Source organism: Rhineura floridana, chromosome 11 (assembly GCF_030035675.1).
Source record: "Rhineura floridana isolate rRhiFlo1 chromosome 11, rRhiFlo1.hap2, whole genome shotgun sequence".
NCBI classification, from domain to species: Eukaryota; Metazoa; Chordata; class Lepidosauria; order Squamata; family Rhineuridae; genus Rhineura; species Rhineura floridana.
This window is the reverse complement of record NC_084490.1, coordinates 29,232,998-29,305,086: the sequence shown is the minus strand read 5'-3', so window position 1 is coordinate 29,305,086 and position 72,089 is coordinate 29,232,998. Positions and strand designations below refer to the sequence as shown.

At 42.0% G+C, this 72,089-nt stretch overlaps 3 protein-coding genes and 1 long non-coding RNA gene across 6 annotated transcripts; all 4 read right to left on the bottom strand.

Annotated features, from left to right (window-relative positions):
* Nucleotides 1–4,229: 4,229 nt before the first annotated feature.
* On the bottom strand, nucleotides 4,230–5,560 carry LOC133366603 (uncharacterized). Its single transcript, XM_061589876.1, has 2 exons — nucleotides 4,964–5,560; nucleotides 4,230–4,479 (listed from the first exon to the last, which is right to left on the bottom strand). Exons 1-2 carry the CDS (start codon nucleotides 5,468–5,470, stop codon nucleotides 4,306–4,308), a joined length of 681 nt encoding a protein of 226 aa, XP_061445860.1. The 5' UTR covers nucleotides 5,471–5,560; the 3' UTR covers nucleotides 4,230–4,305.
* Nucleotides 5,561–9,183: 3,623 nt separating this feature from the next.
* On the bottom strand, nucleotides 9,184–15,613 carry LOC133366990 (uncharacterized). The gene is made up of 5 exons (XR_009758496.1): nucleotides 15,529–15,613; nucleotides 12,172–12,384; nucleotides 11,374–11,881; nucleotides 10,112–10,238; nucleotides 9,184–9,274 (listed from the first exon to the last, which is right to left on the bottom strand). It is a non-coding gene; the product is annotated as an uncharacterized LOC133366990 (long non-coding RNA).
* A 17,381-nt stretch (nucleotides 15,614–32,994) lies between these two features.
* LOC133366804 (olfactory receptor 14C36-like) lies at nucleotides 32,995–69,172 on the bottom strand. 3 transcript variants are annotated; one of them, XM_061590304.1, is made up of 5 exons: nucleotides 68,876–69,172; nucleotides 54,400–54,676; nucleotides 43,265–43,320; nucleotides 40,436–41,159; nucleotides 32,995–37,146 (listed from the first exon to the last, which is right to left on the bottom strand). In XM_061590304.1, exon 5 carries the CDS (start codon nucleotides 37,142–37,144, stop codon nucleotides 36,491–36,493), a length of 654 nt encoding a protein of 217 aa, XP_061446288.1. In that variant the 5' UTR covers nucleotides 37,145–37,146; nucleotides 40,436–41,159; nucleotides 43,265–43,320; nucleotides 54,400–54,676; nucleotides 68,876–69,172; the 3' UTR covers nucleotides 32,995–36,490. The 3 variants fall into 3 exon arrangements, with proteins under 3 accessions (XP_061446288.1, XP_061446289.1, XP_061446290.1); XM_061590305.1 differs by lacking the exon at nucleotides 68,876–69,172 and adding an exon at nucleotides 56,987–57,067; XM_061590306.1 differs by lacking the exons at nucleotides 32,995–37,146; nucleotides 40,436–41,159; nucleotides 68,876–69,172 and adding an exon at nucleotides 56,987–57,061 and having other exon boundaries at nucleotides 42,712–43,320.
* On the bottom strand, nucleotides 53,701–54,312 carry LOC133366740 (olfactory receptor 14C36-like). The gene has a single exon (XM_061590193.1). The coding sequence runs from the start codon at nucleotides 54,310–54,312 to the stop codon at nucleotides 53,701–53,703; it is 612 nt and encodes a 203-aa protein (XP_061446177.1).
* Nucleotides 69,173–72,089: the final 2,917 nt, after the last annotated feature.

The following is a 72,089-nucleotide window of genomic DNA, read 5'->3' as shown; positions in this document are numbered from 1 at the left end:
GGACAGTGAAAAAAGCAGATAAGCAAAACATCAACTCATTTGAAATGTGGTGTTAGAGGAGAGCTTGGCACATACCATGGACTGCAAGAAAGGCCAATAATTGGGTGTTTGAACAAATTAACCCAGAACTATCACTAGAAGCTAAAATGATGAAACTGAGGTTCTCATACTTTGGACACATAATGAGAAGACATGATTCACTAGAAAAGACAAAAATGCTGGGAAAAACAGAAGGGAGTAGAACAACAGGAAGGCCAAACAAGAGATGGATTGCTTCTATAAAGGAAGCCACAGATCTGAACTTACAAGATCTGAACAGGGTGGTTCATGACAGATGCCAGAGACCACCTTGACTGTGGGGTGTTGTTTAGGGGCTTCTGTTTGGGTAAAAGTTTAATTTCTGATGGTTGATTTTTTGTTTTGTTGTTATTGGGATTATGCTTCTATATTTTATTGTTGGATTTTATTAGGAATTATCAATTTATCGTATGTTTTTAAAGATTTTTTTTAACTTACTGACTATTCGAATATATTTCTTACAGTGAATTGTATAACTTTTTTTCTGTTCATGTTGTGAGCCACCTTGTGCATAAATTGTTATGGAAAGGTGGCATACAAATAAACAGTGATGATGGTGATATTTGATAAATTTGCTTATAATTATATTGTTGCACGCCTCTCCAATTTCCAAGCAATGAGATCTCAGGGGTCCCTGCGCTCATCCAGGGTTTGGTTTCCTTTGGGAAGAAGACCAGCGGAGACTGTGGTGTCTTTATGAAATATGGTTTATTTATTTACACACATTCCAACCTGAGCTTAGGATGGAAGGGTTCAAGGCATCAGCAGTCCAATATCCAGCTTTTCCAGCTTTATTACAGGAGGCATCCTATAGCCATGATGCAGACAGACAGCCTCTCTGCCTGCCTCCAGTTCCCAGGCATTCTCTAGACAATTCTAAAAACACTCAAAGCACAAACTTCTGCTAGCCACCAGGAAGGGGGGGGAGAGGCTCTCCTGAAGAGTTTCAATGACAAAAGGGTCTTTCTGGCCCATTCACCAGTTGCTGGGCAACTAATAGACCCATTTTCCTACCTGGCCAATCTATTAGCTTAACAAAAGAGAGACTCATCTGACCAGCAGAGCAAGTTCCTCATTCCAAGGCACAGGATTATAAATCAGAGGCTGGAAAGGGGACACACAGGGACCATCCATTCCAACCCCAAACTCATAACAATTTTCTACCTAAAATAGTGGCCCATATTTTAAAATCCTGATTAAAAAAGGAGATGCTGGAACTCATACATTGATAAAAATGTGTTGAGTGTCAGCACAAAATGCTTGCCATGGGCAGAAAAAAAATAGGTACTGGTACTGCTTATGGCTGGGTACTGTAAAAAAAAGCACTGACTACCATTAGTACCTTTTCCCATGTATTTGGAAACTTTGCATAAAGTTTGCAGAAAGTTAGGAAGACTTTGCATAATTACTTTAATGTGTCTAATAATTGATTTTCAAGTTCTTTTGAAAAGTTCTTATAATATTATGTAATATTCTTATAATATTTGGCTGGAAAGCCACCAGGATCAGGGGCTTTATTATTCTTCAGTAGCTGATTTGCTTAATTCAAAAGATGATCCATTTTTTTTTATCATTACCACCAAAGGATAGTTATCACATCAAGGATTGCACAATCTTCACAACATTAAACTACCCTTACAACAAGTAGTTGGCACCTGCCCTGGAACCAATATTTTCAGATAAGAATTTTTTGCTGGCGATATTGGGCCCAACTTTAAGATTATGGCAAGAGATCACTTGGGGAGGGGGGTATGATTAACAAAAGGATTGTTGTCAGGGACATATAAGATTTTGATGGACATTAGGAAAATGAGTATAATTTCTAGAGTGAGATAGGAGAGAGTTCTAGGAAAGCCCAGACCCATACCACAACAGAATAAGATTTGGTTTCAGATGGATAAATTATCATTATACTTGTCAATTAGAGAAGCTCAATATGTTATTGAGGTGGCACCTTACATGGGTGAGGTTAAATAAAATCAATGTGGTTGATCAGTTTTAATGTGGAAATAATACACAGGAAATGCTCATTTATTATATATGTGGTGGGAATGCCCAGTTGTCATGCCTTTTTGGAGGCAAATAATGCAATGCATATTAGATATTATTGCACATGTGATAAGATCAACTTCTATGATGCTATCTTTCAATGTGGTCAGATAAAACTTTATGACAAATTTGAGACTGCTAGTCAGTATTATGCGGGTTGGCACAACAATTATATGGGCAAGGATATGGAACTGTTTACAGGCCCCAAGAGAAAGGGAATGGTTGAAAAATGTATAGAATTGGCAGTAATGTATTAGTTGATGGAGTTGGTTAGATGAAGGGAGGGCACAGTGGGGAGAATGGATTTTGCTAAAAGATGGAATTATTTCATCATGTATTGGAATGCAAGATATAGAAATGTAAGATCAGAAATATATATATTGTATGTAATTGTATCGAGGTTACAATTTTCATTTGATATGTTTTGATATATCATGTTTCTAGGATGAAATTGTAAGACTGAAAATGAAAAGCCTTTAGCTTTGTCATTTTGTTTACTTGATACATAAATGTAATAGGTATAATATTAATACTTTTAAAAGGTGAGCTCAGTATTCAGGCCACAGTTATTCACTTTTACCTCACCTTTCTCTGTTCTGTAATCCATAACTTCAACATCAACTGACTTTCGCCAACTGAAGTTATTTCTCCCAACTGACAGTTAATTGCCCTTTCTTCATTGACTAGGATCTCCATATAAACAGAGCCTGTTATTTCCCAGAATTTACCTGATCCAGGCCTTTCTATATATAGTAAATATAATCACAACCCCCCTCCCAGCACCAGTTTCAGAATCTTGTCACTAAGCAGCTATTGTTAAACAGGCCGGTTACATAGTGACAGCACATAGCCTTGACCCTTGGTATTTAACATTTTAACAATTATTACAAAATATTTCACAAAGTTCAGAACATAAGCAGACACAGCATTTCTCCACATTATCCAAATATAAAAATAAGTTAGATTTTAGCAGAGGCACCTCAAGAATTTCCTATGAGATTTTGTAACCTGAACATGTGTACCTTGCAAAAACATTAGAGAATCAATTAAAATTTTAGAGTCACAGTTTATAATTATGTGTTCCTCTGAGCATTTCCCTAGAATTGAGATCAGGTCTCAATGTAATAATGTAACATTTTGGGAGAAAGATGCAAACAAGTACTCCAGTATTGGAAGGCAAGATGGCAAAAACCTCCACAGCCACAATGTATTTTCCCTTGGTACTCAGGTAACCTGGAATAAAGAACACCCAAACACTGCAAAATACTAGCATGCTGAAGGTGATGAACATGGCTTCATTGAAAGTGTCAGGTAATTTTCTGGCTAGGAAAGCAACAGTGAAGCTGATGATAGTGTTGAGTAATCATTTTCAACGAGCCTTTTCTCCTGACATGGCTCAGTCCCTTGCTCTCCTTAAACACCAGCAGTGCCAGCATTTAGAACCAAAGTAACCCTTGATTGACTTCTGATATAAGAGAATGGTTTATTTCCTGGTGACCTGACCCTTTTTGCATTCCAGTGGCTCTGCATAATAAAAGCCGGTTTAAGCTGGAAACCTCCCTCTTCCCCTTGAATCTTGTATCACATCCCCTTGAATCAAGTATCACATTCATGTTTATTGTCTCGCTTATAGTTGCAAATCATAGACATGTATAGAAATGTCATAGTTGCACCCTGGCCCATAAACCTTGACATATAAACCCTTTTGAAATGCAAGTCTAGCAAACCTGGCTGTCGCCAGTCCAGGGGCGCCTGGTTGCAGCTGAGGGGCACCTCCTCCGTATCTCTCTTTGTTTCTGTAATGGCTGAGTGCTTATCTCAAGGACATGCGAAACATGCAGACCCATAGTCTGAAGGATGTTCTGATGTTCCCACTTATGTTTCTTCTTTACACCCCTTCACCTCCTTTTGCATATCTTTAGGTTGTAGTGATAATTATATGTTTCTTTGTAGTAAATGACGCTGCACCCCAATACTGTAACCTTTGGGGTAAGGCTATATATTCTCTGACTTATCAATAAACGAGGTTCCAATCCTGAACAGCCACTGGGCTTGTAAGTATTGGTTACCCCTTTGCAAAGGAATTTGTGTTTGTGCTTACTTGACCTCTGATAGTGGGATTTGCACTCAACTCCGCACCCTTCCCGGGTGGATGTGAGCTGAGGAGACAGAGACGGCTCACGTGTTGGGTTTGGACCTAACAATAGCGAGAAAGCCAATGTAGCCCAATACACAGTAGAACATAGTGATGGAGCCTTCATTACATTCCAGTATGATGTGTCCAGTTTGTGAGTGCATGTCAGCATCTGGAAAGGGAGGAGAGGTTGACAGCCACACAGTACAAATGCCCACCTGAATGAGGGAACAAAAAAGAACAATGGCATTTGCTACTTTCTGCCCTAGAAATTTCCTCACCCTGTTGCCTGGCTTTGTGGCCAGGAAAGCTAGGATGACAATGATTGTTTTTGCCAACACACAAGAAATTGCAACAGAAAACACAATGCCGAAGGCTACTTGTCGGAGAAGGCAGGTAGCCTTCCCAGGTTTACCAATGAACAGAATGGCGGCTTAGATGGAGGGGCTTGTGTCTTGAGCTCCTACCGCTCATCATTTTAACATCATTTTTTAACATCTTTTGGACATTAATGTTCTGTGCCTGTGACTATATCTGTACAGGAGTGTGTGGAAGTTGCTTGGGATTGTATTTGGTGCTATTCATCTTGCCTTACCCCGAGAACTTGCCTTGAGAACAGTGGAGCAGTGACTGGATAGCGGACGCGGTGGGCTATTGAAGAGAAAGGAAAATCGAGGCCGGGGATGAGTAAGGCCTTCCTACCTTTGTCGGCTGGTGTGTGCTGCGCGGTGTGTTTTCCGCGGCTGCTGTTCGTTGCGGCTTGTGTGGTCCTTTTGGGCTGCTGCCGCTGTGTGCTGCGTGCCGTCTGTTGGGGTGGCCCGGATCGTCCCCATTGCTTGTTGTCGCTGTGTTTCGCTGTGGCCTTTGGTGTTGCCGCCGTGGCGTTTTCGTCCGTTGCCGTCGCTGTGTCCCTGCTGCTGCTTCCTTCGTTGCGGTTCCTGCGGCCTTGTTTTTTGCGACTGCCGGGCCCCGCTCTCCTTCTCTGTGGCCTGGCTTGCCTCGTTGCTTGTCGGGCGGCGGCTCCCTTTCGCGGCTGTTGCCGCGGCTGGCGTTTCCTGCAGTGGGTGTGGCCGTGTTTGGTGCCGCCGATGCCGGTGCTGCTGCCGCGTTTTTTCGCTGTGGCTTGGGATCTGCTGCTGCTTCAATTGGCATTCTGTCTGTCGCTGGTGTGCCTCTATTTTTATCGCTGCGGATTTTTGTCTCCATCATTGCGGGGTGCTTGGACTTGGCGGCTCGCGTCTCTCCAGCATCGTTGTCATCTGATCCTCATTTGAATTCCATCTCAATTTCCGAGGGTGGTGCTTGTGAAGAGAAGAGAAGAGATCTAGAACTGCTGTCCATGTGCAGAGTGCGGGATTATGTATGATGTGTGAATTTTAACTGGATGTGCGGGTGTCTATTTGAATGTATGCTGTATGTGAGTGTATATTTTATGTATTTGAGTTTTTTGTATATTTTTTCTTTTTCTTTTCCTTTTTCTTTTCCTTTTTTGTGTATCTTTAGTTGATAATGTGCCTGGGGAAGAGTTTGTTTCATCTAGCGGAGAGACATGAGGGGGCCCCAATTGCTGTAGTGACAGGCAGAGGGAGGTATGGCGTTATGAGAAGGACATGCCAGGTAAGGGGAACGCGGCCCAGACATGTTGTGGCTGTGCCTTGTTCCGGTCCTTCTCATACCCGCAGGGTTGTTGGTTGTCCTATCAGCCAACTCTCAGATCTCCAGATGCTGCTTTTTAATGCCAGATCGGTCCATAATAAAACTCCCCTCGTCCATGACTTGATTATGGACGAGGCAGCCGATCTGGCATGCATAACCGAGACCTGGGTGGGCGAACAGGGAGGAGTTAGTCTCTCCCAGATCTGCCCACCAGGGTACTCGGTTCAGCATCAGGGTAGATCTGAGGGTCGGGGAGGTGGGGTTGCTGTAGTCTATAAGAGTTCCATCTCACTCACCAAGCACCATGTCCATACAACTACTGGTCTGGAGTGTTTGCACCTTGTGTTGGACCAGAGGGACAGACTAGGAATCCTTTTGGTGTACCGCCCACCTTGCTGCCCAATGGCTTCCTTAACTGAGCTGACGGAAGTGGTCTCGGAGGTATTGTTGAGATCCCCTAGACTTTTAGTACTGGGGGATGTCAACATTCATGCCGAGACTACTTTGTCTGGGGCGGCTCAGGACTTCATGGACTCCATGACAACCATGGGGCTGTCCCAATATGTTAATGGTCCAACACATATATCAGGGCATACACTCGACCTTATTTTTATTACTGGACATGGGGATAGTGATCTGGATGTGGGGAGTTCTACATCTCTCCCTTTGTCATGGTCAGATCACTGCTTGCTGAAGTTTAGACTTGCAGTGGCCTCTTCCCTCCGCAAGGGTGGGGGACCTATTAAATTGGTCCGCCCCCGGAGACTAATGGATCCAGAAGATTTTCAAAGGGCTCTGGGGGATTTTCCGGCTCATAAGACCGGTGCTCCTGTCGAAGCCCTGGTTAATCTGTGGAATACGGAGATGGCCCGGGCTGTTGACACGATCGCTCCTGCGCGCCCTCTCCTTTGCAGAGCTCATTCAGCTCCGTGGTACACTCCAGAGCTGAGGGCGATGAAGCAAGATAGGAGGCGGCTTGAGCGGAGATGGAGACGAACTCCCGATGAATGCAATTATACGCTGGTTTGTGCTTTCACCAAGCAGTATGTAGGAGCGGTGAGGGCGGCGAAAAAATTATATTTCACCGCTACTATCAAGGCATCTCTCTCCCGCCCAGCAGAGCTGTTTAGAGTTGTCAGAGGGCTTCTTTTTCTTGGCCCTCAGGACACTGCAGATACTTCGGTGGCCCACTGCAATGAATTCGCTGAGCACTTCCAGCATAAGATTTTATGCATTCGTAGGGACCTAGACTCTCATTTTATAGCAGATAATCCTACTGAGGTGTCTGGAGCACAGTCTTATCACGTTTTGTTGGATGAGTTTCAGTCGGTTCAGTTCGAGGACGTGGACAAGGTGCTTGGACAGGTACGTGCAACCACTTCGGTACTGGATCCTTGTCCCTCCTGGCTTATAAAAACAGGTAAGGAGGGAACAGTTGGCTGGGCCAGGGAAGTGATAAATGCCTCCTTACGAGAGGGAGTGGTCCCTGGCTGTCTGAAGGAGGCAGCAGTGAGACCACTCCTGAAAAAGTCTTCCCTAGACCCAGAGAATTTCAGCAGCTACAGACCAGTGGCAAATGTTCCATTTTTGGGCAAGATCTTGGAACGAGTGGTTGCTGACCAGCTCCAGGCGCTATTGGATGAAACCGATTATCTAGATCCATTTCAATCGGGTTTCAGGCCCGGGTTTGGCACTGAGATGGCCTTGGTCACCCTGTTTGATGATCTATGTCGGGAGAGAGACAGAGGGAGTGTAACTCTGTTGATTCTCCTTGATCTCTCAGCAGCTTTTGATACCATCGACCATGGTATCCTTCTGGAGAGGCTTGCGGAGTTGGGAGTTGGAGGCACTGCGTGCCAGTGATTCCACTCCTACTCGGCGGGCCGTCTCCAGAAGATAGTGCTTGGGGAACAGTGCTCGACACCGTGGTACTCCAATGTGGGGTCCCGCAGGGCTCAGTTTTGTCTCCCATGCTTTTCAACATCTATATGAAGCCGTTGGGTGCGATCATCAGGAGTTTTGGAGTGCGTTGTCACCAGTACGCTGATGACACGCAACTCTACTTCTCCTTTTCATCTTCTGCAGGTGAGGCGGTCGATGTGCTAAACCGTTGCCTGGACGCGACAATGGATTGGATGAGAACTAACAAACTGAGACTCAGTCCTGATAAGACTGAGATGCTGTTGGTGGATGGGTTTTCCAATCAGGTGGTGGATACATATCCTGTCCTGGATGGGGTTACACTCCCCCAGAAGGAACAGGTCCGTAGTCTGGGAGTCGTTCTAGACTCTTCCCTGTCATTCGAGGCTCATGTAGCCGCGGTGGCACGGAATGCGTTCTACCAACTTCGGTTGGTAGCCCAGCTACGTCCCTATCTGAGTAGGGAGGACCTTACATCAGTAGTACATGCTCTGGTAACCTCACGTCTGGATTACTGTAATGCGCTCTATGTAGGGCTACCTCTGAAGACTGTTCGGAAGCTACAGCTGGTGCAAAATGCGGCGGCCAGACTGCTAACAAGAACGAAGCGGTCTGACCATATAACACCTGTCTTGGCCCGCTTGCACTGGCTCCCAATATGCTTCCGGGCTAAATTCAAAGTGTTGGTACTAACCTATAAAGCCTTATACGGCGCGGGACCTTGATACCTGTCGGAACGCCTCTCCCGCTATGAACCGGCTCGTACACTACGGTCTGCTACGAAGGCCCTCCTCCGGGTTCCGACTCATAGGGAGGCCCGGAGGGTGGTGACAAGATCAAGGGCCTTCTCAGTGGTGGCCCCCGAACTGTGGAATAGTCTCCCTGAGGTGGTCCGCCTGGCGCCGACACTGTCATCCTTTCGGCGCCAGGTTAAAACCTTCCTTTAATCCCAGGCATTTTAATTCTAATTTCTAATTTTATTTTTGTTAATGTATTGTAATGTCTGAAACTTGATTCTAAGCCTTTGCTGTTATAGACTGTGATATTTTGATTTTAGATTGTGATGTTTTTTTGTACCATATTGTATTTTATTGTATTTATGTTCACCGCCCAGAGAGCTATTGCTAGTCGGGCGGTATATAAGTTTTAAAAATAAATAAAAATAAATAAATAAGGAAAGTAAGGTAGCAAAGCAGGATGGAGATGAGAAGAAGGCAGGTGAGGTTCTGGTTGTTGGCTCTTACAGTTGGAGTATTCCAGTTCCTTAGAAAGGTTTGGATCACAAAAAGTGTGATCAAAGAAAAGGAAATAGAAACTGAAGTTAAAGTGATTCCTAAGGGCTCATCGTAGGTTAGGAAAGTTATAAACTTGGGGATACATTGGTCCTTGTTTTCATTTGGATATTGATCTTCAGGGACTTGACACAATGGACTGCATCTGAAAGGGATACATAAACATTGAGTCAGTCCATCAGTTTATATAATGATGCAGTGATGAAGAAATCCATACTTCATGCTGTACAATAATTGCACCCATTCCATTCAACATGCTGACATGTATTTAACAAAGGAGATGACACCAAAGTGAGAGCAGCAGTGACCCAAAGCCAGTCACATCAATTAAAATTATGAGAGAGGCTCTGCCATCAGGATTACAAACTGAATAAGAAAAGACACAGAAGCAAATAGGGACAAAAGTACAAGATAGTCTCACATTCCCACCACTCTTGGGACAATTTCATAACACCTGTTATCAACTAACATGTATTTTGTAGAATAAGAAGGTGGGGAAAATCTGAAAAATAATAGATGCTGCTAATAATGTTTTCCTGAATTTAAGATTCAAAAATGAGAAAACCGAGAGCACCAAAACAGTCAGATCCTTCCTTCCATACCCATCAGGAAAGGGGGGGATGTTTTCCAGGAAATGCACATTTAAACAGATTACCAGAGGAAGATGCTTGCTGGACACTGCCTCTATTATTTCCAGAGGTAATTAATGCTAAATAATGGTGTCTACTTGCATTAGATATGGTAGAAGTTTCAGGTACCAATTATGCTTGCACTTACATGGTTGATTATGTTGAATGGTTTCTGAAATAAGCAGCAGCAGCAATGCAAAATATATTTGGCAGCAATGACTAGAGTTCCGTTGATATACCAGATTTCTTTCACTTGACAATTGTTCAAATAATAGATCAAATTAAAAATATTTTTGTGAGAATATATAGCTGTTTGAACAGATCCTGAGGCAAATCTGTGCCCTCTCACTTACCTATCTCATTAGAAAACATGTCTTCTGGACATGGAGTGCAGTCATAACAGCAAATGGGTTCCCCCTCCCGAACCATCCTGTGATCTCCAAAGTGACATCTCTCAACACACTGGGAATGAGGCTTTGTCTAATGATAAGAAAGAGGAAAGGATATAGCACCAGCCTTTATAAACATTATAGCAGTATAGAAATGTGGAAAACCCACACTTGGAATTAACGAAAGGAGATCTGTTTCCCTTCTGTGATATGGTTCAAATAACAGAGGAAGTACACACTATAATTTTATTTCACAAAGCATCGAAAAGCAATGATACTTTCACAGTTTGAAAATATTTCAAATGTTGATTTTCAGGAATGATTTAACAAAATGCTACTTCTGAAGAATGATTCTGAAGGCCTTTACCAAACGAAATATGTTCTGAATACACCAAACAGTTCTAATTCCACATTAACCCACCATCAAAACTTAACCCACCATCAAAGGTTCAGTAGAAATGCACTTAAAACTGGATCTAGAGTATGTCTGTGAACCAATAGGGAGAATATCATTCTTGCATTCAATGTGGACTTGTTTGCCTCCACTCTCACCATTTGGAAAGAGGTGGTTTGACTCACAAAGGGAGGGGGTGAGGGTGAAGGCCTCCACGTGGACTAGAGGCCAAAACAGGAAGGGGGAGAGCATGGCTTAAAAGCCAGCATCACCCCAACTTTTCCTCTTCATTGTTTTCTGTGTGCCCACTGTCCCTATGTAGTATGGTCTTTGCTAGCCACCGATTAGGGAATCAGTAGGAATTTTTTGGTTTGATTATCTCTTTCAGATCCTTCCTGTTTTGTCTACTTCATCCTTCTAGGGGGTTGATTCAATTGGCAGGTGAGGAAGGTGGGGGGTAAACAGGATGTATACGGAGATATTGTGGGGTTAAGGCACCTTTTGGGGAGCTGCCAGTACTGGATGCCTGGGGTGACCTGACTTGAGCATTTGAGTGAATGTCAGTACAGTGGAACCTGGATGTTCCATCTGGGTCCTCACCCAAGGCTCACTGAGCAAGTAAGGAGAATTTCTTCTCCATCCTTGGTGGGGAGCCACAGCCAGAGGCTGAATGACATGTCCAGGAACTGGAGAGATCTTTTACTACCAGAAGTAGTTAAATCCTCACCTACCCGCTTGGTTTGAATATGGTTAATTTGGTTGATATGGTCTGCAGCTTCTCCAAAAATATATATTTTAATCAATATAGCATTATGGGTGAAAGAGAAATTACCTGATATGTTTGTGGAGGGGAGAGGGAAAAATGGGAACAGTCATAACTGATTATTTTCAATTATTTATACAGTAGGGCCCCGCTTTTCTGCGGCCTGCTTTTCGGCGTTCTGTTAATACGGTGGCTTTCAATTAGAGTAAGGACCCACATATGGTGCTTGTTCTGCTTTTACGGCATTTTTCGGGCATTGGGCGCCATTCTATTGAATGAGTTCCACTTTTCGGCGGGTTTCACTTTTCGGCAGGTGTCTGGAACGTAACCCAATGCATGAGTGGGGCCCTACTGTAATGTCAATTTGGTTAACCTCATTGGATATACTTCCAAATCTACTACTACTCTTCATGTTTTATCTTTTAGTACAAATCAATTTTTCACACTCTCTTTTTGGCACTTTTGAAGAGGCGATTTCTGCTTCTTTTTTGTACTTAATGTTCGACCATGTTCAAAGACGTAGATCTTAACTCTTCTCCACATGCCCAAACTCTTTGTTTATATGTTGTTTCTTTTTCTAATACAAAAACAAATGAGAAAATATTCATCACCCGAGTTTCATTCATTCCATCTTGTTGTAACAAAAACATGGCATATTTATCAACATTAGTGTGTGCATGGTGCAAGCATACAAACACACATGCATGGTTTTCAGCAGGAGACTAAATTTATTGGAGAGGGTTGGTTTTATTGGTCCCAAAGTTGCTAACACTGACTGAAGGTTATCCAACATGAGGCATGCAAACAATATCGGGAGAACAGGATTGTTCCAGTTATGGGGACTTGAGATGTGTAGTTTTTCCCTACCTGGTTAAAACTGTTACTCCACACAATGGCATCCTCATTGATGGTGAACTCATGGCTTGCTGAAATATGCCCAACTTGAAATATCTGGTATTTGCCATTGGGGACATGGATCCAGTTGATGATATCATAGCCAGCTGAGATTCTCCTATTTTCAATCAAGATTTCATGCCCAGCACCATTGTTAAAATGGATGTTTTCCAGGAAAGAGTTGAGCTAAATTGGGAAAGCAAATTGGAAAAGTCATCCATCAGGGTGACTAACACCAATTCTGTTCCTAAACCAGGACTAAAGTCAGACTGAAGTGGATCCAGATAATTGGTGTCATCCAGGAACACTTGCATTGGTCTTCCACCCCCATTCCACTACCTTCCACAAAAATGGGGTGTTGGTGACTAGCCAGTAGTTGTCAAACACCATTGAGCCCAGGATGGGCTTTTTGAGGGGCTAGTATGCTGCCACCTATTCAAGGGTGGCTGGTACCACCTCATCATGCAGTGATGCATTCACAACACCCTTGACCCACCTGGTCACCTCACTCCAGATGGCTTTAACCAGCCAGGAAGGGCAGTGATCCATACAAAAAGTGACAGGATGCATTGATGCAAATATCCTATCAACATCATCAGCCCCTATCAACTGGTAATGGTCCCATAACCCATCACTAGATATTACATTGGAACCTCAGTTGGATTCATTGCAATGCTGACATCTATATCACTATGAAGTTGAGCGACTTTGTCCAGTTGCTCAGAAACTCTTGGAACAGTCCAAGGCCTCCTGTGACAAATTAGCAAAGCACTTTGCTGACAAAATCGAACATTTACGAAGCTCGATCCTGTACGCCGTGGATGCAGTGAATGAATCAGAGTTGGCCAGTTGCAACCCGGTCAAATGGGATCAATTTCAGCCTCTCCCTTCTGAGGATGTGGACAAGGTGCTCTCGACTGTGAAGCCTACCACCTGTCTAAATGATCCTTGTCCATCGTGGCTCCTCGTGAGCTGCAAAGAGAAACTGGGCGAGGGGATCAAGGCGGTGGTCAATGCATCCTTGAAGTAGGGTGTAATGTCATTAGCCCTCAAGGAGGCAATTGTAAAGCCCATCTTAAAGAAGTCCTCCTTGGATCCCCAGGTTTTGAATAACTTTTGCCCAATTTCGAATTTACCATTCCTGGGCAAGGTCATTGAGCGAGTGGTGGCTAATCAGTTGTCGACACACTTGGATGAAACGGATTATCTGGATCCATACCAATCGGGTTTCAGGACTGGACATGGAACTGAAACAGCCTTGGTCGCTCTGGTTGATGATATGAGGAGGGCATTAGATAGGGGAGAATTCACCTTTCTTGTCCTCCTCGATCTCTCAGCGGCTTTTGATACTGTTGACCACAGTATCCTTCTACATCGCCTGGAGGGATTGGGAATAGGAGGCACTGTATTACGGTGGTTCCATTCCTTTCTCTCCGATAGGCATCAACAGGTAGCATTGGGGGAGGAGGTTTCAGACCCTTGGCCTCTCGATTGTGGTGTGCCACAGGGCTCTATCCTCTCTCCCATGCTATTTAATATCTATATGAAGCCGCTGGGGGCAATCATTAGGAGATTTGGGCTGCAGTGTCACCAATATGCGGATGACACTCAGCTCTATCTCTCGTTTAAATCTTCGCCAGAGTTGGCTGTGGAGACCATGTCCAAGTGCCTGGAATCCGTGAGTGGATGGATTGGAAGGAACAGGTTGAAGTTAAATCCCGATAAGACTGAGGTGCTGCTTGTGGGAGACAAGGGAAGGTTGGGAAATGTTGACCTGACGTTCAACGGGGTGAGATTGCCCCTAAAGGACCAGGTCCGCAGCCTTGGGGTTGTTCTTGATTCCAAGCTGTCCATGGAGGCTCAGATTTCGGCAGTGAGCCGGGCAGCTTGGTATCAATTACACCTCATTCGTAGGCTGCAACCCTACCTCCCTGTTCACCAGCTCCCACTGGTAGTACATGCCCTGGTCACCTCTCGTTTAGACTACTGTAATGCGCTCTACGTGGGGTTACCCTTGAAAACAGTCCGGAAATTACAACTGATACAAAATGCTGCGGCTCGACTACTCACAAATTGTCGCCGCTGGGAACATATCACCCCAGTGTTGTTCGATCTACACTGGCTTCCAGTTATTTTCCGGGCTCAATTCAAGGTGTTGGTATTAACCTTTAAATCCCTACACGGTTTCAGCCCAGTTTACCTGATGGAGCACCTCCAGCGCCACCAATTATGCCGCCCGACAAGATCAGCCACTCAGGGCCTTCTCTCAGTCCCACCAACTAAAATAGCTAGGTTGGTGGGGACTAGAGAGAGGGCATTTTCAGTGGCGGCCCCCACTCTCTGGAACTCCCTCCCGTATGATCTTCGGCATGCCCCTTCTCTGAATGTATTCCGCAAAGCCTTGAAGACCTGGCTCTTCAGACAGGCCTTTGGGACTTCCGGGGAGGGTTAATTTTTTAGGACTAATTGCCTATTCTCTGAACTGTTATTGTTCTTTATTCATAGTTTTATTGTTATATGTATTTTATGTGTATTTTATTATGATGCATTTATTGCAACTAAATTGTACGTCGCCTAGAGTGGCCATCGGCCAGATAGGCGGCATATAAATTAAATTATTATTATTATTATTATTATTGCACCTACTTAGTGTGCTTCAGCCCCCTCCCCCATTCTGGGGCAACCAATCTCCAGACCACATGGGAAAATTGTTCCGGTCAACTCCTTAAAGGTGGGATGGATGCATTGAAGTACAAATTCTTTGCACCCTTCACCATCATGTGACAGGCATGATTATATGTCCTAACATTTATCTGGTTAGCCCTAGGGTGAGATTTTCCAGTGTTTGTTTATCTACATCAACCATAGATCAATCGTAGATTGTTAGAATACCAGGAAACAATAGGATCTTCTTGCTCCTGGTGTGGACCTTTGTTTTCATTGCCCCACTCATCTCACTATCCTGGGCTCCTCCAGAGACCATTCAGCCACCTTCCCAGGGAACAGTTACACTAACAGCATCTCTTTCCTCCTTACCACCTTACTCCAACACCAGATGAAGGCACCCCAGTCCCACTATATTTTATTTTTATTTTATTTTATTCAATTTTTATACCACCCACAGCCAGAAGGCTGTCTGGGCGGTGCACAACAGTAGGTAAAATACAATAAAATCACATAAAAACACTAAAAGGCAAACATATAAACAATATTAAACAATTAAACAATCTGGTACATATTAAAAACTAATAAAACATATTAAAATGCCTGGGAAAATAAAAAGGTTTTGACCTGGTGCCGGAAAGATAGAAGTGTAGGCGCTAGGCATACCTCGTCGGGGAGACTGTTCCATAATTCGGGGGCCACCACTGAAAAGGCCCTAGATCTTGTTACAACCCTCCGAGCCTCTCTATGAGTCAGAACTCGGAGGAGGGCCTTTGATGTTGAACGTAGTGAACTGGTAGGTTCATATCGGGAGAGGCGTTCCGCCAGGTACTGTGGTCCCGCGCCGTATAAGGAGAAGGGGTTCCTTGATGAAGGAGAATGAACATTGCTGGAACAAAACAACTCCTTCTCCCCATCTCTTTCAGTCTGCACCAAATATCTGGGTAGGCATAGCTGGGTTATGTCTGGCCAGCCCTGCTCCCCCACCCAGGTTTCAGTAATACATGAAAGAAGATACATATTTACTTTGACTTTATCTTATTCACATTCAAACATTTGCATAATATGGGTTATTCTTATTTTCGTTTAGATTGGAAGGAAGTTTTAAAATAGAATCTATCCCTCAGTGTGTTCTTTACAAGGACAGCTGATGACATTTTGCACCCTTAGATACAGTATCAAATGGTTCCCATCCTCAATTCTCTTTGGATAATATTTGTTGAGTCATTTATTTCAGCTGCTCAAATAATTTCACATATACACTCATAGGGTCTGAACTGGTGGTGACTGACCAGGAACGAGACCTTGAGGTCGTAGCAGGTACCACGATTAAGGTTTTGACCCAATGTGTGGCAGCTTTGAAAAAGGTAAATGCCATGCTAAGGAATTATATCAAAAATAAAGCTGTTGATATAATAGTGCCATTATACAAATCTTTGGTGTGGCCGCATTGGGAATACTGTGTACAGTTCTGGTTGCCTCATCTCAAAAAGGATATTGCAGAGATAGAAAATATTCAGAAAGGACAACCCAAATGATCAAGTGGATGGAGCAACTCCCCCATGCATGGAATGGAAAAGATGGACAGAGAAAATTATTTCTCCTTCTAACACTAGAACTTGTGCACATTCAATGATGCTGAATGTTGGTTCAGGACAGGCAAAAGAAAATATTATTCACAAAGCACATAGTTAAACTATGAAATTCACTAATACAAGAAGCAATGATGGCCAACAACTTGGATGGCTTTAAGAAAGGATTAGACAAATTCATGGAGGATAAGGAGGATCAGTGGTTACTAGCCATTATGGCAATGTTCTGCCTCCATAGTCAGACACAGTAGCTTCTGAATATGCAATACTGGAAAGTGCAGGAGGGGAGAATGCTCTTTGCACTCAGGTCCTGCTTGCAGGCTTCCCATAGGCATCTGGTTGGCCAAGGCGAAAATATGATACTGAACTAGATGGGCCACTGGCCTGATTCAGCAGGATCTGCTTATGTTCTTATTTTGTCTAATGCAGTGGGTTGGGGAGACTACTCATATTCATCACACAGAGAGGGTCATGAGAACTAACAGAACAGGAATGAAATATTGAAGATAGGGATGGAAGGATCTGTCACTTTTGGTTCTCTCAGTTTCTCATTACAATCTTTAACGCAGCCCTATTCTTATGAAATATGTTTAGCTTTTCAATGTGAATTTTCCGATTAAACACATATCTGTATGCAGTTTTGACAAATGGACACTTTCTGCCAAGCAAGTTCTCAATTCGTTTCTATGTTATTTTCACTAACATATTCGTTTTTAATACACATTTCCCTCTAATATGTGCATTTTGTGAACACTGGTTGGTTGGAAAACTGCATCATAAAATCTGGGTAAGTGTGAATTTCACAGGATGGCTGTTTTTCACTTTTCATATTGTTTTGGAAAGTCTGGATTTGACAGAGTCACCTCAAAATGTGAACTGAAACAGATTTCTTCCCTATCCCTAGCTGCACAGATCCCAGTTTTCATGCAGCAACCCAGACAATTTCAAATATCAAGCATAGAGAGAATGAGAGAAGTGAATTTTATCCTGACCCCACCTACAGAGACCAGGAAAGACAAATAACCTAATTGATATTTATTTTATTTTTATTTATTTATTTATTAAATTTATATACCGCCCGACTAGCAATAGCTCTCTGGGCGGTGATATTTATTCAAGAAGATTTTGCTGCGAAGTGCCTTCCACTTTATCCATTTTTTATCTTTTCTTTTTGATTTTGCATTTTATCTCATACAAGAAGATCTGAATTTAGCCTTCAGAAGAAATGATAGAACACATACAGTATTAAGTATTTTACAGACAGCAAGCTCTAAATATAAGAAAGGTCTCAAGGGAAGCCTGTGTATTCAGGACACAGAACATAAAAGCACACACAAGCAACCTTCCTTCCTTCCTTCCTTCCTCACTATTTGAACAACAGTACATAGGCACACAGACACCCTCTCTGAGCACTTCCTGACTGTCACTATTTTCATGTCGGATTCTATCACATACCAGCAAATTCATGTTTAAAGTGGATTAAATGGCAACTTCACTATTCCAGATCCTGCATGGTGCCCATGTGGGCCAGTGCAGGTGTGCATTGGCATGATCCTTATGGAGGGTAAAGCAGCCACAGTATGTGTAAGAGGAGAAACCTAAACTGGTTGCTATACTAATCGGAGGTAGTAGCAGAAAATGTGGGACATTACTGGAACATGAACTGGGATCAGGGAAGGTGAAGTGAGGACAAATGTATGTTCACAGCTCGAGAACCGAACTCAAATGAAGATTCACTAGCAATAAGATTCCCCTGTGTGTCCTGTGAGCAAACAGAAGTTTTCTGCAAGCAGTTTTGGTTGCAGGCAAAAGTTCCCTCCAGACTGTGACTGTTTTGTGGGAGTCAAGCACACAGCAGATTTGTGCAGTTAAAGTGTATTTAAATGCTTCACCATTCCAAGTATAAGAAATCCACTTTTATAAAGAATCAAACTTTTTGTGTGATGATTGGAAAGTGATGGGGAAATGGACTAAGAAGTGTGAGATAAAGGAATGACTAATGGGAAGATGTATGAACACCCTACAAAGAAATCAGGATGGATGCAGAATAAATGTTCACTGTTACATAACCACCCACAAAGAAGTCAAAATTAAGGCTCAGTAAAGACCAGAGATAGTCCAACCTCCGTGTAACATTTGTGCAAGCCAATCATGATGAATGCTCAATAAAGAAGTCATTTGAAATAGCTCAAAGGGCACACAGCAGTCTGGGTTGTGTAAGAAAAGAAGTGAGAGGTGGGCGGCCAGCTTCTAAGCGTGCTTACTCAAGAGTAAGTCCCATTGCACTCAGTGCAACTTACTCCTAATAAATATGGATAGGTTTTCTGTCCAAAGCAAGCAAATGAGCAGCAACACAGCTGACAAACCAGAGGCCTTGGCCAGCCACCCTTGGAATATTCTCCCATTTGCACATCACACATTACTGCCCTGCAGCTCACTCTTACCTTTGCACATGCAAATTAGTAGCAGTGTACTAGAACAGTCAGCACCCAGGTTGCACTTGGTGCCATCAGTCACAAATATTTTCTTCATTGTTTGGCAGAGGAGCAGATGCTGTGAGCTCCAGGCCTATTGCTGCCACACAGAGTGCTTCACAGGGCAGTGGACTTTAAGAATGTGGGGGGTGGGGTGGGGAGACCCCAGTAGGGCCACTGCCCAAGCCCCAGTGTCCAAAACCTCATTATAGCACCAGGCCCTGTTCTCTATTACATCCCATCCTCTATAAACATTTATTCATTCATTTTATTTATTTACTTACTTAAGGTATTTCTATGCTATTTAATTTTCTAAGCTTACTGTGGATCCTAAATTGAACAGCCAGTTCCCATCATCTTCAAAATGTGCTGCCTTGTTTGCACTGTAGTTTTTTTTAATGCCACATTGCGCTGTATTATATTGTACTTCCTTAGTTTTGTTGATAGTTACATATACAGTACATATTGTATTTGTTATTTTGTAAACTACTTATAGACTGTCATACATGTTAAGTGGTATATAAATCTATGAAATAAATAAATAACAAAAAACCTTCCTGCTTTCTATTGGCATATAATCGCATACAACAAATCTGTTGGTATGATGAAGTTTTCTACTCAGTGGTCTTCAGATGTTTTCCTAGTAAACAAGATTGTTATAGGAAATTATAAGTAAACTAGATTGTTAAAAGATTTTATGAGTTTCAGCCATTCTATGAAATCGTTAATTGGATATAAATTTAATTAAATAATTAATCATTTCACCCACAAAACAAATGTATTGGGGAATGGAGTTTACCTGCCAAGGCTGAACATTCAACTGTTTGGATTTGCCTCTATTCAAAATGAGGTTTTGCCCAGAAACGTGAATCTTATGCAACACATTTGCTAGAGCATAGACACCATTGTACAGAGTGTAGCCTTCACCAGTCATATCCATCTCGAACAGAGGAGTGTCGTGAGTCCCAATTTCTTCCATTCCTGTACACTTTTTACAACAAATCCTGACTTCTGATAAACATAACAGAGAAATAAATATTCCCAAAATCTATAGATAGATTGCATCACAGATTCATCAGGTTTTAAGCTTTTGAGAAAGTTGTAGAATCCTGCAACTGGTTTTCTGTGGACTGAGAAGGACAAGGCAGCATGGAAAATTGCTGGAGACCAAGGAAATGGAACACATTCTTGGCTGATATCCCATCGAGGTGTTGTGAGCCATACTTTGCCAAAATATTTCTCTCGGAAAATGTTTGATAACATATATACAAATTTCTGCAGAGAGCTAGCATCCTCACTTACAATAACCACATTGACTGTAGTAAATATCATGTCTTGATGTACCATTGACTGAACTTTCATGTCATCTTCATTCCAAGATCTTATTTTTTCTCAAAACCCGTGCATGTAGGCAACACAGATGCTGTTGGCCTACTATGCCTTCTGTGTTTCTCACAGAAAGAAATTCTGCAGTTAAGTGGTTAAAACTGTTTGGAACTGTTACCAGGCCTGTCAAGGCCAGCAGATGGTTGGCAAGGGCAACCGCTCAGATAAGAGGCAGATCTCTCGGACAGGTCTGTGTGGGGAATCGTGTATGGAAGGAGAACTGTGTCTAACAAACCTTAATGTCAGTAAAGACTCTTAAAAGTACTTTGCCTAGCCTGGATCATTTCTAACCAATTAGCATTGGCACCTCTTTATGTATCACACACACATGCACTGCCAACAGTAGGGCTTATGGGCCCAGGTTCCGGTCCATAAATAGAGGTTCCGAAGCTATTCCGATCCATAACTGAAAAGAAAAGGAGCAGTAAACGAAAAGCAAAGTAAAAGGGTGAGCAACATGGCGATAAACCTGTCAACCGGGATGCCGATGGAAAGATTGAGTGCTGTTAATTATGCCAGTTGGAAGTGGAGAATGAAAGCAGTTCTGGTCAAAGAAGATTTATATGACGTGGTGGAAAGTCCCCCTCCGGCCGCTCCATCAGCAGCGTGGACGATAAGAGACGAGAAAGCGAAAGCGTTTATTACTTTAGGGCTGTCTGATTCTCAACTGCTACACGTAAGGAATGAGCCGACAGCACATCAAATGTGGGAAACGTTGAGGGCTGCTCATGTGCAGCAAACAGCAGGGAGCCGGCTGTGTTTAGCACGGAAATTATATCAGATGCATTTTACAGAAGATGTGACTATGAGTGAGCATCTTGCTGTCAGCTCTACACTGCATCAGCAGTGTCCGGGGGGGGGCTGGAAATTCCTGGGTCTTTGGCAGGGAAGGAAAGTCCTTAGCCAGCAGTCGGGTTGTAAATCTGCCAGGCCTATCCGAAGAGTACTTGCCGAGTCAGAAGTCCAGAAGCGAGGTCAGTGGAGGTCCGGGATCAATTGCCAAGGAGGTCAGTCAAAGAGATGCTGCAGGGAAACTAGGTCTACACAAAGCCACACCTGACGTTGCAGTCAGCAACAAGCTGCAGCCAAAGTGTGCCTTATAAAGAGCAGGATGGACAGCAGGTGTGAGCCCTCAGTGTTTGGGCCTTAAGAAGACAGGCCTGCCTCTCTTCTGCCTGACCTTCTGCTGTCTATGTTCTGCAGGTGAGGGGGGAGTATCCTGTTCACTGTCTGTGTCTGGCTGCAGGGCCTCTGCTGTCCCTGGGGTGCTCTGCAGCTGAGGGGCAGAAGGAGCTGGATTCTCAGGAGGCTCCTCCGTGTCTCCTGCTGCTCCTGGGTCTGCTGCTGTTACTCCCGAGTCGTCCTCATCTGAGGAGTCCTCTGACAGGGCCATGACACTTGCTGAGTTTCGTCACTTATTTGCTGAGTTACAAGACCGTGGAGTAAATCACAGCGACCTTCAAATGGTTTATATTGTGTTATCTTCATTTAATCAAAAATGGGAAAATTTGGTTACTACTATGGAAACTTTACCTGATGGGACATTAACTTTGGACTTTGTAGAACAAAAATTGCTACAGGAATGGAACAGAAGACAGGAAAGCAAAAGGACTGAGTCTAAAGAGGCTGAAACAGCACAACAGAATCATTCAAGAAGCAGGCAAGAAATAAAAACGTGTTATTTTTGTGGTTCTCGAGGACATATCCAAAGACATTGTTTGAGCAAGAAAAGAAGAAACAGGGACTATGGATGGCAGAATCCAAGTGTAAACTTTGTCACCAAGGAGAACAATAAAACACTTAACTCTACATGGCTCTTAGACAGTGGAGCGTCAAATTGCCTAATTACTGACACAAGTCTGTTTCATACTTCAAAACCCGTTCAGGAGAAGATTTGTTTAGAAGACGGATCGATGCGTGACGTGATTGCCAGGGGCACTTTAAGGTTGAGTAATCTTAAGACTTTTATTACAGATGTACTTTCAGTTCCGAATTTACAGTATAATGTGCTATCAGTGACGAAATTAACTGCAATAGGTTATAGAGTGGTGTTTGAAAGGAATAAATGTCTTGTGCAGAAAGGCAATGAAATATGCATGCAAGGAAGATTGCAGGATTCAATGTTTATAATACAAAGTGAGCACGCTGAACCGGAATGTGCTTGGTTAAGAATAAATAAACAAATACACGAAAATTGCATCCATGAGTGGCATAGAAAATTGGGACACGCCAACTTTGAAAAGATTAAAAACACACCAAAGCATAGTAGAGACTTAACGCTGAAAAGCTGTGAGCATGTAGATGATTGTGATGCATGTTATAAAACAAAAATGACAGTGACACCCATAAATAAGAGCATTGAAAGCACTACCACTGAACCATATCAGCTTATTCATGTTGATTTAGCAGGACCTCTGCAATGTTCCAAAGGAGGAGCGAGATTCTTCATGGTGATAGTGGATGATTTTACTAGATTTAGTCATGTGTACTTATTGAAAAAGAAAAGTGAAGCAGAGGACAAATTACGCACATTCATACAGAAAACAGAAACACAACATGGGGTCATTATTAAAAATATTAGATCAGACCAGGGGGGTGAATTCACGAGTAATGCATTGAAACACTATCTGGAAAAGAAGGGAATAGTCCAAAGTCTCACTGCCCCCTTCTCCCCATATTCTAACGGATTGGCAGAGAGAAAAAATAGATCTCTGCAGGATTCCATGAGAACCATGCTAGCAGATGCAGAATTAAACAACACATATTGGGGTGAATGTATACTTTATGCTGTGTACATACAGAACCGGCTAGTGCATAGAATGATTGGAATGTCTCCCTACGAAAAGCTGAATGGGAGAAAGCCCAGACTAACACACATTGAACGTTTTGGCGCAAAATGTTGGGTTCATGTTCCTAAACAGAAAAGACGTGGAAAAATAGCTCCGAGAGCGCAAGAAGGCCGAGTATTAGGATTTCAGAATGCATATTATAGGATCTGGGTTCCTGAAGCGCAACAAGTGATACTTAGTAGAAGTATCAAAGTAATTGACCATACATGGAAACAAACAGTTGATCTGGAAGAAACTCACAGACAAAGTGTGGCAGATGTTCCACAAATACCTTTAAGAGATGCTTTAACAGACTTAATTAAGGGTGGCAAGCGTAACGTTAAGAGACTTAGAAGTGAGGACAAAGTAATGCAGGACACAGAAATGCCAGGAACAAGTGCTAGCACAAGTGCAGGAGCAATAAAAGATGAGAATGAAGAAATGGAAACAGATAGTTTGAGACGTTCAGAAAGAGCAAACAAAGGAAAACCGCCACATAGGTTTACATTTAGTGTAACACAACACAAGGAGGACAAGACAGATGAACATCCTACAGAATGGAAAAAAGAAGGGCCTATAGATACTGAAACAATGGATTTAATGTGGAAATGCTGTATGGAAGAATGAATTGTAACTAACAATGTTGTGAAATAAACTCAACAGAAACGTATATTGTATGAATAAAGAAAGGAAAAAGAAAATGTATCAAAGGAAAACCAAATGATATGTACAAATGTTTACTGAAATGAATTGCAATTGTATTGTAAATGTAAAATAAGATAAAGTTATTTGTGATTTCTGTGAGCAACAGGTGGGGGCTGTTGGCCTACTATGCCTTCTGTGTTTCTCACAGAAAGAAGTTCTGCAGTTAAGTGGTTAAAACTGTTTGGAACTGTTACCAGGCCTGTCAAGGCCAGCAGATGGTTGGCAAGGGCAACTGCTCAGATAAGAGGCAGAACTCTCGGACAGGTCTGTGTGGGGGATCATGTATGGAAGGAGAACTGTGTCTAACAAACCTTAATGTCAGTAAAGACTCTTAAAAGTACTTTGCCTAGCCTGGATCATTTCTAACTGATTAGCATTGGCACCTCTTTATGGATCACACACACACGCACTGCCAACAGTTCTCAGCAAGCAGAGATGTCAAAGTCTGTGTAAAGCTTTCTCCAGCAGCATCATTTGAAACAATGAGCCCAGTCCAGGTCCACTCGAAATGCAGGAGTAGCTTGACAATCCCCAAGTGCAGAGCTGTTTCCCTCGGTGACATGTGGTACAAAGAAGGGAAAACATTGCAGCACTTTCCAGGGACTTCAGCTGTCTCAAGAGATAGCAACCCCAAGGAGCAAGCAAGCAATCGCACAGTTGCTCAGGTACTCACTTCCAGGGCAGGTCTTCCCCATTCCCTCAGTGTTGCAGCTGATCACATTTAAAGGTGAATTTACATAATTTGCAATTTTGGAAACAATATGCACATTTAAAAACCAACAGGGTAGCGACCATGCATATCCCTGAAACAATGGAGTTTCCTAGTATAGGGATTTCATTGCCAAAGCCCTGCCTTTCATACCTACCTACCATTATAGCTGAATCTAATGCAAGAATAGTTTTCAGCCCCTTAGACAGCTCCTTGAAAGTTCAGACTATAACCCAGAGTGGATTCCACTACCCCAGCTCCTTGGAAGTTTAGACTAAAACCCAGAGCAGATTCAATTGCCCCACTGACATGGAGCCACATAAGAACTTAAGAAGAGCCTGCTGGATCAGGCCAGTGGCCCATCTAGTCCACCATCCTGCTCTCACAGTGGCTAACCAGATGTCTGGGGGAAGCCTGCAAACAGGACCCGAGTACAAGAGCACTCTCCTTTCCTTTTGCTTCCAGCAACTGGTTTTCAGAAGCATACTGCCTCTGACTATGGGGGCAGAGCATAACTATCAGGGCTAGTAGCCGCTGACAGCCTTGAAGTCCATGAATTTGTCTAATCCTCTTTTAAAGCAATCCAAGTTTGTGGCCATCACTTGCCTCATTGTACAGTTTTGGCTGAAAGCTTAAGACACACCTTTTTTACCCTGATCTTTGATACCTGAGACGTATATTTTTCTGTTTGTGATTTTAGGTCATTTTTAATTGTTTTTAATTATATATTTTTAAATTGTTGTAATCCATATTGGGACCTTTGGGTGCAGGGCAGGTAATATTATTAATATCATCATTATCTATCAATCAAAGTAGAATCCAGTAATCCTTCCATATGTGGTCCTTCTCTCCTACTGGACAGCGTCTAATCTTCACACATACAAAGGGTTACTATAATAGGGGGAATGCAATTCTGTGTAAAATGATTTGAGGATATTGAAGCCATCAGTACATAGGATCAATATATCTTTGGTCCAGGTCTGCAAAAAGAGACAATTTTTTTGGATACTGCATCACTAAAATCTAGGGGGAAAAGTATTTTAGAGGGATCATACAATGATTTGTGTGTGTGTATCTGGGAAAGCAGTTGCAAGCGCAATTGGAGGAAGCAGATTATCTGGATCCATTTCAGTCAGGCTTCAGGCCTGGACATGGGATTGAAACAGCCTTGGTAGCCTTGGTGGATGATATGAGGAGAGTGTTGGATAGGGGTGAATGCACTTTCCTCGTCCTCCTGGACCGCTCAGAGGCTTTTGATACTGTTGACCACGGTATCGTTCTGGATCGCTTGGAGGGGTTAGGCATAGGGGGCACTGTATTGCAGTGTTTCCATTCCTTCCTTTCTGATAGGCACCAAAGAGTAGCATTGGGGGATGAGGTTTCGGATCCTTGGCCTCTCACTTGTGGGGTGCCACAGGGCTCCATCCTCTCCCCGATGCTATTTAACATCTATATAAAGCCGCTGAGGACTATCATCAGGAGATTTGGGCTGCAGTGTCACCAATATGCGGATGACACACAGCTCTATCTCTCATTTAAATCTTCACTGAGGTTGGCTGTAGAAACCCTGTCCAAGTGCCTGGAATCGGTGAGTGGCTGGATGGGAAGGAATAAGCTGACAAAACCAAGGTACTGTTCGTGGGAGATAAGGGAGGGTTAGGGGATTTGGACCTGGTGCTCAATAGGGTACAATTGGCCCTAAAAGACCAGGTCTGTAGCCTCGGGGTCATTATTGACTCCCAACTATCCATGGAAGCTCAGGTTTTGGCTGGACTACTGTAATGCGCTCTAAATGGGGCTACTTAGCGCATGCTACTTGCCCTCTTACCATTTTTGAAAATGAACTGCTTATGATGGGTTTTAGAGGTACAGGTAAAGTTTCTGTATTTTATATTCAAATGGAACAACTCAGCAATCTTAAAATCCAATGGGCACATGCTCTTTTTTTAAAAAATGGATTATGCGGACTGGAATAATGTTTGTTTGTTTAAACATAACAAGACCATATCTCCTGCTCACAAAGAAATTAATCTTAAAATGCTACATAGATGGTATTTAACACCAATTCATTTGTCTTACAAATCTTCCAACATAAGCCCCCTATGCTGGTGCGATTGTTCCATCAAGGGCACATATTTCCAACTTTGGTGGACCTGCAACAAAATTGTCCCATTTTGGGACTTGGTGCATAAGAAACTTAAAAAATATTACAAAAAAGATAGTACTCATTCCAGGATTGTTTATTTTGTCTTTGTTTAAAGATGTTAATGCTAATTTGAAATCTAAACCACTAATTTCTAAATTATTCATGGTGGTGCATCAAACGGTCATGCAACAATGGAAAATGCTGGAAGATCTGGATCTATCTGCATGGTTCAAAAATATATGGAATGTGGCTTTATTAGATAAAATTGCTCATAACCTTAACGTAGTGACAGGTAAAGGGAGGTATGGCGTTGTGAGAAGGACATGCCAGATAAGGGGAACTCAGCCCACACAAGTTGTGCCTGTACCTTGTTCCAGTCCTTCTCACACCTGCAGGACTGTTGGTTGTCCTATCAGCCAGCTCTCGGATCTCCAAGTGCTGCTCCTAAATGCCAGGTCGGTACATAATAAGATCTCCCTCGTCCACGATTTAATTGTTGATGAGGATGCCGACCTGGCATGTATAACCGAGACCTGGGTGGGTGATCAGGGAGGAGTCACTCTTTCCCAGCTTTGCCCACCTGGGTATATGGTTCAGCACTTTGGTAGATCCGAGGGTCAGGGAGGTGGGGTGGCTGTGGCCTATAGGAGTTCTCTCTCGCTCATCAGGCACCCTGTCCAGGTGACGACTGCTTTGGAATGCCTCCACCTTGTGCTGGGTCAAGGAGACAGACTGGGAATTTTGTTGGTGTACCGTCCACCCTGCTGCCCAACGGCTTCCCTAACTGAGCTGACAGAGGTAGTCTCGGAGGTATTGTTGAGGTCTCCCAGACTATTGGTACTGGGAGACTTCAACATTCATGCCGAGGCTGCTTTATCTGGGGCGGCTCAGGACTTCATGGCCTCCATGGCAACCATGGGGCTGTCTCAATTTGTTACTGGCCCAACGCATGTATCGGGGCATACTCTTGATTCGATCTTTGCCACTGGACATGGAGATGGTGATCTGGAGGTGGGGAGTTTTTTATCGACCCCATTGTCATGGACAGATCACCGCTTGCTGAAGTTTAGGCTTACAGCTACCCTTTCCCTCCGCAAGGGTGGAGGACCTATTAAGTTGGTCCGACCTCAGAGACTAATGGATCCTCAGGGTTTCCAAAGGGCTCTGGGGGATTTTCCGGCTGATAAGACAGGCACTCCTATCGAAGCCCTGGTCGAACTGTGGAACTCGGAAATGACCCGGGCCGTGGACACGATCGCTCCTGCGCGCCCTATCCCATGCAGAGCTCATGCAGCCCCGTGGTATACCCCGGAGCTGAGAGCGATGAACCAAGAGAGGAGAAGGCTTGAGTGCAGATGGAGGCGTACTCCTGATGGATGCAATTATGCCTTGGTAAGTGCCTCTACTAAGTTGTATACAGAAGCAGTGAGGGCAGCGAAAAAGCGATACTTCGCTGCCACTAGTAAAACATCTCTCAACCGTCCATCGGAGCTCTTTAAAATTGTCCGAAGGCTTTTACACTCTAGTCCTCAGGACATTATAGAACCGTCGGAAACCCACTGTAACGAGTTCGCTGGGCACTTCCAAGATAAAATCTCATGCATCCGCTGGGACTTAGACTCCAGTATTATGGCAGCTGAACCTAATGAGGTATCCGGAGCACGGTCTTGTCCTCATTTATTGGATGAGTTTCAGTTGGTACAGCTCGAGGACGTTGACAAGGTGCTTGGACTGGTGCGTGCAACCACTTCTGTACTGGATCCTTGCCCCTCTTGGCTAGTGAAAGCTGTCAGGGTTGGAACAGCCGGCTGGGCCAGGGAAGTGATAAATGCCTCCTTGAGAGAGGGAGTGGTCCCTAGTCGCTTAAAAGAGTCGGTAGTGAGACCACTCCTGAAGAAACCTTCCCTGGACCCAGATAATTTGAACAATTATAGACCGGTAGCGAATGTCCCATTCCTGGGCAAGGTCTTAGAACAGGTGGTTGCCAGCCAGCTCCAGGTGCTCTTGGATGAAACTGATTATCTAGATCCATTTCAATCCGGTTTTAGGCCCGGTTTTGGCACAGAAACAGCCTTGGTCGCCCTGTATGATGACCTATGTCGGGAGAGGGACAGAGGGAGTGTTACTCTGTTGATTCTCCTTGATCTCTCAGCTGCTTTTGATACCATCGACCATGGTATCCTTCTGGGGAGACTCACGGAGTTGGGAATTGGTGGTACTGCTTGGCAGTGGCTCTGCTCCTACTTGGTGGACCATCTCCAGAAGGTAGGGCTTGGGGAACATTGTTCGATACCCTGGACTCTCCATTGTGGAGTCCCGCAGGGATCGGTTCTGTCCCCTATGCTTTTTAACATCTACATGAAGCCGCTGGGTGCGGTCATCAGGAGCTTTGGAGTGCATTGTCACCAGTATGCTGATGACACGCAACTCTATTTCTCCTTCTCATCTTCTTCAGGCGAGGCTGTTGATGTGCTGAACCGTTGCCTGGCCGTGATAATGGACTGGATGAGAGCTAATAAACTGAGGCTCAATCCTGACAAGACTGAGACGCTGTTGGTGAGTGCCTTCTCTGCCCAGATGGTGGATGTTCAACCTGTTCTAGATGGGGTTACACTCCCCCTGAAGGAACAGGTTCGTAGCTTGGGGGTTCTTTTCGATCCATTCCTGTCTCTCAAGGCTCAGGTGGCCTTGGTGGCACGGAATGCATTCTATCACCTTTGGTTGGTAGCCCAGCTACGTCCCTATCTGGAAAGCGACGACCTCACTTCAGTTGTGCATGCTCTGGTAACCTCTAGATTGGATTACTGCAATGCGCTCTATGTGGGGCTGCCTTTGAAGACAGTTCAGAAACTACAGCTAGTGCAAAACACAGCAGCTAGACTGTTGACAAGGACCAGGCGGTCCGCACATATAACACCTGTTCTGGCTCGTTTGCACTGGCTACCTATTTGTTTCCGGGCTAAATTCAAAGTGCTAGTTTTGACTTATAAAGCCTTACATGGTGCGGGACCACAATACCTAGTGGAACGCCTCTCCCAATATGAACCTACCCGGTCACTATGTTCAACATCAAAGGCCCTCCTCCGAGTTCCGACCCATAGAGAAGCTTGGAGGGTCGTTACAAGATCTAGGGCGTTTTCAGTGGCTGCCCCAAATTATGGAACAGTATTCCCGATGAGGTGCGCCTGGCGCCTACACTTCTATCCTTTCGGTACCAGGTTAAAACCTTTTTATTCTCCCAGGCATTTTAATCTATTATTGTAATCTATTTTTAGCTCTTATTGTATACCAGGTTGTTTAATTGTTTAATATGTATGTTTTTACTGTTTTTTGTGATTCTATTGTATTTTATTCCTTGTTGTGCACCGCCCTGAGAGCCTTTTGGCTGTGGGCGGTATAGAAACCGAATAAAATTAAAAAAATAAAAATTTCTTACATGATAGGGCTAAACCGGATGCATATGTTGCCATTTGGTTGTCATTTATTGACTATGTCACTAATTATGATCTGAATGACCAACTCCCACCAGTGGCTAGATGTATTTGGTTTGCTGTCTTTTTGCTCAAGTCATGAGTTAAAATATACTATTTATATTTTGCAAAGTGAGGCCTGAGATTATTGAAGTATGGTTGGAAAGATCAAATATTGATTCATATCACTGCATAACCACTGTATATATTGGGAATTTCCTGGTAAGTGGAGTCATACTTAATCTCAACCTACCACATCCCCGTGATGGTCATGTGGAATTGCATCAGTCCCAATTATAGTGCACATACAGTATGTTCACTGACTTCCATTGCACCTACACATGTTCACCTACTGGCCGGTAGGTTTCCCTTGTAGACTTAAAGAGGGCAGGGCTAATGGAGGAGCTTCATACGTGGCTGTCAGGGGAGCGTTGCTAGATATGAGTAAAATTTGGGAGTGGGGATAAGAGTGCAGCCTGCTTCCTGTTAACTGAATGTAGCCTAAAGGCTGCCATTCCCTTAGTTCAAAGGCCTGACAAGATGAAGGAGCCTTCCAACTGACAGCAGATCTATCAATAAAGGCATGTGAGGCAGTGAAAGTGTACTGCCTGTTCCTAGGACACAGCATGCTGGATTCATTCTCAGGAGAGGAGGGCTAAATGCTGGAAGAAAGGAAAAGAGGAAAGATTAGGGGATAGCTGGAGCTCAGGAGAGAGGAGCTCAGAAGTACATGTGGAGAATAAAAGCAGATGAAATGAAAATGAAGAGAGGCAACTGAGTAGAGAAGCTGAGGGAGAAAAGGAGGGGAAAGAAGAGAAAGACTTCAACAACTGGAGGACCACTGTCAGCAACAGGCTTTTGGCTCAGCCTTACAGCTGTATCTTTACTATGGAGATTCCCCAAAGGTGGGCAAGTTTTGACAGTTTATCCCTGGGTTGAAACCCAGATGTGCAGAGTGACTGCCCAGTGACCTGCTGAGCTCCATCCTCTGACCTCCAAGGCTCCTTCCCTGAATCTCCCTGAAAATTATTTCTACACAGCTGGGCTCCACACCTTGTCATATCCTAGACTGTCACTGTACAGATATGAGATTTTTGTCTTTCAGGAGTTAGCAGCCCTACTCCCTACATTGCTGAGGCATTGTAACTAGCAAACTTTGATGGTGGTTCATAGCACCCTTGCTGTTTCTGCTCTATGTAGAGCTAGATAAAATCAGTAATAATAGAAACATCCAAAATAATTTGTCAACAAGGAGATACTTTAATTGGAGGAGTCCTATCTCTACTAGTTTTTTTCTATTTGATCCCTCTATTTTAAAGTACCTCCAAAATAGAAGCCTCTTTATTATCTGTAAGTTCCTCTTAACTCTTTTAGTAGGAATAATATCTGCTACCAGATGAAGATGAAAGTTGGCAGCAACTGCCGAAGGGACAGAATTTCACCAGATACAGCTTTTCATATCATGGATCTGAGGTGTCTGAGACAGATGGATTCATGGAATTTCTACCCTCTCATGAAAAATGCAGACACTTCCATTTTGGAAAGAGGAGGTAATAATATTTGAATGACATATCTGACGTAATTGGGGTGGAGATTCAAACACTAACCTTTAAAATAAATCAGTGGGGGGAAATTAAGCAAGTTGACAGCAGCGGCATCACTAGCAGGAGTGCAGAGGGGTGTGGACCTCCGGCGCGCACCCTCCCAGGGGCATGGACGAGGTGGCTGGGCTTGCGTGTGCGCGCCTACGTGCCACTCGAGACCAGCCACCCCGTCCATGCCCCTGGGAGGGTGCGCTCCGGAGGGGCACCCAGCCGGAGAAGGCCTGGGATGGGAACGTCGGCGTGCCTCCCTTGCCCTGCCGATGCTGCTCCCGTTCTCGCCCGCCCGCCTCCAAGGAGGAGTTGGAGCAGCCTTGCCGGGCAATGGCATGGGGCACGGCGGCTCTGGGTGTCACCCCCCTCATGGTGTCTGCACCCTCTGCACCCCGGTAGTGATGCCCCTGGTTGACAGGGAACACATGTGTGTATTTTCAAAGTACCACTTTCTCTGCTGTATTGCATAGACACTGAGAAAACAGTTTCCAACTAGACTTAACAATAAGATAAAATGTTTTCTGTATTCTCCTACAGATTTCATCAAACTGATATTTGCAATTTTGCTCCAAATTCTTTTTCAGCACAATGATTTCTATTTACTTTGGTTGGTGGTCTAGATCTCTTTCTCTTTTTCTATCAGCACTTCATCTTGCACTCTGTAAAGTAAAAGCCAATCAGGTATACATCTTCCATTTCCTTCTTCTCTCAGATTGTCCATTTTATTTCACATTCCATGCAGTTGTGGGATACTCCTCTCTCTCTTCCCCCCATCACATGTGCAACTCCTGTACACAATGGTGAAGGAAAAGCATTTTTCAAGCAGCAGTGAAAGTGTTAGGTTTATGTGGCAGAACTGTATACCTGACTTCTTTTTGTGTCTAAAGATCCCTGTTTCCCTGAATACCTCAGCACTAATGTCCCAGAGCCAAAGCCAAAAAGTTGACTTTTCTGACTACAACAGACCACCTTCTAAAACTGCAGTCTAAGACTATCTTTCAACATGTATTCCACTTACTTATTTTTGTCAGGCTGCATACACACTGAGACCCAGACAGAACTTCCTCAACTGTGTTTTTTACATGTATAAAACAAAAACAAAAATACACTAATTAAAATACACAAGTACATGTACAAACCTTTATTGTGTGTAGCCATAGGCCTTTGCAAAATACAACATAACACAAGTAAACATCAAAAAGCTAAAAAGTTTATACAAGATTAAAACGATCACAAGATATTATAAGTCTTAATGTGGTTTGCCCGTAATTTCCTAGCAGCCAAGGCAAAGTTGGCTGCTGCAACTGTTATTTGTTTACTGCTGTCGGCCAGTAAAACAATACCACCGAAACATTACAAGAAATTTCCACGATTAAAATGTACTATTAAACAAGCCCATTAAAACAATGCATCAATTAAAACAGTTAAAACAATTAGAACAGGAGGTTCAGCTCGAGATCAGGGGAATGCTTGTTTAAACAGGTGTGACTTCAACAGTCAGTGGAATGCCAATGCCAATCAGGCCTCTCATATTTGAGCATGGAGAACAGTCAGAAAGCCTGCCCCCATGTTACCACAAGCCAATAATCATCAGGCCATGGCAAAACAAACCAGGTTCCATTTATGGATGCCCTTACTGGGCAACGGAGGGGAAGCTGGTATTTCAAGTAACCTGGTCCAGAGTTGTTTAGGGCTTTATATGTAAGTAGTAAGAATGTAAAACTGATTCAGTGGTTAATTGGCAGCCAGTGCACATCTCTTAGCTGTGGTGTGATGTGCACCCAGTAAGGGGTACTGCTCACCACTACCCATTCTGCAGCATTGTGGACCAGCTGCAGTCTGAAGACCACCCATAATTGTAAGTATGGTTCCATAGCAAGCCACCCTAATGAGAAACGGAGTCCAAGATGGGTGAGAGTTTCTAAAAAAGGAAATTCTAAAAGCGCATTGGCAAGCAATTCCAACAAGGAAAAAAAGGGAGAAACAGCAGAAGAAGCCAATGTGGTTTCACAAAAAGCTTAGAGATGACCTGAAAACAAAAAAGGACACATACATGAAATGGAAAGAAGGCCAGGCCACAAAGGAAGAGTACAGGCAGGTATCACGGAATTGCAGGGATGGTGTCAGGAAGGCTAAAGCTGAGAATGAACTGAGGTTAGTGAGGGGTGCTAAGAGCAACAAAAAAGCTTTCTTCAGGTACGTCCACAGTAAAAAACAGAGAAAAGAAATTGTGGCACAGCTACTCAGTGAGGATGGCAAAATGATAGCAGATGACAAAGAAAAGGCAGAAGTGCTCAATTCCTATTTTGGCTCAGTCTTCTCCCAAAAAAGGGTCTATGACCCTCCCGGGAAACATGAAGTAGAAGGGGCAGGATTGGACCTTGAAAGTGATAGACAAATGGTCAAGGAATACCTAATCACTTTGAATGAGTCCAAATTGGCAGGGCCCGATAAAATGCATCCTAGAGTATTGAAGGAACTGGCTGAAGAACTCTCAGAACCACTGTCTGTTATCTTTGCGAAATCATGGAGGACTGGTGAAGTACCGGATGACTGGAGGAGAGCTAATGTTGTCCCTATCTTCAAAAGGGCAAGAAGGAGGAACCGGAGAACTACAGACCAGTCAGCCAAACATCAATCCCTGGAAAAACTCTGGAGGAGATTACAAAGCAGTCAATCTGTAAGCACCTTGAAAGCAATGCAGTGATTACTAGAAGCCAACATGGATTTATGAAGAACAAATCCTGCTAAACTAATCTTATCTCCTTTTTGATTGGGTAACCTCCCTTGTAGACTGTGGGAATACTGTGGACATAATATATCTGGACTTCAGCAAAGCTTTTGACAAAGTGCCCATGATATTCTGATTGGCAAGCTAGCTAAATATGAGCTGGATGGAACAACTATCAGGTGGATCCACAGTTGGCTCCAGAATCGTACTCAAAGAGTGCTTATCAATGGTTCCTTCTCAAACTGGGCAGAAGTAACGAGTGGGGCACCATAGGGCTCAGTCCTAGGCCCAGTGCTCTTCAACATTTTTATTAATGACTTGAATGAGGAGGTACAGAGCATGCTTATCAAATTTGCAGATGATACAAAATTGGGAGGCACAGCTAATACCATGGAAGACAGAAACAAAATTCAAAGGGACCTTGATAGGCTGGAGCATTGGGCTGAAAACAACAGAATGAAATTCAGCAGGGATAAATGCAAAGTTCTGCACTTAGGAAAAAGAAACCAAATGCACAGTTCTAAGATGGGGGATACTTGGCTCAGCAATACCACATGTGAGATCTTGGAATTGTCATTGATCACAAGCTGAATATGAACCATGTGTAATGTGGCTGTAAAAAAGGCAAATTAAGCTGCATTAACAGAAGTATAGTTTCCCAATCACATGAAGTATTGGTTCCCCTCTATTCAGCACTGGTTAGGCCTCATCTTGAATACTGCATCCAGTTCTGGTCTGTGCACTTCAAGAAGGATGCAGACAAACTGGAACAGGTTCAGAGGAGGGCAACAAGGATAATCAAGGGACTGGAAACAAAGTCCTATGAGGAGAGACTGAGAGAACTGGGTATGTTTAGCGTGGAGAAGAGAAGACTGTGGGTAGATATGATAGCACTCTTCAAGTACGTGAAAGGTTGCCACACAGAGGAGGGCTGGGATCTCTTCTCGATCATCCCAGAGTGCAGGACACAGAATATTGGGTTCAAGTTGCACGAAGCCAGATTTTGACTGAACATCAGAAAAAACTTCCTAACTGTTAGAGCCATACGACAATGGAACCAATTACCTAGAGAGGTAGTGAGCTCTCTGACACTGGAGGTATTCAACGGGCAGATGGACAGCCATCTGTCAGGAATGCTTTGATTTGGATTCCTGCATTGATCAGGAGGTTGGACCTAATGGCCTTATAGGTCCCTTCCAACTCTACTATTCTATGATTCATAAGAGAAGCCAAAAAGACAATGCACTGCAGTAGATTAAATATGAGGTTATAAGCACATGAGTCAAATGGCCAGATTATCCTTGTTCAGGAAAGGGGGCAGTGGATGAACCAGCTGAAGCTGGTGATAGACGTTCTTCAGCAGGGAGGGCACCAGGGAGGGCAGAAGGATTATATGTCTCTTAATCAAATTTTTAAAAAATTACAATTTAAAGCAATTTACAAAAAACAGTATAAAATGGCAGAGGAGATTTTTTTTTTTAACCATTTAGAAACATGTATCTATTTCCATTGTGGGGGCCTATGATTTCAAACAATAAAGTTGTACTAACTCATCTCTCATTCATTTATTGTATATTCCATCATTCCACCACATGTTGCCCAAGGTGGTATTCCAACAATGCAAAAGCAATAAAGATAAAGGAAACAACAATACAATACAAAGTAAAAGAACACTGTAAAGGAAAGGCAATAGAGCATTGGTAAACCAGCTAAATCAAATTACAACAGATTTATAAATCACCTTATATGGCAAAGGATGATCTAAATATAAATGCTGTTCCCTATTGGATTTTCCCTGGCAAGGAATTCAAGAGCCAGGGAACAGAATTACAGAGAGAAACTTCTCTCTTTAGTTTCTGCCAGTTATGAGATATATCCCTTTTAAAGCTAAAGGGTTTTAAAATGACAATATAAATTATTATTACAGAAAATAATTACTATAAAACAGCTACAATGTGAGACAGATTCAGTTATTTTAAAAATTAAGCTGTATCACAAGATAATATGAAAGAGGTTTATAGGCAAATGGGAAGCATCTTTTTTATTCTTATTACCAAGAGTAAAATCAAGCAAATTCCGCAAGGCAGCTTTGACATCTTTGTTCCTCATGCTGTAGATTATTGGGTTCAGCATTGGAGGCACCACAGTATATAACACAGCAAGCACTTCATCCAGATTGTATGGAGAGTTAGAGGCTGGAATAAGATGAATAGAGAGGCTTGTGCCATATAATATGGAGACAACTGTGATGTGAGGAGTGCAAGTAGAGAAGGCTTTCCACCTGTTTGTCATGGAGGGCATTCTTAACACTGCAGTAAAGATCTGCACATAGGACATGACAATGAACACAAAGCAGCCAAGACCTAAGGCTACACTAAAGAGAAGAGCCCAAATCTCATTGAGGTATGAATCAGAGCAGGAGATCTTCACAACATGTGGGATTTCACAAAAGAACTGATTGATGGCATTAGAGCAGAAGGGCATTGAAAAAACAGTACTGGTGTGCAAAACAGCATTAAGGAAACCTGCCATCCATGCTCCAGCTGCCATCTGGAAGCAGCTACTCCATTTCATCATAGATGCATAGTGCAGTGGGTGACAGATGGCTACATATCGGTCATATGCCATGACAGTGAGGAGAAACATATCTGATGACAGGAAAAAAACAAAGAAAAACATTTGTGTGACACATTCAGAATATGAAATCAATGTTGTGTTCATGACAGAATTGGCCATGGATTTGGGCATGATGGCAGAGGTTGATCCAAGGTCAAGGATTGATAAGTTGACAAGAAAGAAATACATTGGAGTGTGCAAGTGACTGTTGACAGCTACCAGAGTAATAAGAAGAAGATTTCCAATCAGGACAATCATGTACATTGCTAAGAAGATCACAACACATAAAATCTGAAGTTCTCGGCCCCCCAAAAATCCCAAAAGTAGGAAGTTTTCCATGATGGTTATGTTGGACATGGTATCTACAATATTTTTACTGTTGGGAGGAAGAGGAGAAATGTTCATAAATTATTTGCACGTAACAGGTGTGTGATTACTCTACATTCTAAAACTTCTCCATCATTTTTGGAATTATATTAACTTCCAACTATGCTTCCTGAAATTAGCTACATTTTTGTTAAATGAGCAATTCCATCATTTGAATTTTCCTATTGTTGTTTTCAATGGACCTTATAGTTCTTCACTACCTTGTACAAGCAGAAAGGCACTTCCACTGGGCAGTGTCCCAAATTCTACTGATAGCTCTGTTCCACTGCAGCCCAGTTATGCCCCATTCCATCTCATTCCTTAAGGGTCCTTTAGTTCTCAGAGTTCAGGGGTTTGCAGTAGGGAAGATGAGCTGGGAAAGCCCCATTGTGCAAGCAGTGTTCCTCTCACACTTCTCTGGATTCAGCCTTTGGTCTTTAAGACAATACTTGCAGATCAGGTTTGTGTAATTCCTGTTGCATTCTGGAGCTCAAAAAATAGCCTAAAGGAACATGATGTATCTCTGTTCCTGAAGGGAAGCAGGTTTCACCACGAACATTGCCTGGATGGAAGATTGCCCAGGAACCTTTTGTCAGGCGCTCTGAGATCATTCTCAGGGGCAAAAGTGTCACAAATAAATAAAATTACAATTGGTTGGATTTAGGTGTAACACAATTGACTCCCATGTAACAACAGAGCAACAACTGCCTAATCAGTTTCCATTTGTATAAATATATATACTACTTTAACCACCTTGTGAAAAATTGTTGTGGTTACTTAACGTTGCCACTCTGCAAACGTTGAAAACTGCAAATGTGTGCACAGGGTAACTGCCTCACTCATGCGCTTTCTGTCTGGAGCTGTGGAGCTATACTTGATATTCAGCTGAAATGGAGTAATTCGGAGTTCTCATCACTGACTTGCATGAATGACTTGGAAGGCCAGCACAATGAGCTTCTCATTTTGAGCAATCTTAGGGCCAATCAATATCATTTTTGTCCATTGTAGTTTGATGTGTGCTGGTTTGTGCGCTTCATTTTTTTTTTTTGGTGGGGGGATAGGCTTATTAATGTAGCTTTTGGAAATAACATCTAACGATATGGCCCCCTATTGATTTAGAACTAGGGAAGGGGCAGAGATGAGTCATGGAACATTTGCTTTGTCTGAAGAAGGTCTCAGGTTCTATTCCTGGCATCTCAAGGTGGGACTGGGAATGGCCCCTGTCTGAAAGCCTGGAGAGTCTAACAGTGCATAATTCTGAGCTACATGGACCGGTGGTCTGACTTGGTATAAGTCAGCTTCCTTTATTCTATACCTATTGGTTTCAGTTCCCTGCTGAATCAGACCAAATGCCTATCTAGTCCGGTGTCCTGTTCTCCCAGTAGCCAATAAGGTGTCTATAAGAAGACTTCAAGCAGGATCTGAGCACAATAGCACTCTCCCCATTTGTGATTCGCAGCGAATAGTATTCAAAACCATATTGACTCTGACAGTGGAGATCACATGTAGCCATCATGGCTAGTCGTCATTGTTAGCCTTATTATTTAGATCCAGCCACTTTTTCTGGCTTCCCCTTGCAGGGGTGTCTGGAAACAAGAAAAGTAACTACCTGAAGATTCAGCATCCAGACATATTCATATTTTGTGCAGATATTAACAGAATACAGACTGGAGCCCACTGAACACTCTGACTTGCCTTGTCCCAGCCAGGATAATCCTATGCCCAAACCCCCGTTATGACCAAGGACTGAAATTAGCACATCATGCATCATTAAGGCTGCAATCCAATACACACCTAGGAGTAAGTCCAATTGAACCAAATGGAGCTTACTTCTGAGTAAACATGTATTGGATTGCACTGTAAGCAATCCAAATAGTAGTACTGCAGAAACAGAATATATAGCTGAAAGCATAATCAGCTAGAAAAAGGAAGAAATAACAATGATGATGATGTAATAGCAATAATACTAAAAGAGAAAGGTGGATGAGATAATGGTGTTCCCGCCTTGTGCTGGGGCATGTTTGCCACCACCCCACTTCTGAGAAGACTCGGGAAGGTTCGGGAAGGTTTTGAATTGGTCAGGTGGGGCATTCTGACCAATTAGGAGAGGGATTGAGCAGCTATAAATAGCCTGCTCCTCCCTAAAAAGTGCCTTTTTTGCCTTGCGGCACCCCCCCCTTGTCAGTATGGGCTCTGCTAGTTGCCAGATGGGGCTGAGTAGGAAATTTTTTTTGGAGATCCTGATTTCAGGATCTCTTTCGTTTTGCCTACTCCATACTGCTTGGGTTTGATTCAATTGGCTTGCCTGGGGAGAGGGGTCGTGGTGTTTCCAGTTTGGCTGGTGTCAAATTTGGGCAGGTGAGGTAATTGGGGTTAAAATTGAGGTGGTTGAGGCATTTTGGTAAAGGGCACTCCCTGGGGAAACATCAAGGTGCAATGTCTGGTGTGGATCTGGGGAGTGTCCATGTGGGACTGGCTTGCGCATCGGGGTGAACGCCAGGATGCAGAGGTTAGAACCACATATCTGACTCCAATTGCATGGAGGGATAAGTTTTCCCACATCCTTGACTGGGGAGATGCAGTACGATGTGACTGACTTGCCTCCTGGTTTAGAGGGTCTATACCCTCACAGATAGGTTGAGCCTCACCTGCCCGAAGTATTTGATATCCATTAATTGGCTGGTTTGAATTTGATTGATTATGTATTATATTTTAATAAATATAACATTTCTCCATACATGTGTCACGAGTCTTCTTTGGTGTGGTGGCAAAAAGAAAGCAGTGGAATAATTAAAAGGGTATTAAAGAAGAAGAAAGGCAGAGCTGGAAAAAACAGTTTCCAGTAAGTTTTAATGATACAGATAAAATCCTTTCTGTATTTCCCTATAGATTTCATCAGGTTGGCATTTCCAATTCTGCTCTAAAACCATGATCAGCACAATGGTTTCTACTTACCTGGGTTGGTCTAGATGTTTTCTCTTTTTATGTCACCACTTCATCTTTCAATGAATAAGGTAAAAGCAAATCAGGTATACATCTTCCATTTCCTTTTTCTCTTCTCGTATCATTCATATTTCTTTCATATTCCATGCAGTTGTATGATATGCCTCTCTCTCTCTCTCCTATCAATTCACTGCATTGCTCCTCTGCTCGATGGTGAAGGAAAAGCTTCTTTCAAGCAGCAGTGAAAGTGGCAGGCTTATGTGGCAGAACTGTATACCTGACTTCTTTTGGTCTCTAAAGATTAACTCCCTGTTTCCCTGAATAGCTCAGCACTAATGACCCAGAGCCAGTACCAACAATGTTGACTTTTCAAAGCTTGTCATCTAAGGCTGTCTTACATCAGATGTTCCAGTTGTCTATTTTTATCAAGCCACATGCTCAATAAAACCCAGACAGATCTTCTGAACTGTTTCAAATCATTCCCATAGTGTTGTTGCTGTTGATGTTTCATTAATTATTTTATATACCGATTGCCAAAGTGGCTTCTAAGTGGTTGACAAGTATAAAACTTATCTCTTGATGCACTGCCTCTCCCTGGGAAACATCGCCAGACCCAGTGCCTTCAGTCTGGCAATGCTTTGTAAAAAAAAAAAAGTTTTTAAAGTTGTTTTGTCTTTATGTTTTTGTGATGTTTTAAAGTGTTTTTAGTGCTTTTGTTTGCTGCCCTGGGCTCCTGCTGGGAGGAAACACACAAATATATAAACACACAATTAAAATACACAAACAATTCCTTTATTAAAATAAACATCCAGAGTTAAAATGCATGCTAAAATATAGCTAATAAAACAGTTAAAACAGCAATTAGGAGGTTCAGGTCAGGAGCTCAAGGGAACGCCTAAACAAGTGTGTCTTCCAGAGCTGTTGGAATACCAATACTGATGGAGCATTTTGTATTTGAGCTGGGGAAACATTCTACAACACTTGTCATGATCCCCTCTGAGTACTCTGGTTCAGACCAGGAGGTGGAAGTGATGGAGGATCCCTCAAGCATTCTGGCCACAAACTATTTAGGCCCTTGAAAGTGATGAAGGAAAAATTGATTTTTATATATTCACACATATAAACATAGGTTATTATATTAGAAGGTATAGGTTTATATAATAAAAATCATAAAAAAAATTAAGCAAAAGACCACAGGCCTTGGGATCATAAGAAAAACAAATTCAGCTTGAAGTTCACAGCTCATGAGAAGCGGGTAGGCCTGGGTGTATGATTAACTTTTGATTAATGACCATATTGTTTTAAGCAAAAGAAGCATAATCTTTGATTGATGTGTTTTGAACTGTGTGATCCTGAGAATGGAATTTTACGTAGCAATTATATACATTCTATCCTTGATCTGCAGGGCGAGAATGCCAACTAGCAAACATATTACATACCGGTCCCAGAGTAGGAGCAAGAGGAACTTTGAGCTTAGCACACATTTTAAAATACTTGGTGTGTTGTTTTTTCACTTTTGATAATTAGGATACCGCTTTGCAAGTGGGTTCCCCCTCCTCCTTCCTCTTCATGCAAGTCCTGGACCAGTGCCTAGACCCAGTGGTGGGCAGAATGAGGACCAATAAATAGAGTCTGAATCCTAGCAAGATGGAGATGCTGTGGGTTAGTGGTTCCCAAATTTGGATAATTGGTCAGTTGCCTTCTTTGGATGGGGTCTACTCCCTCTGAAAAAGTAGATTTTGTAGTCTGGGGTGCTGCTGGATCCATCTTTGTAGTCAGAGGCCCAGGTGACCTCAGTGGCTAGAAGTGCCTTTTACCATCTTCAGCCGGGCCTGGCAACCAAGAGGTCTTCTGTATCTTTAAAAGTTGTGCAGGGGGAAAGGAGAATTCCGCCTTGTGGTTTTTCCCATTACAGTGTTGCAAGAACACCTGCACATGGCTGACCTTCTCTTCTTCTAAAGACACAGGATCAGTCTCAGGCCTTGAACCTGGCAACCCTACCTACACTGTATATGAGAAATGGGTCTGCCATTTTGGAAGAGGGAATTGCCCTACAGCATAAAATTACATGTCTAGGTAGGCTTCCCTAACCATTACCAATTGCATTAGGGACATTAGACACTGTACTCAAGTGGGAACAAGTTACCTCAATAGTTCAAGATGATGCTGTCATTCTAATAAAAGAAAGAGCTGGGAGAAAGTATTTTAGGTGCTAAATGTTTATTGTAGCCATAATACACTTTGGGAAATTCTTCCTTCAGTTACACATGTGTAGAAACAATTCTCACATCCAAGGCGTACTGCCATTAACTCCCACCATAAACAGCATTTCAAATTTTGGGGATTCTTCTTCCTCCCCTGCCCTACAGTACCCTGACCCAATCAGATATATTATTTGGGGGGTTATTATATTATATTATTTCCTGACCTTATTGGACTTTTCACAGGTGCCAGTACAGGAAGCACTCTATTCTGATGCACCCAAAGGACAGCAGACACAGGATATATTCACTAATAGGCAAAACACCTTGAAGTTTAAGAACACACCTATAGCCCACAGATATTTCTATCAAACTTTAAAAAGCAGGGAAATTGGGCAGGAATAGTGAATGCACCAGGGGAGCCAGAAACCTGACCATCAAGGAATGATGATGGTGATGGTGAAAATATAGCAATAATTTAATCTGTCAAAGAAGGAGAAATGGGGTTCTGGCAAAAACAGTTTCCAACAAGACTGAACAATACAGATAAAAACTTTTCTGTATTTTCCTACAGATTTCATCAAGCTGATATTTGCAGTTCTGCTCCAAATTCTTTTTCAGCACAATGGTTTCTAATTACCTTGGCTGGTGTTCTAGATGTCTTTCTCTTTTTCTATCAGCACTTCATCTTTCACTCTATAAAGTAAAAGCCAATCAGGTATACATCTTGTGTTTTCTTTTTTTCTTTCTTTTTTCTCAGATGGTTAATCTTTCTTTCATATTCCATGCAGTTGTTGGATATCTCCCCCCCTCTCTCCCCTATCAGACACAAAACTCCTGTACTTGATGGTGAAGGAAAAGCTTATGTCATGCAGCAGTGAAACCTTCAAGTTTATGTGGCTCACTTCTTTTTGTCTCTAAAGATTAACTCCCCATTTCCCTGAATAGCTCAGTACTAATGGCCTAGAGCCAATGCAAAGAAAATTGACTTTTCTGACTACAACAGACCACGTTCAAAGATTGCCATCTAAGACTATCTTTCATCATGTATTCCAATTATTTATTTTTATCATGTTGCATACTCAGTGAGACCCAGACAATGCTTCCTTAACTGTGTTTTACAAGTATAGAACCAAAATTAAAATTAAAAACACTAATTAAAATACACAATAAAACGATACCACCAAAACATTACAATAAACATCCATAATTAAAAACTACTATTAAACAAGCCCATTAAAACAACACAACAATTCAAACAGTTAAAAGAGCAATTCAAGCCATTAGAGCAGGAGGTTCAGGTGAAGAGACCAGGGGAATACTTCTTTAAACAGGTGTGTCTTCAACAGTCAGTGGAATGCCAGTGCCAATTAGGCCTCTCGTATTTGAGCATGGAGAACATTCCACAACACTGGAGTCACCAGTGAGAAAGCCTGCCCCCATGTTACCACAAACCAATAATCATCATGCCATGACAAAACAAACCAGGTTCCATTTGTGAATCTTTATGCCCTTACCAGGCAATGGACAGCCATATGGTAGAGGCCACTTTTTGACTCCAGGAACAGTTTATCAAGTTACTAACACCCTTTATTAAGGACTTGGCACCCCTGAAATGTAATATAGTACAGAAGTATATTATCCAGTGTGATTGTGATGTTACCAGAGTTTGTAAGTCCCTGGTTCTGAATACAAATGTCACAATCAAAACAGTGTCATGATCCAAATTCAGTGCACAAGACATTAAAAGGCCCTCGATGGGATTCAGAAAAGCTTCCTCAGTGAAAGGAAGATCCTCTGGATCCAGCCTACAGAGATGAAGGAACATCTAGTCTGGATATCATCCAAGCAGTTAAAGATGGGTTAAAGCTTCTGTTGGAGCTATGGGTAAGTCCCAGGAAGTTCTGTCACCTAGGGAAAAGGAGAGTGTGCAATCCCTGAGCTTCTCTAGCCTAGGGCAAAGCTATATGTGACCTCAGTTCTGCTGTCCTCCCTCCCCAATACTGCAAGCCTGTGGGGTCTGATATGCATTGGGACCCTAGTATGTGGGATAGGGAGTTTCAACCTTTCACACACACACACACACACACACACACACACACACACACACACACACACACACACACGTTACAGTCCCAACTTGGATTGCAGTCCCACAAGCACTGCAATTTGCATAGCCAAAAAGCTCCCATTGAAAGATAACAGAGGCGGGGAGCTAGATCGGGATCACAGAGGAGGTAAAGGATGAAAGCACCCTACTTCCCCACAATTAGGATTCCAAACTAGATTGAGGGGAAGGCATGCTGACCAGTTGTGCAAAATCCCTCTACTTAACAGCACAATGTTGTACCGCATAGTTTTAACACATATCACATCATTCCCAAATCTTTGCTTTGTGTGATTTAGGCTGCAATCCTAACTGTGTCTATTGAGAAGTAAGTCCTATTATTTCAATTGGGCTTATTCCCAGGTAAGTGGGGTTAGAATTGCAGCCTAAATCACTAATTGGTACATGCCTAAAAGCTAGGAATCCATTATTTTCTGTTCAGAAGCAGTATGTGTCTGACTACCAGACTGAAACAAGGGGAATGATCATTTCTTTCAGACACTGTATGTGCATTCACCATTTGCATTGAGCTAGTTTTTGGAAGAGGACAGGTATTATGCTGAGATAGCTGAAGCTCAGCATTGTTGTTTATATGGTCTCTCTCCCTCTACCCTCCTCTGATCTTAATGCTAATATAATTAAACAACCAGTAACACAACAACACATAACTAATATGCTGTTAAATCAGTGAGATTAATGGGATTGATCAATATCAATGTCAGTTTAAATCCTTATGTTTCTGCTTGACTTGGTTTGGGTTTGGAATATGACAGACTATGGCCAGAATACAATTAAAATTACACAAAAAGCAGAAGTCTGCTGTTGACCCTAAGAAAAAATCTATAGCAGGGCAATATCTTTCTTACGCCAACCAAATTTTACAAAATAGTGGCACTCAAGTCTTACTGTGATCAGCAGTCCAGTTTAGCTGTGACTATCTTAAGTCTTATTGATTTCAAAAGGGTTCCTGGTTTTCATTGGATCAGGACCCTCACCAATGGGCTGCTTTCAGACATGGCATTTATTGCATTAGTTAAATGAATTAAAATGGTAGCATTTCTGTCCCGATTTTTAAAATTCCTTTCACACTGCAGTACCTGTTGTACTAAGGAACAGTAGCTTTTCCAGCCGATTCGCACAAATGTCTTTCACACGGATGCAATGAATGTCTTGTTTTTGTCCATCACCCATTACACACAAGTGCATTGTAGTTCCCCACTGTGTAGGAGATCTAAAGTCTTATCCCATCGCCATACGACCCCTCTCCCTTTAGCATCTGACTTTTTTATTTTTAGTTGTATAGACACAGGGGTGTGTGGGGAAAATGCCGCTGCTATCCACACCTACACCAGCATAGTGGTACAATTTTCATCAGACAGGAAAAAAAGTGTGTGCCTAAAGGGTGGGAATGCACTGCATGCTGGGATGCCTGTCACGTGAGTGGCTGCAGCTAGCGAAAAACTCCCATATTTTCCATGTTCCCAAGGTCACAAACAGATTTTTCTGGTATTATGTATCATGAAAAGTAGTGCTAAATTTTTACTATATTCCACTAGAATTCCAGAACTAGGTTGTACATTGTGTGAAAGATCAAATATAATGCACAAATTACAAGGTAAGAAATTGAAGAATAGTAGAATAAAGTGCAGTGTGAAAGCAGCAATAGTTCAATTGGCAAACACTCCACTATGAGGACATGCACGACATAGCAATGGATGCTTAAACAAGCATAGCTTGTTTAGAGGAAATGTAACTTGACAACTGCCTTTCTCCCCATATTTTTTGTGCAACATGTGAGGCCATGGAGCAGGACAGATAACTGTCTGGTGAACAACACACAGAGCCCTGGTGTCTGTTTGCTGTAGCTTGTGAATCCCACTAATAACATGTTCTTTAGACATCTGATGAGAATTGACACCCGCAAAGACAGATTTCTACCAAACTTTAAAAAGCAGGGAAACTGGGCAGCTATAGTGAATGCACCAGGGGGGCAGGAGACCTGGACTCCTCTCTGAGATATTAAACTGCCCTACAAATTTGTCCAAATGCAACCACAATTTGGGTTGGTCTTTCAAAGTCCAATCTACTTCCTGTGTAGCTTGGAAGAATTTGGTAACATGTGCCTCTGAGCATATGGTGAGTGGTGGCAATACCTGCCATCTCCAAAGATGGAGAATTACATTTTTGAATGTTTGCTGATATTCTTCTTACTTTGTTTCATTCCTGTGTTATAATGTTTCTACAGAAAATCAAATCTAGAAAATTTTATTTCCCTCATTATTCATCTAAGAAACCTTTGTCAAATTTATTTTTTATTAATTTCAAAGCCTTTTTATTGGTCATTGTCATGTGATGGTGAAGACAGCCTTTTGTGTTTCAAATTGGAGGTTATGTTCTATTTCTATTTTGGGTGCATTAACAGTTGAATCTGAAATTACAGTTTGATGTAAAATCTGACTGATTACAATATGTTGCTACCTCAGGAATGACTCTAGCTGTTGGAAAAAAGATGTGTGTTTTCAGCCTGCTATGTTTAAACCACTTTATTTAAGGCAAGGTGTTCATGATCAATTAAAAACATAGACCACACCTAGAATTTTGCTAGAATATATTTCACCCCCCACTGTTTTATCTTGTGCAAACTGAGACACTTCTGAGGTCCACTGGAGACTATTCTGCAGAATAGTCAGTGCCATTATTCCACAAATATGTTTGGAGTTTTTTTAGTGTAAATTTTGCAAAGTGTTGCTGTACTTCACATATTCACAGAAATAGAAGAAAAGAAAATGATTTCCTATAGGAAACTTCACTAAAATTGCAAAGGAAATCAGACATATTTGAACTATGTCAACTTTCTTAATGTTGCTTCTTCCCTGCTAAAATAAGATCAGCACAGCACATTTATTCTTTCTATTATTGGGGCTAATCGCAGGTATTGCCACCACTCACCATATGCTCAGAGGCACGTTACCAAATTCTTCCAAGCTACACAGCAAGTGGATTGGACTGTGAAAGACCAACCCAAATGGTGTTTGCATTTTGACAAATCTGTAGAGCAGTACAATATCTCAGAGAGGAGGTCAGGTTTCCTGCTCCCCTGGTGCATTCATTATACCTGCCCAATTTCCCTGCTTTCCCTGTTTGATAGAATCAATGAATTTCTCTGCTTTTTAATCCGGGAGGTAAGAAATGGGATCCTGTGCAAGCTTGCTGAGAATGGATTGATTATTTGCATGCTTATTGAGTTCAGTGGGATTTACTCCCCTGCAATCATGCTTACGAATGGTGAAACTGACCACAGGGGAGGGGGAGGGGAAGGGGAAGGGAGGGAAGGAAGGGCAGAGGGGAGCAGGGGGAGGGGAGCAGGAAGGAGGGGAAGGGAGGAGGAGGACAGGTTTGATCATTTGCATGTTTATTGAGTTCAGTGGGATTTACTCCCGTGCAATCATGCTTAAGATAGGGGAAACTGACCACAGGGAATGGGGAAGGGAGGAGGTAGAGGGAAGAGAGCAGGGGGAGGGGAGCAGGAAGGAGGAGGAGGAGAGGAGAATTAACATTTGCATGTTTATTGAGTTCAGTGGGATTTACTCCTGGGTAATCATGGTTAGGATAGGTAAAACTGACCAGGGGGACGGAGGGATGGCTGGGGTGCACAGGGAAGAGGGGAGGGGAGGAGGAAGGTAGAGGAAAGGGGGAGGAGGGGAAAGCCTGGTCTGATCATTTGCATGTTTATTGAGTTCAATGGGATTTACTCCTATGTAATCATGGTTAGGATAGGTAAAACTGACCATGGGGGAGAAGCAGGGGAAGGGGAGGGGAGAGGGAACGAGAAATGGAGGGGAGAGGGAGAGGTGGAAGTGGGAAAGGGAAGGAGGGGATTGGAGGGGGAGGGGCATTGAAGGGGCAGAGGAGGGCAGGTTTGATAATTTGCATGCTTATTGGATTCAATGGTATTTACTTCCATGCAATCATGCTTAAAATAGGGGGAAATAACCATGGGGAGGAGGGGGAGGGGATTGGCCCAGGAGGGGATTGGCCCAGGAGGGAAGGGGCAAGAGGGAGGGGATGGGAAGGAAGAGAAGAGAGGGTGGGTTTGACCAGTTGCATACTTTCTGAGTTCAATGAGATTTATTTCTGTGCAATCATGTTTGGAAATGGGCTGGCCGACTTATGGTGACCCTGTGAATAGGGTTTTCATGGTAAACGGTATTCAGAGGTGGTTTTACCATTGCCTGAGGCCAAGAAGCAGTGACTGGCCCACGGTCACCCAGTGAGCTTCATGGCTGTGCAGGGATTTGAACCATGATCTCCCAGGTCATAGTCTAACACTGACCTGGGAGAGGGGCAGGGAGGGGAGGGGAGGAGATTGGGTGGGTGGGTACTGGTCAGAGGGGAAGCCCTTTCCTTTCCAAAAGGAAAACATTGTGAACAGTATCACTGCTTTTCAGGGTTTCCCCCACCCTTTTATTCTACAGCAGGCACATGTAGCCTAGGGTTGCCATATTGCCCGGTTAGCCGGGTTTTGCCTGGATTCTATGCATGTCACCCGGTGCCCGGCTAGCCCCTTAGGTGGCCGGATTCTCAGCTTTAATTTTTTAAAAAATTAAGTTTCTAGGTGGTCCGGTTCTCGAGATATGCATAAAAACGTCAGCCACCCCCCAACTGTTAAATCTTTCTTTAAACAGTACTGTATGCACTTCCTAGCTTTAACCCCGCCCATTCAGGATTGCAGCCAATCAGGGATTGTTTCAGTTTCATTGATCTGAGGCAGTGTCTAGAAAACAAAATGGTGGTTTCACTCCGTTTATCTGAAAATCTCATATATTGGGTAAGTATATACATTTCAGTTTTTTTTCCTCTTGTGTGCAGAAGTCAGATCTTGGGCAGTGTTTTGAAAACCTTCCCAATGCTTGCTTTTTGTAAGAGCAATGCTAATCCCATATGCCCAGAGTAAATCCCATTGAATTCAGTAGGACTTACTTTTGAGTAGACATGGTTATGAATGTGCTGAAAATCAATGGGACTTTGGAGTGAATGTAAAAAAGAATTGTGTTTGTGTTCTAACTCTTTCTGCCCCCTTCTCCAGTCCTATTTTAAAGCAAGTAGGCAGGGCTTACTTAGGTATTACAGTTTTTATTCTGTAGGAAAGTAATACTGATTTTTTTAAAACTAATACTGATGTTTCTGCAATGACCAACTGGTTTGACAATAAACTATTATATGGGCTGTATGTATTTATACATCTGCAGTGTGTGTGTGTGCGTGTATGGAGTCTTTCCAACACCCCTGTGAGGTAGGGTTGGAAACCAAGGCAACTCACAACAAGAAATAAAGCCATTTAAAATCCAATAACCATAAAAACAAGTATAAACAGTTGCAAAACAGCATAAAGTGGCATGATTCAGAATTTTGGGTTGTGTGAATAAAGTTGCTTATCACTTTAGGTTGCATTTCTGTCCCTGTTTGAGTAAGCCCCACTGAATACACTGGGACTTGCTTCTGAATAAATAAACCTAGGATTGCACTATAAATATCTTTACAGTTTGTGTAAATAATAAATATATTTGATAGTCATGCTTATATAAATACTTCTTCATTTATCATATTTTTGGTTTTTGGTTAGGAATCCTGACTGGTTGTGAGATGCTTAGTTTTCTGCCTTACTCATAGGAATCTTGTTGTGGTTGGTATGGTATTACATTTAGGAAAGTTTACTGCCTTTTGTGTTTTTTTTTCCTATTTGCATTTCACTTATCTTTAACCTCACTCTGTTACAGCCATAGAAGCAACAGCAGCATATGCAAGATAATTAACTCCCATTAGTGATAAGAACAAGAATTTATAATTATTATTTCAATTAAAACAAGAGGCTTATCAATACTTTGAAGAGGACCAGATATTTATTTTCTTTCTGAGCCCAGGACTGGGTCTTTCGTGATGCCCAGTGGGGGGGGGAGCAGGAGAGTAGTCGATAAGACAGACATCCTGGCATTGATAATTTAATTAGCAAGGTATGTGTGGGGTTGTTGCACACTTCCAGGCCCAGTTTCATTTTGAGTATGGAGGTGGTAACTGTGTAGATGTGGTTGCTCAAAGGGAGAAGAAATTTTGAGTTAAGCAAAGCTCTGCTTTTATAAAACTTAAGAAACATACAGATACTTTGAATGTCAGAGTGCCTGCACCAGTGGAATACTGGAGGAACTTGTAAAACTTACTGCAACAGTATTTAGAACTGAACATGTGGTGTGAAAGACTCCTTTTCCTAACATTTTGGCTTCTTGTTTTTCTCCACCCACCGCATCTTTGAAATATATCGTATATGGTTAACCGTACTGCTGCCCTAACTTACTTTATGTTTGTTGCTATTTTGTGTTTTTATTATGTTTTTATATTGATTGTGTATTTTTATTGTTTTTATTATATTTGTCAGCTGTGGTGAGCTCTGTTTTTAACAGCAAAAGGGCAGGATATAAATTCTCTTAATCAATCAATAAATACTCCATAGTGTTGGAAACTAGAGTCTAGGCATTTAAGGCTGAAAATGTTGCTTTTAAAAAAAAGATTTCTCACATCTTTCCCCAGCTTTTGGTGGTAATTCCTAAGCACAAAAACAAAACAACTGGACAAAACAAATATTAATATGCAGATATTTTGCATAATATGCAAATTATATTCAGATATTTGCATAATATGCAAATACTTTACATAATATGCAAATTAACCTGCCTGGATTTGTGGAACTGGAATATGGCAACCCTAATGTAGCCTCCCACCCTAATTTAAACCAAAGGTGTCCCTGGCCACATCCACACCAGACCTTTATGACACTTTGGACAGTTATGGCTTCTCTCAAAGAATCCTGGGAAGTGTAGTTAGTGTAAGGTGCAGAGAGTTGCTAGGAGATGGCCTGTTCTCCTCATAGACCTTCAATCAGAGCAGCTGACTGTTAAACCAGTCTGGCCAGTGGAGCTCTCTCAGGGGAATAGGAGCCTCCTCTCAGCACCCTTCACAAACTACACTTCCCATGATTCTCTGAGGGAAGCTGTGACTGTCTCATGTGAAATCAAAGTCTGGTGGCAGTGTGACCCCCTGATTAGACAAGGCAAGCAGCTGGGAGTCTGGCTTTTAGAACACTGACAGTTGGTTCTTACTGAGCATGCCCGACATTCAATTCAATGCACAATTTATTAAATTAATTAAAAATCAACCAGGCTTTTTAAAACTTTTTAACTGCAGAAGATGAAGCTCAGAGTATGGGGCAAGGGAAGTAACAGGATTACAGGTACTCTGTGAACATGGCTGACTTTTAATGAATTTCAACAGATTACGAGAACTCTCAGAGAAAAAAGTCCAAAAGGGCTCTGAGGTTTCTCTCTCTCTCTATTCTTTCTGACTGTTTTGTTTATCACCATGAAAATTTACAGGGTTGTTAAGCAAGTGTTTCTGAGTTCAGGACTATACGTTCAGTCTGTGTCTGTGTTAGAATCGCTTAATATGTTTTTTAATAATGTTTATAATCCTTTTTTAAAGTTCTTTTTTTAAAAAATGTTTTTAACGCTGTTTTGTTTTAATGTATTTTAAGATCTGTTTTCATGATGTTTTAAAGTGTTTTTAGCACTTTGTTTGCTGTCCTGGGCTCCTGCTGGGAGGAAGGGAGGGATACAAATTAAATAATAAATAAAATAAATAAATATAAGTTTCGTAAAGTTTTGCTTTCAAATGAGCTTATGGAAAGCATCAGAATGGGAAGGGGGGTATTTTCAATTTAACATTGTGGAATGTGTAAAATCCACGCTGGCTATAGTATACAGCCACTCTTGTGGCTGTATAATTTCAGTGCTTTATTCACACCTTAAAATGAGTACTACTCTGATAAGCAACAGTCCACACTAACACACATACTCCATACACCTGATGCATAGACAAAACAATTAGTTTACCATTTCTACACAGACAGCATTAACCTTTTACCTGGGTGATCCATCTAAATAAAAGAATGTCACCTAAGCCAGAGGCATGATGTAGTCAGATGTGATTTAGCCCCTCTCTTATGGCTGTGATGTGATATTCTTCTCTGTCCCTATTACTGTTGCTGGTGACTTATGTAGATCTTCATTGACCTTCTTTGCCCCAGCAATCCCCCCTTGGGCATTTCCACCTTATTCAAGCCACCTGACATGTAAGGACTGCTAATGACCCCATTTGTTTTTCTGAGCTTGGTATGTGTCCTAATGATCTAGTGTGTTTTCACTAATTTTCCACGTTATACAGCACTTCATCCACACATGTTTACACCATATTCGTTATCATTCTCAAACATTCTAGCTCTTGTTGAAGGTTCCTATCAGCTGTTCTTGCTTCAGCCATCTTATTTTATCATCCTCATTTAATGCATTTCCATTACCTTTCCCCAAGTTGTTATTTCATTCAATATACTTGTATTTAAATGTTTCATCAAACTGCATATATTTGGTTTCCGGACTCCCTCACTGTCATGCATATAAAGCATCAGAATGTAAGATCCCGGGAGAGGTGTCCCACTTTTGCATATCTGCCATTCTGATAAAGTCAACGTATGTATTCATGTTGGAACTGCTATTTATTTTTTTAAAAGTTAGGAAAATAGTCCAGAGCATTTTAAATCAATAAAAAGCTATGATATAAATTTAAAAATTAGGATCCAATGAGAGGGCAACTGAAGACTGACAAACTGCCCTGTCAAAGGCCTGGTCAGGCCATGTACCTCCATCTTTTTGGTGGAGGGGTTCCTCTTGCACAATGTGCCTCCCCCTGCACAAGCCAACAGTGTTCTCTGTCCAATTAAAATCAGTTACAAGACATACGTCTTTAAAATCTAAAGTGTTTTCAAATGGCAATACATGTTATTATTACAGAAAACAATTATGGAAAATAGCTGTTATTTTTCAAAATGACGATGCATCACAAGAGAGGATGAAAGAGGAACAGGCTTATAGATGAATGGGAGGGAACTTTTTATTCTTCTTACCAAGGATAAAACCAAGCAACTTCCACAAGGCAGCTTTGACATCTTTGTTCCTCATGCTGTAGATTATTGGGTTCATCATTGGAGGCACCACAGTATATAACACAGCAAGAACTTGACCCAGATTGTATGGTGCGTTAGAGGTTGGAATCAAATAGGTAAACACAGTAGTGCACACTAATATGGATACAACCGTGATGTGAGGAATGCAAGTAGAGAAGGCTTTCTGCCTATTTGCCATGGAAGGCATTCTAAGCACTGCTGTAAAGATCTGCACATAGGAAATGACAATGAACACAAAGCAGCCAAAACCTGATATTATACTAAAGAGAAGAGGCCAAAGCTCACTGAGGTATGAATCAGAACAGGAGATCTTCACAACATGTGGGATTTCGCAGAAGAACTGATTAATAATATTAGAGCAGAAGGGCAGTGAAAAAACAGTACCAGTGTGCAAAACAGCATTAAGGAAACCTCCCATCCATGCTCCTCCTGCCATCTGGATGCAGCTACTCCACTTCATCATAGATGCATAGTGCAGTGGGTGACAGATAGCTACATATCGGTCATAGGCCATGACAGTGAGGAGGAACAAGTCCGATGACAGGAAAAGGAGAAAGAAAAACATTTGTGTGACACATTCGGAATATGAAATCAGACTTACGTTCTTAAGGGAATTGGCCATGGATTTGGGCATGATGGCAGAGGTTGATCCAAGATCAAGGACTGATAAGTTGACAAGAAAGAAATACATTGGAGTGTGCAGGTGACTGTTGACAGCTACAAGGGTAATGATCAGAAGATTTCCCATCAGGATAGCCAGGTACATTGCCAAGAAGATCACAAAGTGCAAAACCTGAAGTTCTCGGCCTCCAGAAAATCCCAGAAGTAGGAAGCTTTCTATGACAGTTATGTTGGACATGGCATCTATAATATGTTGACTGTTGGGGAAAGAGGAGAATGTTTTATAAATTCCTTGCATAAAAGAATGTGAATTCACACTAAATTCTGAAATGCTTCCAACATTTTTGGACCTATATCCATTTCCAAGTATGATTTGTGAAATTTATTACTTTTTGTTAGATGAATGATGCCATGATTTTAGTTCTCCCACTGGAGATTTTTGCTCCTTTGGCTTGGGCTACTTATGTGCCCCCTCAATTCCATTCCTAACCGTCCTTTGAGTGCAAAGGTTTGCAATGGGAAGGAGGACACAGGAAAGCCCTATTGTGCATGGAGAGTTCCTCTCACACTTCTCTGGATCCAGCCTTTAGTCTTTAAGGCAATACTCACAGAACACGTTAGTGTAACACCAGTTCTGTCTGTTGGTGTTCAGGAAATAACCTAAAGGCACATGATGCAGCTTTGTTCCTGAAGCTGGGAACATTTGGTCATGAACATTACCTAAACAGAATATTATACAGGAAAAATGTCAGCGACTCTGAGATACTGAGAGAAAGAATCGTGCTTTAATGTCACAAATAAATAAGATCATAATTACTTGAATCCTAAAATTTCCCTTTCCCAACTCCCATATTATTAAGGCCGTTCTCTAACATTCCAGTGAAACTTAACATGGGTCACAGGTGGATACAAGGGGAAAGGGAGGAGGTAAAATTGTTTTTGTGTGAAATTCCTTTATATTATTTATCTTTAGGACCCAAACTAATATGATTCATCTGGCAACACACCAACCATCACTAAATATTTTCCCATCTTTCCTGCTAACATGTCAAAAATTTGAACATAGCATATTGATTTCACAACAAGAAATCAACCTTAGGTTGTGGTTTTCTAATCTGCAGGCACAAAATGTATTAAACTCTCATATGCCTGGTGGTAGAATTTTTGTGTGCAAAGGATAGATGTGAAAATCTTAACTGAAATAATTCATATCATGAAAACCCTAAATTTACTTCTTTGGATTTCTGATTATATTTCGTAAAAAATTGAACATCCCATTATAAAGATTCTCTTAAAAGTTGTGCCTGTAGCTTAATTCTCTTAATTTACCCATGAGTTCTCATGAGATCAATACGTTATAGTCCTATACTTTCTCTGCACTCTTCAAATAACTATCAGCCCTATCTTCCTTCACCTTCACTGGTTTGTGATGCTTCATTTTAGTGACTCATTAGACAAATCTTTATCTCTGTTCCTATCTTTGCCTTTTCTGCCTAGCATGGGACGCACCATGCAACCCTATGAATAGAGTTTTTCATGGTAAGTGGTATTCAGAGGTAGTTTACCATTGCCTTCCACTGAGGCTGAGAGGCAGTGACTGGCCCAAGGTCATCCAGTGAGCTTCATGGCTGTGTGGGGATTTGAACCCTGGTCTTCCAGGTCATAGTCCAACACACTAACCACTACACCACACTGGCTCTCGACCTATTAGTCTAGTTGTGTTTTAAGAACATAAGAGCCTTGCTGGATCATACCAAAGCTCCTTTTAATCCAGCATCCTGTTTTGACAGTGGTAAGCCTATGTGAAGCCTGCAAGCAAGATCTGAGAACAACAGAACTTTCTCCATTTGTTATTCCCAGCCACTGGCATTCAGGGCCGTACTGTCTACTAGCCATCATAGCTGGTAGACATTGATAGTTGTATTATTTTGTTTTAGACGCACCTTTCCTGACAGTCTTTCCCATACCCGGGATGATTGGAAACAAGAAAAGTAACTAGATGCAGAATCAGTAACTAGTATAATTCATATTTTGGGCAGACAGTAAAAAAATACAGACGGGAGAACACTCAACACTCTGACCAGCCAGGATGGAAATGTGCTGAAATGACTGGTGTCAAAGCAACGCTTCTAGTTGGTTGCAGCAATCATCAATAATCCACATTGAGACCAAATGTTACCACTACCCCTATAGAGTGGTGCATTCTAAGTTGTCAGCATAAAGATCTTTGTGGACAACTACTCAGAACATCAGGTTAGAATCTGGTGGTAGAGAAAAATAAAGCCATAGTGTTATTAGGAAAGGATTGGAAATAACAGAGCAAGCATCACTGAGCCACAAAACGTGTTGGAAATAGTAGGATTGGGAAAAGAGAACTCACAACTGAAGGGATAATCAGTTAGAAAAAGAAGGTAATAAAAATAAGAAAAAAGAGCAAAAATAATATTTTTAAAAAATGGGGAAAAGAAAAAATAGAATGAATGAAAAATATGCCAAGGAAGGAGAGATGGGGAGATGGGAAAAACAGTTTCTAACAAAATCTGAGGATACAGAAATAAAATTCTTACTGTATTTTCCAGTAGATTTCATCAAGTTGATATTTGCAATTCTGCTGCAAATGCTTTATCAGCAACATGGCTTTTATTTACTTGGTTCATCTAGACATCTTCCTTTTCCTGTCTGCTCTTAGCCTTTCACTCAGTAAAGTACAAGCAACTCAAGTATACATTGTCCGTCTCCTTTTTCTCTCTTCAGATTGTTCACATTTTTTTTCATATCTCATGCAATTCTGGGATATTACTCTCTGTCTTCTTTCAGATTCACAACTCCTCTGGCTTTGCAGATGTTAGTTGGAGGAAAAGCTTATTTCAAGCTGCTGCAGTAAAAGTGACAGGCATATGTGATGGAAGTATATACTTGACTTCTTTTTGTCTCTAAAGATTAGCTCCCTGTTTCCCTGAATAGCTCTGCACTTATGGTCCAGAGCCTATGCCAGCAATGCTGAATTTCTGACTGTAACAGAATGTTTTCAAAGTGTGCAATCTAAGGCTGTCTTTCATCATGTATTCCAATTGTCTATTTTTGTCATGCTGCATGCTGAGGGAGACCCAGAGCTTCCTCATCTGTTGTTAATCATTCCCGCATGGAATAGGGAGACATTTACATGAGGGAATGAATGCAACAGTAAAATTGCTGCAGAGGCTGATGCAACAGCAGTTCTTCAGCATCATTGACAAGGATAGAAAATTCCCCTTCATCATTATGGGAGCAATTGTAGACCCATGAAGCATCAGAAACATTAGGCAGGATCCAACACATTGCACATGCGCTTATAGTTGCAACATCAGAGTGATGTTGGAAATAGTAGGACTGAGGAACCAGAACTCACACGTGAATGGATAATCTGTTAGAAAAAGAAGGTAATAAACAAGTAAGAGCAAAAAATATATTTTTAAATGGTGGGAAAAAGAAAAAATAGAATTATATGAAATTGAATGAATGATAAAGGTGCCAAGCAAGGAGAAATAGGGAGTTGGGGAAAATCGTTTCCAACAAGATCTGATGATACAGAGATAAAATCCTTACTCTATTTTCCAATATATTTCATCAAGTTGATATTTGCAGTTCTGCTCCAAATCCTTTACAAGCAAAATGGCTTCTATTTACTTGGTTCATCTAGATGTCTTTCTTTTTCTCTCAGCACATTGCCCATGCGCTTATAATTGCAATGTACTCACATGTTTATCGGGCTGATGGGAGTTGTAGTTCAAAAAAGTAACTTTTCCAAACTCTGGTCATGTGGGACAGTGCCACCAGAAAGAGGCTCCCACTTAGCTTGCTGTGATACTTCTAACTTAAAGATCCTCTCTTCCATGCAATTGCAAAAGAAAGTTAATGTTCAACTGAGCAAATGCTCTAAAGCCTGCTGAGAACAAGCTCCCAATATAATTACTAAAGGGTTAGTAGTCACCAATGTTCATCTAAAGATGTGACAAATATACCTCTTCTTTCAGCAAAATATAAGAACAAAAGAAGATCCCTTGTGGATCAGAACAAAGGTCCATCTAGTCCAGTATCTTGTTTTCCATAATGGCCAACCAGATGCCTCTGGGAAACCCATAAGAAATATTTGAAAACAATAACCTTCTTCTTCTGTTGCAACTAGTACTTGGAGGTATCTAACTTGCAGATTCCATAAAGCTATCATTACTATTGGTAGACCTTTCCTTCATGAACTTGTCTAATCCCCTTTTAATTCCTTCTAAATTCATGGTCATCCTCATGGCAACAAACTCTATGCATTCATTGTGCTTGGATATTCAGGGAGGGAGGGAGGATCTGTCAATTTTGTTGCTTATTTTTCCCATTCCGTTCTCCATATTTATACAGCAATTTGCGAATCATGAAAAATTTTCATCATTTTAATGCAAATTTCTCCTAATAAATAATAATAATAATAAATAATAAATTTTATTTTTCAGCCGCCTATCTGTCCGGGTTAGGGACACTCTAGGCAACGAACAACAAGAATAAAAACAATACATATAGATCAACATAATCAAATTTTAAGCTAAAAAACCATTCATTACTTCAGAACATAAATTAATCTGTCCCAATCTTGTAGGCCTGCCTGAACAGCCAGGTCTTCAAGGCTCGGCGATAGCTGGACAGGGAGGGAGCATGTCTGAGATCGAAAGGGAGAGAGTTCCAGAGGGTGGGGGCCACAACAGAGAATGCCCTCTCTCTGGTCCGTACCAGCCTAGCTGTTCTCACCGGTGGGACCAAGAGAAGGTCTTGCGAGGCTGATCTCGTCAGGCGGCATAATCAGTGATTCTGGAGGCATTCCTTCAGATATACTGGGCCGAAACCGTATAGGGTTTTAAAGGTCAGCACCAACACCTGAATTGGGCCCGGTAGACAACTGGTAGCCAGTGAAGATCTAATAACACTGGGGTGATATGATCCCAGCGACGGCTATGCGTAATCAAGCGTGCCACCGCGTTCTGTACCAGCTGTAATTTCCGGATCATTTTCAAGGGTAACCCCACGTAGAGCGCATTGCAGTAGTCTAAGCGAGAGGAGACCAGGGCATGTATCACCTGAGGGAGCAGGTGAACAGGAAGATAGGGATGCAGTCTCCGTATCAGATGTAATTGATACCAAGCTGCCTGGCTCACTGCTGTAATCTGAGCCTCCATGGACAGCTGGGAGTCAAGTATGACCCCAAGACTGCGGACCTGGTCCTTCAGGGGTAAACTTACCCCATCAAGCATCAGGTCAGTAATTCCTAACTTCCTTTTATCTCCCACAAGTAATACCTCAGTCTTGTCGGGGTTCAGCTTCAGCCTATTCTCTCCCATCCATCCACTTACAGATTCTAGGCACTTGGACATGGTATTCACAGCCAACTCCGGTGAGGACTTAAAGGAGAGATAGAGCTGAGTGTCATCTGCGTACTGATGGCACTGCAACCCAAAACTCCTGATGATTGCTCCCAGCGGTTTCACATAGATGTTGAATAATAATAATAATAATAATAAACAGATTTTGTATGCAGTTTCACTAATGTGCACATTTGTGCAAGCAATTTCTCTTGAAATAATGAATTATTGTATTTCACTTTCACTAATATATTTGTTTTTAAGCCTCAGAGAAGAGTTAATTAGGCCTGTACATATATATATACCGAAGAACATATAAACCATAACACCACTTAAGAGTTACTTGATCACAGACAGCTGAAGATAGAGACCATGTAAGGGAACCTGGATATCTTCTGAATTTCATAAAAGAGGAAGAAATTCTAGCTCCTCATTGAGGCCACTAGGGGTCATCATTTTTAAATCCAGAATCCATAACATCTCTCTCCTTATTAAGACCTGATTATTCTGCCCATTTACTTTTTCTAAAACCCAAAACTTAAAATCGGCAATGGAATGATGACAACTGATAAAGTGGTCCACTAGGGGTGCCCCAGATCTCTTGACGTGTTCCTGATTTGGAGAGGGTCAATTAAATGTCTACAAGATTTTTTTGAATGGGTTAATAGTAGGAATGCCAACATCCAGTTCGATTTCCACCATAGCTTGGAGGAAGTCATTTTTTTGGATTTATTAATCTTCTCTGAGGCGTTAGCATCAGTGAAAGCAGTTTGCTTATTGGAAGGTACTTCTTGCCAGCCTTTATTGTAAGTGCAAAGTTAGTTTACAGATAGATTTTATATGTATGATTTTATTTCATATGTTCATGGATGTAAATTTGTCCCTGCCTTTTTATCTACAGCCCCTGATGAAGGCCTAAATATACTAAGGCTGAAATGCATTGGGCTTGGATTACAAATAAACACATATTTTTCTAGCATTTTGGTTTCCCTCCTCTTATGCCCCATGGTGAGTATCAACATCATATCCCGAGAGCAGGAAAAATAAGGTGAGACACCTTCTGCATCCTGGAAAAAAACAATAAAGGGATATAATTTCAAAAAAGAAGAAAGTTGCCATTCTGAGTGCCATCCTCCTTTCCTACCTTTCTTCCCTCCTATTCATTGGCAATCCTGGGAAACTGACCTCACACTGCCAGCAAATGGTTTTGGGGCTCATTTTCTCTCCTGCACTTTCTTGTGCGTTGGTGAAAACTGCTGCCAGATAGTAAAAATGATAATTTCAAAAATTATTTCTACCACCAATTTTCACACCTCCTTCATCTTGGTCCAGTTCCGCTTTCCATATGATATGTTCTGCATATAGATTAAACAAATACGGTGATAAAATACACCCCTGTCTCACACCCTTTCCAATGGGATACCAATCAGACTCTCCATATTCTGTCCTTACAGTAGCCTCTTGTCCAGAGTACAGGTTGCGCATCAGGACAATCAGATGCTGTGGCACCCCCATTTCTTTTAAAGCATTCCATAGGTTTTCATGATCTACACTGTCAAAGGATTTGCTGTGATCTATAAAGTACAGGGTGATTTTCTTCTGAAATTCCTTGCTCCATTCCATTATCCAATGTATGTTTGCAATATGATCTCTGGTGCCTCTTCCGTTTCTGAATCCAGCTTGGATATCTGGCATTTCTCGCTCTATATACGGTAACAGCCTTTGTTGTAGAATCTTGAGGATTACTTTACTTGTATGAGATATTAAGGCAATAGTTTGATAATTATTGCATTTCCTGGGATCCCCTTTCTTTGGAATTGGGATATATATTGAATGCTTCCAGTCTGTGGGCCATTATTTTCTTTTCCATATTTGTTGACGCATTTTTGTGAAAATATGGACAGATTCAGTCTCAGCAGCTTGTAGCAACTCTATTGATATGTCATCTGTTCCTGGTGATTTGTTTCTTCCAAGTATTTTAAGAGCAGCTTTCACCTCACATTCTAAATTTCTGTTTCTTCCTCATACGGTTCCTCCGTGAATGAATCTGTCATTATTTTATAGAGTTTTTCAGTTTATTGTTTCCATCTTCCTTTTATTTCATCTCGGTCTGTCAGTGTGTTCCCCTGCTGATTATTCAACATCCCTACTCTTGGTTTAAATTTCCCCTTAATTTCTCAAATCTTTTGGAATAGGGCTCTTATTCTACCCTTTTTGTTGTCCTCTTCTATTTCTATGCAATAGCTATTGTAATAGTTTTCTTTGTCCCTATGTACTAGTCACTGTATTGTTGCATTTAGGGTTCTAACAGTGTTTCTATCTCCTTTTGCTTTTTCTTTCCTTCTCTCTTTGACCATTTTAAGAGTTTCTTCAGTCATGCATTGAAGTCTTTCCATCTTTTTAACTAGAGGCATTGTCTTTTTGCATTCTTCCCTGATAATGCCTCTGACTTCATTCCATAGTTCTTCTGGTTCTCTGTCAACTAAGTTTAAAGCCTCAGATCTGTTCCTTATTTGATCTTTATATTCTTCTGGGATGTTATTTAAATTGTCTTTTGGTGTTATGATTGCTTTGTTGGTCTTCTTTAGCTTTACTCTGATTTTCGATATTGCTAGTTGATGATCTGTACCACAGTCTGCTCCTGGTCTTGTTTTTGCAGAATGTATGGAACTTCTCCATCTTCTGCTACCAATTATATAATCAGTTTGATTCCTGTATTTACCATTTGGTGATGTCCACGTGTACAGTCGTCTTTTTGGTTGCTCAAAAAATGTGTTCACAAGAAACAAATTATTGGCTTCACAGAATTCAGTAAGTCTTTCTCCTGCTTCATTTCTATCTCCTAAGCCCCATTTCCCCACAATTCCTAGTTCTTCTCTGTTCCCTACTTTTGCATTCCAGTCCCCCATGATTATCAACTTCCTTCTGTACTTCTGCATAAAATCGTTCCAGTTCCTCCTCTTCTGTGCTTGCCGTTGGAGCATAGATTTGGATGATGGTTATGTTAACAGGTTTCCCATTTAATCTCATTGATACCACTCACTCAGACCTTGCATTATAGCTCCTAATTGCTTTTGCTACGTCACATCTCACTATTAAAGCAACCCATTTCTTTTTAATTTCTCATTTCCTACATAAAATATTCTGTTTCCTGACTCCTGACTGAGCAGAGCAGAGCAGAGGGAGCTGTCTTAGCTGGTCCACAGGAGAGGAGATACAAGCAAGCCAGCTTTCAGAGAGCAAGCAGACAGAGCAAGCCAACAGGGAAAGCAAACAGGAGTTTGCCAAAGGAGTTTGACAGGGGAGGTCAAGGGGGAGGTCCCTGAATAAAATAAAATTAGAATTACTAATTTGTCTTGTATGGAGCACCGCATACCAGTGGGACTCTCATGTTCCCATGATAATTGGTTGAGTGGCTGGCTGGCTGAAGGTATAATTGGAGGTTTGTGAGTGATGAGAGAGAAGAAGTTGTTGAGTTAGTTGGAGTGAGGTCGTTTGGTGAGGGTTGGTTGGCAGAGTTCTGAGGGAAGTTTGGATTGTATTTGGCTGATATTTAAAGAGTATATAAATGAACAGAAACATAAAGAGTGACCATATATGAAACCATACGCTTGTGAAACATTTTTAAAGTAATCTTGTTATTTCCTGTTAGTAAATAAATACTTATTTGGTTTACCAAAGGCCTGATCCTTGGCTGGGGGAATATACAGGCCAGAAGGGAGGGCAAGGTAATTACCAAGGCTGAACAGAAACTGTATCTAATGGTGGCAGCGGTGAAGGGAGATATTGTAACAAGTCAAGTATCCAGAGCAACCCAGAGTTGTATGCTTTATATATAAAGATACAAGGGGGTTGGGAACAGCATAGGCACACAGTCACAAAGTAACAAGCTATAGAGAGACTTAGGCAAAGTCTCTGGAAGTATTGGTTACAGGAAGTGACTGGTGGTGCTGCCTAGCAGTGGGATCTAGTGAGATCTGTGCTAGAGCAGAGTGAGAATCCATATAAAGGACGGTCCTGATTGGTGGTGTCCCTGGTGGTGCCTAGTGACAGTAGCCACAAGCAGGTGGGAACCTGACAGGGAGAACCAGGGAAGGACATCACAAAAACCAACAAAGTGGAGGAAACTCAGGGGGAAAGGGTGACAGTTAGGAGCAGAAGAGAAAGAAGACACCTTTCACCAGTGGAACTATGGAACTGCTTTCAACTACTCGAGGAGGAGACTGGAGGACAGCCTGTGGTGGAAGAATTACAGGAGACCCCATGTGGCAATGAGCAAGAGGCTGAAGCTCAATCAAGCAGGGTCAATGACACCATGCCCTACAACAAGAAGAGAAGAGTACTAGTAGTGGGAGATTCCCTACTGCATGGGATTGAAACCCAAGTATGCCAAGAAGATCCATGGACTCACCAGGTATGCCGTTAACCAGGAGGAAGGATTAGAGATGTGACAGAATGGTTGCCATCACTCATCAAGCCCACCAAGAGGTATCCCTTTCTCCTCATCCATGTGGGGAAAAATGATACTGCCAGACAGAGCTATGAAGAAATCACAACAGACTTTGAAGCTCTGGGAAGGAAACTCAAGGATTTTGGAGCCCAGTTTTTTTCATCCATCCTTCCAGTACTTAGAAGAGGAGTAGAAAGGGAAAGAAAAATACTCTGTGTGAATGAATGGCTACGAAGGTGATGCTGATGTGGAAGATTTGGATTCTGGGACCACGGGCTTTGCTTCCTGGAAGATGGACTGCTGGCAAGTGATGGGTTGCATCTCACAAGGACTGGGAAGAATGTGTTTGGCCACAGCATGAAGAAGTTCATCAGGAGGGCTTTAAACTGAATCAAGAGGGAGGGAGAAGAAAACCTGGTGGTAACATCTGATCAAGGCTTGTGCACAGTAACGGGAACAGAGAGATCTGCTCTAATAGGCCCCAGTAACAGTCCTCAAAAAATGTAGTAAGGAAGCCAAGCCATAAATCACATGGTTTTGATGTCTGTATACTAATGCGCGGAGCGTGGGAAACAAGCAGGATGAACTTGAACTCTTAATACAGGAGGATATTTACAACTTGATAGGTATAACTGAAACTTGGTGGGATGACTCCCATGACTGGAATACAGCAATTGAAGGATATAACTTGTTCAAAAAGAACAGAAGGAATAAAAAGGGAGGTGGAGTCATGCTATATGTTAAAAATATATAACTCTGCACAGAAATACAGGAAGTTGAGCTTGGTAGCTCCACCGAGAGCATCTGGATTAAGATTAATGGGGCAAGTAATAAAAGGAATGTGGTACTTGGAGTCTACTACCAACCACCCAATCAAGGAGAAGACGAGAATGTAACTTTTGAAGAGGAAATTGCCAATGTTTCAAGGAGGCATGATATAGTAGTAATGGGGGACTTCAATTATCCCGATATCTGCTGGGAGACAAATTCTGCCAAACATGGCCCCTCCAAAAAATGTCTGACTTGTGTTGGAGATAACTTTCTCCTACAGAAAGTGGAGGAAGCAACCAGAGGATCAGCAATCATGGACTTGGTTCTAACCAATAGCGATGATTTGGTGGATGAAGTGGCAGTTACGGGAACTCTGGGGGAAAGTGACCACACCATACTTGAATTCTTGATTTTAACAGAAGCAAAAGCTGAGAGCAGCCGTACGTCCACCATGGACTTCAGGAAAGCTGATTTCAATTAACTCAGAACAATTGTAAGTATGGTTTCATGGTAAGTCACCCTAATGAGAAAAGGAGTCCAGAATGGGTGGGAACTTCTAAAAATGGAAATTTTAGAAGTGCAATGGCAATCAATTCCAATAGCAGAAGAAGCCAATGTGGCTTCACAAAAAGCTTAGAGATGACCTGAAAACAAAAAAGGACACATACAGGAAGTGGAAAGAAGGCTGGGTCACAAAAGAAGAGTACAGGCAGGTATCACAGAATTGCAGGGATGGCATTAGGAAGGCTAAAGCTGAGAATGAGCTGACGTTAGCGAGAGATGCTAAAAGCAACAAAAAAGCTTTCTTCAGGTATATCCACAGTACAAGACAGAGAAAAGGAATGGTGGCACAGCTACTCAGGATGGCAAATGATAACAGATGACAAAGAAAAGACAGAAGTGTTCAATTCCTACTTTGGCTCAGTCTTCTCCCAGAAAAGGGTCTATGACCCTCCCGGGAAACATGAAGTGGAAGGGGCCGGATTGGAGTTTGAAATTGATAGACAAATGGTCAAGGAATACCTAATCACTTTGAACGAGTTCAAATCAGCAGGGCCCAATAAACTGCATCCTAGAGTATTGAAGGAACTGGCTGAAGAACTCTTAGAACTGCTGTCTAGTATCTTTGCAAAATAGTGGAGGACTGGTGAAGTGCCGGATGACTGGAGGACAGCTAATGTTGTCCCTATCTTCAAAAAGGGCAAAAAGGAGGAACCAGGGAACTACAGACCAGTCACCCTGACATCAATCCCTGGAAAAATTCTGGAGGAGATTATAAAGCAGTCATTCAGTAAGCACCTTGAAAACAATGTAGTGATTATTAGAAGCCAACATGGATTTATGAAGAACAAATCCTGCCAAACTAATCATCTCATTCTTTGATCGGGTAACCTCCCTTGTAGACTGTGGGAATGCTGTGGATGTAATATATCTCGACTTCAGCAAAGTTTATGACAAACTGCCCCATGATAATCTGATTAGCAAGCTAGCTTAATGTGGGCTGGATGGAACTATCAGGTGGATCCACAGTTGGCTCCAGAACTGTACTCAAAGATTGCTTATCAATGGTTCCTTCTCAAACTGGGAGGAAGTCACGAGTGGGGTACCACAGGGCTCAGTCCTGGACCCAGTGCTCTTCAACATTTTTATTAACAACTTGAATGAGGAGGTACAGAGCATGCTTATCAAATTTGCAGATGATACAAAATTGGGAGGCACAGCTAATACTGTGGAAGACAGAAACAAAATTCAAAGGGATCTTGATAGGCTGGAGCATTGGGCTGAAAACAGCAGAATGAAATTCAACAGGGATAAATGTAAAGTTGTGCACCTAAGAAAAAGAAACCAAATGCACAGTTCTAAGATGGGGGATACTTGGCTCAGCAATACGACATGTGAGAAGGATCTTGGAATTGCTGTTGATCGCAAGCTGAATATGAGCCATGTGTGATGTGGCTGTAAAAAAGGCAAATGCATTAGGCTGCATTAAGAGAAGTATAGTTTCCAAATCATGTGAAGTATTAGTTCCCCTCTATTCAGCACTGGCTAGGCCTCATTTTGAGTACTGCGTCCAGTTCTGGTCTCCACAAGTCAAGAAGGATGCAGACAAACTGGAACAGGTTCAGAGGAGGGCAGCAAAGATGGTCAGGGGACTGGAAACAAAGTCCTATGAGGAGAGACTGAAAGAACTGGGCATGTTTAGCGTGGAGAAGAGAAGACTGTGGGGAAATATGATGGCACTCTTCAAGTACTTGAAAGGTTGCCGAGTGCGGTGGAAGATGGCTGCTGGCAGGCAGGTCCACTAGCGAGCTCTGGAGCTCATACCCACCTCGCCTCTTTTTTTGCTATCTTTAGAGATATTCTTTGGAAATTTTTATTCTGGAACCTAACAGCATCAACAACACCTATTTTTTGAAGGCTATGGAACCATTTTATCAGCAAGAAAACAGACTCTTTATCAGCCGGTGAGTCACAACTCTGCTTCGCATTACTAACTCAAGGAATATAATTTACCATAACAAAATCTAAGGATTCCTAAGATAAAACTACTTAGCCTTGGAGTCGACAATTTATAATTTTACCTCCGTTCATCTTAGAGTTTAAAAGGCAAACCTTATAGTTTTTAAAATGGTTCAAACAAGGAAAAGATGTTATGAACATGACCATAAATCAGAACAGGTTTTGGAAGAATCTGGGAATGGGGATCAACAGCTTAAAATTACAAACTTCTTTTTACCAACCAAAGCAGATAAGACAAAGAGAAATGCGTCACGATCTATTGAGAAAACCCCTTCCCAAATCGAAACAGAACAATTCTGTTCCTGCTTGAGTGAGGAATTCCAGGCAAGGGATGACCCAGAAATTATACAAAGCCTGGTGTATGGAACATCCACAGATCCCCTTTTTGGGCAGACGCATACACCTAGTCTGATCAACTCTCTGCTGCAGGTACCCGAAAGCAAGGAGACGCCATCTTCCTCTCTGTACAAGGACACTGACTTACATTCCCCCTTAGACATTCTGTCTACTGTGCATGCTACAGACATCGACAGCCAGACTCCCATTTTTACTCAATCACAGCCATCTGCTGCCTGCTCTACAGAAGTTACTGAAACCACGGAACTGGCACAAATTGGCCAAAAACTACTTCTAACTGGCCAAAAATGTCTGCAGTTACAATTAGCCATTGTGGCAAAAGAGACTGAAAACATCAAAGCTTTTTTGGAAGAAACAAACAACCTTCTAAAATCATTTATGGAAGTACTATCCAAACTATATTTGAGCCTAAACTACACTCTTCCCCCCCACAAAACAACAACAACACTGAAGTGTGCAAACAGAAAGAAACCTCGTATTGCACCTAAGGAGAAAAAATCCAAAAACATAAAAAATTACAAACCGCCAAGGAGTAAGAAGATGAACTTTCAGAAACTTTTTAAAGTACTTAAAGCTCAACAGCAAACAGCTTCGCAAACAAAGAATTTATCTGCTTCATCTACAGCGAGAACACCCCCTAGATCTTATTGCAAAGCCTTACCAGAAAGCAAAAAAAGTCCAAATCTTCCAGAGCTACTTACTCACCCCAACCCGAGGTCCTATAGCGGAATATGCTCTACCAATAACAAGATTTCACGACGAGAGAATACAAATGGGAATTGGCTTCTCAAATATAATTCAAACAAACTTGCACTGCTGAATCTTCCTCTTCTTAACATCAAAGAAAAAGTAAACATCAGGAAGCAAAGAGTGTGTTACGCCCTTCAGTCGTTAGGTGTAATGGATTTACGGCCTGACGATATCTCGTATGTGGAATTCCTTTACAACCCCTCAACAAAAACGTCTGCTTTACTTACCTTTAAATCGGCTGAGACAACAGCACGGATAATTGCAAATAAATCCCTTCTCAGCTACCATGGAATATCCGTTCAGAGACATTTCACAAACCTGGCCAGTCCAATTTCCTTGTTCACAAAGAGAACTCCAACAACAAACCTTATCTCTTCACATGAGAGGAGGAAGTTTTCCTCGAACAGCAGTAAAAATATATCAAACTCTGGAAACTTGGATCCATTCCTGGAACAGCTTCCTCTTAAAAGCACATTAAACATGAACTGCTCTTCTCTATCATTAGGACCAACTATGCTGGAAAAGAATTTATCCCCTTTGACTCCCCCAGCACAAGAAACATTAAACTTTGAAACACTTAACTCCATAAACTCAGATCTTATTATTTTGGATGAAGTAAGCTCCTCCCCACCACCAGCTCCCATTTTCGTTCCGTTACAGTCACCTCCTTCTCTGGTAAACAGTAAGGAAAATCAAGATCTTGCATTTGACTTTGCTTGTGAGGGAGAGGAGGAACTATTAAATAGTTTCCATACATTCACTGAGAATGAACAAAGTGAGGTCATAAACAAAATGCAGAATCTGTTAAACAATCTAAGGGCAAAAAGGACATGTTCCAGATACTTGGAGGACTATGAACTGAACTCACCTTCCAGCATTCAAGTTTCTCCTCTGAAAGTTCCCTTAAAGGTACTGCCACATTGTTACTCAAATGTTTGTAGACCTAGCACAATATGTGATGTGATAGTACATGAGGTTCCTGAACTGACTTGACAACCCTTATTAAATTCTAAAAACCCGATTCTATCCTGTGAATCTCCTGAAAAAATGGTAAACCCTCATTTCAGGACATCACAGCACTCACCCTGCAAATCTTATACAGCAAAGGAAATTTCTAATCCTACGAATCCAATTATTAATGCATGCCAGGTTTCTGTTCTCTCACCTAAGTTTACATTCCACCTTCTCTCCTGGAACATTGCAGGGTGGAATGCCAAACAAAAAATTCCTGACTTTATTACTTTTCTGAACAAATTTGACTTAATTTTCTTACAGGAGACGTGGTGTACCCTTAAATTAATAGTGGATGGTTTCTCTTGTTCATGTTTACCAGCGACATATTCCCAACCCAGTTCCAAAGGCAGACCCAAAGGAGGCCTAGCCATACTCATTTCTACTTCTGTAACAGCTCGCTCTGTAAGTTTAACCCCTTGTAAAAACATTGCACAGGCTGTTTTATTATCTTTTAGCACATTTTCTCTTCTGTTAGTAAATGTTTATATTCCCCCTCATGCCTCTCGGGCACAAATTGACTGTGACTGGGACGTTCTTACCAATTATCTAATATCACTCGAGGCTAAATTCCCCAAAGCTCCTCTCATTGTTATGGGTGATTTCAACGCCAGGTCTGGCCCCCACAATGATGCGCTATTTGCTTCAAACCTCTGGGGGGGCGAGGACACCGCCCCATACCTCCCAGGCTATGCTAGGACTTCCAAGGACCCCAAGATAAATTATGGTGGAATATGTTTATACCGATTCCTTGCTAGACACAGCCTAATAATGTTGAACGGTCATAAGCAGATAGATTCATGTGCGGAATTTACCTACATTTCTGGCCTCAGGTGCAGTGTCATCGATTACGCCTTGATCTCGCATTCCCTGTTCAGGTTTATTTCGGACTTTTCTGTCGGCTCCAGACAGGATAGTGATCACCTTCCCCTCACCTTTTCCTTTTATCTACCAGAACGCGGTCACTTGCTCCTTACCCATAAACCAATGGCAAATCTAATCCACCCTACCCATAAAAGGACATTTTGGACTCCCACAGTAGCCTCTAATGTGGCCTTATTTCTCACTTCCCCCTCTGCCCTGTCCTTACAGAGGGAGATCATGCATGCTTCTGATTCATATTTAGCGTCAATAGCGTATAACTCCTTAATTACCAAACTTAAAGCCTCTATTATCCCACCATCTTCTTCCTTCAGGGCTCCTCCTACCACTGGTTTTCCCAGATGGTTTGATAAGGACTGTCTTGATGCTAAGAAACAGCTGAGACGGCTATACCTTCAATATCGACACCAAAATTTAACCACCCTGCCCCCTGAGTATTTTATTATCAAAAAATACTACAAGCATATGATAGTCATCAAAAAAAGGCAGGTGATGCATGAAGATTGGGAAGCCCTAATTCAAGCCTCCAGATCAAATAATTCGAAGTGTTTTTGGGAGCTGATTTCTGGTTCTATGAGCCCACTAAATCCGGCCCCTTGCCACATTTCCCCATACCTCTGGGAGAAATATTTTTCTGCAAACAACGAGACTGTAAATGCTGTTTCCCTTATTGATAATTTAACAAATCTTCCCACTTGGCCATCTGTAACCCAAAAAGAAATTATTGATTTGATTGCTAGCTTGAAATCCGGCAAAGCTCCTGGACCTGATAACATACTTTCTGAAATGTTGAAGGCGCACCAAGCTTGGTGGGCCCCTCTTCTAGCAAATTTCTTTACTCTGATCAATAATTCCGGATGCTTCCCTGAGTCTTGGCTTGAATCCATAGTTATCCCTATATTTAAAAAAGGGAACAAAGAGGACCCAGCAAATTACCGCCCAATTAGCCTCCTTTCCATTATTGGCAAACTATATGCCTGCTACTTAAAAGAGAGACTCTCATCTTGGTTGGAGGAGGATAATATCCTTGGGAGGGAGCAGGCAGCTTTCCGGAAAGGTAGGTCTGGGATAGAACACTGTGTGATTTTAAATCACTTAGCTGAAAAATACAAGAACCGCTGGGGTAACGGCCTGTTTGTTGCCTTTGTCGACTTGAAATCGGCTTTTGATTCCATCCCTAGGGAGATACTATGGGCGAAACTCGCAAAATCTACGATCGACAAGAGACTCCTCTTCTTAATTAGCCGTCTGCACCACCACACATCCTTTCGTGTTAGATGTAGTCGTGAAGGTCATCTCACAAACCCCATTACTACAACAAAAGGAGTTAGACAAGGCTGCATACTAGCCCCACTTTTATTTAATTTTTTCATGAATGATCTGTCCCTTTATTGTCAATCCCCGGACTTCCACCCCCCTAAGTTAGCAAACCTGCATTGTCCCTTGTTATTGTATGCAGATGACGCTGTTCTCCTTTCTGTTTCTAAAGTAGGACTCAAACGCCTAACTAAAGCTTTTATGAGTTTCTGTCATGATAACAAACTATCT

Coding starts and splice junctions, on each gene's coding strand:
- LOC133366603 (XM_061589876.1), bottom strand. CDS start 5,470: ATGATGGAGACAAAAATCCGCAGCGATAAAAATAGAGGCACACCAGCG. Junction 4,480..4,963: donor GCACACACCAGCCGACAAAG/GTAGGAAGGCCT, acceptor TCCCTCATTCAG/GTGGGCATTTGTACTGTGTG.
- LOC133366804 (XM_061590304.1), bottom strand. CDS start 37,144: ATGTTTCTCCTCACTGTCATGGCATATGACCGATATGTAGCCATCTGT.
- LOC133366740 (XM_061590193.1), bottom strand. CDS start 54,312: ATGGCCTATGACCGATATGTAGCTATCTGTCACCCACTGCACTATGCA.